This window comes from Callospermophilus lateralis, unplaced genomic scaffold (genome assembly GCF_048772815.1).
Source record: "Callospermophilus lateralis isolate mCalLat2 unplaced genomic scaffold, mCalLat2.hap1 Scaffold_96, whole genome shotgun sequence".
Classification (NCBI taxonomy): domain Eukaryota; kingdom Metazoa; phylum Chordata; class Mammalia; order Rodentia; family Sciuridae; genus Callospermophilus; species Callospermophilus lateralis.
In genome coordinates this window covers 2,581,102-2,653,190 of record NW_027517776.1, presented here as the reverse complement: position 1 = coordinate 2,653,190, position 72,089 = coordinate 2,581,102, and positions in this window count along the sequence as shown.

The following is a 72,089-nucleotide window of genomic DNA, read 5'->3' as shown; positions in this document are numbered from 1 at the left end:
ATTTGTTTGTTTTTAAGATTTCGATATTAACCATTCTCTTCTAATGCAAGTTCTGCAAAGATCATTTTTTTTACTGACATTTATTTAATGAGAGAAATGAACAATGAACATGCACAACAAACACTGGGATTGATGGCTGTCGCTTTCTACAAATTTAGAGTCTTTCTGTCAAACATACTCGAGTTTTTGCACATTTCATTTTCTGTCATGAGTCTTCATTCATGTTATGTGAAGTCCAGCCTTGATGGAAAGTTACCATTTTCCAATTGTGCTTATTCTTACTGACAGATTATAGAAGTTGCAGAGTAGGACACTGAAGACATGGGCAGTGTTCCTGTTACCCTGGGCCCCAAGTCCTTTGCCATGTTTGCTCCTTCCTTCTTGGCCTGCCTTTCCTCAGCCAGTGCTGGCTCCCTTGGTTTCTCTGATTGGAGGAGACAGTATGGTGGACAGTCCTCCTTGGACTCCAGAAGAAGAAAGCCAGGATGCACTCACAGTTCTTCACTCAGGATGCTATCATCCATCCATCACCTCCTAGTCAGTTTCCTGTTCAGGGGAACACAGTCCCTTCCTAAGTATCAACTGAGGAAATTCTCAGAAACAGCCATCTAGTAGACAATAGATGAGAAAGAGAAAGAAAGTAACCTGAAATCAATATTTGCCAGTTAATCATTTCATTAAAACTCTAACAGTACAGTAGAAGAGTTTGACATAGTAAGCTAAAAATAAACCTGCTGAAACATCACCTCAAAAATGGACCCAGGTTGTACCTGTAAGGTGATCATAGCTTTACCACGAAGAAGAAACACCTAACATCAAAATATTGAATGTGAAAATTTGATAAAAGCTCAGATAGAAATTGAGAACATAGGTCACAGCCTTACATTTCTTACCTACTCAGAAATACCCCCAAAATTTCAAATGTTTATCAAAAAGTAAAATATGAGTTTTCACTCCACTGATGACTCTATAATTGCATCAGACCTTCTGCCTTCCAAGGGTTGATGAACTGGTTTGTTCTTATGGACCTACGAGATCATCTGGCGTTGTGTGAGTCTTCTGTTCATTTGGCATTTCATCCCATGGTCACTTATATTACTTTAATTATCCTGATTAAATGAAAATCAAGCAAGGAAAAAATTGTATAATGATATTCCAAAGAAAAAATTCTAGAAAGCTTATCCAGTCAATAAATTGTAGTTATTGGTAATAGATCAGGAATCATGAAATACTTCATCTCATAAAAAAGAATTCTAGGGTAAAAATATTACTATTACAAACATAGGTTATTATATACTTTCTAATCTACAATCTTGCAAAAAAAAATTAAAATTCATGAAAATAGCCAATGAAATTGAGAGAATACATGAAGTTCAAGTCAATGCAATAATTAGGGCAATAGCTTTTTACATGTTTGGGATATAGTATTATTTAAATTTGACTTCTGTTACTTTGCTGAAGTACCATAAATAGGGAGTTAAGGGAAGAAATTTTTTCCCAATATAAATATGTTCCTAAAATATTCATTTAGGGCAAACCAGAGAACAACTTCATGTATTATATGGCTGCACAAAATTAATCTCTTTTGCTGCTTGTTTTTTAAAATATTTATAGTAATATTTTTTCCTATCTCAATTTTCATATAGTAATTATATTTGGCCTCACAACAATAGATATATCTGTGCATCTGGGTATCCATATGTATGTATTTAATATAAATATCTAAAAGTAATAATACTTCATTGCTAGTTAAAAAATTAAAAGGAAAGAAAATAAATCTCTTTTAAATCTTTTTCATAGGAATTGAGTTGTCAGCTTTCTATCTCTACAATAAAATACTTGAGATACCCAACATATATAAGGAAAATATTTACATTGGCTTATGGTTTGGGAGATTCCAGACTGTGATTGGTTAATTGTGTTTCTTTGGGCCTGAGGCAAGGTAGCACATCATAGCAAAAGCATTTGATGGAACAGAATGCCTTCCATCATCAGTCAGGAAGGAAGGAGGGACAAAGAGGAAGGGGCTGTGGGACCAATCATTGCCTTCATGGACATGCTCTCAATGACCTAAGAACATCTTAAAAAGCCCTACCTTCTAATGTTTCCACTACATCCCAATAGTACCACTATAGAGACCAAATCTTTAATCCAAAGGCCTTTGGGAAAAGGGGTGGGGATATAGCTCAGTTGGTAGAGTGCTTTCCTTTATGCACAAGGTCCTGGGTTCTAATCCCCAGCAGCACACAAAGGCCTTTGGGAGATATTGAATGTCCAAACTACAGCATTCTTTTCCTGGCCCCATGCAAAATGCATTTAGTCCCCCTTAAAGAGTCCCAAAAGTCTTAACATTTCTAGCATTGCTTAAAAGTCCAAGTCTAAAGTCTTCTCTGTGATTCACCGGGAAAGAGTTCTGGGCCTAAGAATGCAAAAAAAAAAAAAAAGCAAGTTGCCTACATCAAAGACAAGATAGTGGGATGGCACAAGGTAAACATTCCTAGTCAGGACAAACATGAGAAACAGAAAGGATGGATTAGCCCAAAGCAAAACCAAAACTCAGCAGGGCAAACATTAAATCCTTCCATTCCATGACCACCATCTGGGACAACTCTGGAGAAAGATGGACTCTTAAGGTCTTGGGCAACCACACCACTATGTGCTGGTTGCAGCCCACACAACCACTCTCTCAGACCCCTTTTCGTGTTGGGTGTAGCTTTCTACAATGAATGTTGATTGTTACTAACACATTTATTGTTCTGGGTATCTTCACTGTAGCTTCAGCTTCACTTCTACAGCGCCACTCGTGGGCTGGTCAAGGGCTGCGTGTAGAGACTTCAGTCCTGCAACATACTGCCTTACCTCCTGGGTATTCCCTTGAAATCTCAGTGGAAGTCCCCATGACTTCTTAAGCCCTGTATTCTTCATGCCTGCAAAACCAGTATCACATGGATCATGCCAAGGACTGCCACCAGTATGAGCTATCCCTGGGGCCACTTGAACCAGGGCGGTCATGGCATTTGAGTCTCTTGCCAGGTGAACAACAGGAAATAAACTCCAGAGAAAATTATTCTTAAAGTGGTCCTGGGTGGGCAGTTGCTGGTATACCCAGGGCCCTTTATGGAAAAAATTCTGTCCTCCAAAATCTATGAAAGTATTTTTCATTTCTATATCTCTGAACCTGGGATAGCCAAGGTAGCATAGAGAATTTCTAAGATGCCCCAAAGCATTTTTTTAACTGTCCCAGTACAAAGCACTTGACTTCTTTTTATCAGCACTAGCAACTACACAATTCTCGGCCAAGTTGCAAATTTGCCAATTTGCAAATTTTCCAAATGTTTAAACTCAGCTTGCTATCCTATAATGAAATAACTGAGATAATCTACTTATAAAGATAAAAAGGTTATTTTGGCTCACAATTTTAGAGCCTCCAGTCTGTGATCAGTTGGCCCCTCTGATTTGAGTCTGTTGCAAAGCAGCATATCATGGTAAGACTGTGTGACTGAGCAAAACCATTTATATCACAAGCCAGGAAGCAGAGAGACAGAATAGCCAGGTCTCACTGTCCTTAGAGGGTATGCTCCCAATGACCTAAGGACCACCCACAGGCTTCACCTCTCAAAGAATTTACCACTTCTCAAAAGCATGGGGACCAATCTTTTAAATCATGACTCTTTCAGGAATAAAATTTCAAATGAATTTGAAGACTTTGTTTCTTCTTATGAAGTGGGCCTGAGCCAAAATGTGATTGAAATAGAAAAAATAAGTGGCAATTGTATCTCTAGTTTTATACTCGTAAACAAAGTTAATTAAACATTAATGTGCTTTCGATTGAAAGTAGTAATGATGAACAGTTAAAAATTCAGATTCTTCTGAGCCAAGGAGCAAGTTGCTAATCAGGACAAAAAGAATAAAATGCCTGATAAATACATTAAATATATATCCAGGAAACAAAAATAAATAAACAACCATAAAACATTAACTAAGGTACAACTTAATGGTAACTTTAAAATGTTCCTCTGAAATCATGAAACTAGATCTTATCATAATCTCTAACCTTATGAGATCAATCAAAATGTGAATTCTTCGAGTTTCTCCCAAATTCTATTCCTTTTTGAATATATTTGTATATGGTAACCAAAAAAAAAAAAAACAGGAAATGTGAAGAAAGGAGTTGTTTTTCTTTGGCTATCATGATACTGTGATTTCCTGGTTCTCATTGTGATAAGATCTCTGTATAAAAATATTCCATTGGCTTCTTTTTCTCCTGGGTGAGGGATATTTTAGTTTCAAGTTAAAGAAACAGTTTAAATTGCTTAAGAAAAGGGGGAAATTATAGTATCATAGAATTATGACTACTCAACAGTCTCAAACAAATGTCATTCAAACATCTTTTAAGTTTTTTTTTTCCTTCGTGTGCTTTTGTTTTGTTTTTTCTGCAAGAGAGAAAGAATATGAAATGAATTCAAATTAAACAAGGAAATAAATTGTTTACTTGAAACAATTATCCTGCTAAAGTAACCTGTTCGGGATTTAGTGCCATGTGCCATTTACAAAAAAGTTAAAAGAAATCATGAAATAATTAGATAATTATTATTTTTTAGGGCTGTATGTTCAAGGTTTGGACTTAGTGCCTTTTTACCTAGGATATATAAGCATTATTATTGAGTCATTAGTAAAAATGATTTGTCTGTCTTCAGCAACAGATCTGAAGTCCCAATCCAAATCTTGGTCAAATTTAACTTCAGCCAACTGAACAGGTAAATCAAATTCAACAGATACAGTAATACTAATTCTGTTAGTGTAATCTAATTGTTGTCTTCATGGTGAAAATCTTTAATCCCAGAAAAAGTATTTTTCTATTTAGTTAGAACACTAAACACAATTTTTACCCTCTTAATTTTGAAGTATGCTGTACCGTTTTGTTAACTAAATGCAAGATTTTACAGCAGCTCTATATAATCTAATTGCCTTGCATAAATGAAACACAAGACCTTTTAAATAGCAACTCCCTAATTTTGCTTCCCCCTGTACTTGGCAATCACTCTTCTATCCTCTATTTGAAGTTCCTGTCTCTTCCATGTATATCACACAGGTGGAATCATGCTGTGTCTGTCCTTCTGTGACTGGTTGATTTCAGTTGGTACAATGTCTGACAAAGTTCACCTAAGCTGTCACATATGGCAGGATTTCAATCTTAAGACTAAACAATATTCCATTGTATGTATATACAGCATTATCAGTTCATTCATCTGTTAATGGACATTTATGTGTTTCCACTTCTTAGTGATTGAGAATATCACTGAAATGAATGCGGGAGTGCAAAAATCAATGAACAACTCTGATTTCTGATATAAACATAGACAATTTCATTTTTTTTGGTTACCATTCACATAATGTTACCTTTATCATGCTTTAAGGTACAGCTTATGTTCTTAAATCTAAATTGAGTCTATTACAAACAACACACAGGTAGAAATTTTCTTTTTTAACCCATTCATTCAGATACTCTATGTCTTTGAGGAATTTAATCTGCCTAGTCCTGGGGAAATTTAAATTAATGTTCAGAGTGAGAAAAATCAAAGCAAACAAATGGTAATAATATTTTTGCATAAATGAAAGAAAAGTCTGTGTATATTTGACATTTAAAAATATTTAATGTTTAAGATAATTTGACATAATATTTAATCAGATTACTAGGTTGGTAATTTCATGTTAATCAATAGAGTAATTGATTTATGCCTGTACTCCTAATTTAAAAATAATGAAAATAATTTTATATTATAAGCAGTAAAATAATGTCTGAGTTCATATTTAGTTTTTAAATTTATTAAATTCTTAGAACTAACAATTCAGTGATGATTTGTTAGATAATTAAAATATCTTAAAAGGCAATCAGATATCTTAAATGCATAAATATTGTTCCAACATTTAAGGAAATTTTTTCAACTGTGTTGAAAACAAAATGTAGAGTGTTGAATATTATAGAATTATAAATAAAATATAAAGGTAGGGATGTTGAACTATATAATCTTAATGAAATATTATGTAATTAAAATTAACATTTTAACAAATTGGTGTCGAATAGTTTCCTTTGCCTAGAAACTGACTTCAGGGTCACCAGAAACTTCATTTTGATAATGTGCAAAGATAGAAAGAGAATGGGGTGGCTCTAGAACTCAAGAAATTGTGGCAGAAGAATTCAAACCATCTTGAGCATCACTCATATTGTACATGGTCAGGCTTTTCCGAGTAGTTTTATTTTACCCTGATTATTGTTGAGATTAACCAAACCATATCAATAGGAAGTAATGGATATTGGTGAGACATTATTACAAAGACCATACTGCACTTAAAAAAGATTAAATAAAGTTGATGTATTTGTTAATGACATGGAGCTACTTGAAGTTTTCCTAACACCAAAACTCTAGGATCATACTGGTATTAGTCTTATATTCTTCCAAATATGACTAGTATATTAGTGGATATATCTTTCAATTTAAATGGGAAATTATAGAAAATTGTTTTATTTTGCTCTAATTAATTTTTAAAGCATATAAATTTAAAATCAAGATTGAATTATCCAATCCTTAATATTTATAATTAGCCATATTTCCTCTGATAAATGAAATGCGATGATAAAGAAGTTGGAAGTAACATTTTATATTTTAAGTGCATGTAAACCTATATATAGTTATGAATTTAAATACATTCAAATATATATATACACATATATATGTATATATATATATATATATATATATATATATACACTTTTTTTAAAATGAGAAAAAATTTCAAGTATTTTTACATAATTTTTACATTTTCTTCCATTTTTTTTAGTGAAATCATTATGTTTCCAGGGTGTCCTCTATTTCACAATTTTCTTCTTCAGCCTCCAGACTAGCTGAGATCACAGGCATGAGCCACTTTGTCTGATTCTGCAATATATTGCTTCCAATGTATGTATCATGTAGCTGATAATTTGGAAATCTTAACCCAAAATCATATTTAATTCTGGGATTCTATTCGAATTGCCAGTCTTAAGAGATATATTTGGCTTATCAGATTTGAGTAACAGCAAAATTGAACATGAAAAATTTATTTAGAATGTGATATAAATACTTGAATTTTAAAGAATTGTTTGTAAGACAAATCAGGAAAGCTCTACTATGTACTCTATATTGTATAATATTGAAGATGTATTGTTAACTTTGTTAGGTTTGGCAGTGACATTGTTGTCACATTTTTAAACTTGTTTTCTTTGCACAGCCCATCCCACCTCCACTACTTGATCCTTAGCCCCCACTGCTGTTTCTGCAATTTGTACTTGAGGTGAGTCATTTCATCCTTTCCCAATATACAGAATGCATTTAAGTTGCTTTGAAGCCTTCAAGAAAGGTAAGGGGAAGAAAAATGTGGAAATAGTGGTGAAAAAGATAAACTAAATTGGGCTATTATCTTCCACCTTGGGTGGGTGAGCTACAATGCTCTTTGGTACATGGGCTTATTTCCTGCATATCAGACTGTAATTCCTTACTAATATTGTTACAAATAAGGTAGAATGCTCTATTTGATTTTCCATGTATATATCATATACCTCTTTGAGTTTCTATCTCTGAAATTCCTTTTCCTTTTATAGCTTTCTCTTATTAAGCATTTTAACTGTATTTCTGTAGTAGAGGGGGCTTAAGAAGATATGCCCTAAATCCTGACATAATTCTAAGTGAGCTTCTCCCTCCAGACCTGGATGCTTCTGAATGGGAAATTCATCAGAACTGTTCTTCTCTTCTTCGTATCTCAGAGTGATAGTTAACAACCTGCCCTTCCATATGCACAGGAAAGTCTTTCAGTATCTTCTGCTCCAGGCAAGGCTTTGTCTGCCAGGAGTGGCTCTGGACTCAGCACCTGGCAAGAATAACTTTTTTGCCACACATAGCAGCCAGCCGACTAGCCTCCAATTCACACATTTCTCTGTGCATCATCCCACAAAGCATTTATGAGTTGCCAATTTGCTCAGGCAGGGTGACATTGAGAAGCAGATCACCTTGATCTTTGGCACCTCTCTTTCATCAAATACTCAATCCCATCCTTTGACCAGAGTACCACATAATCATTTAAAAAGATGAGTTTCATGTTTAAAAGCTGAAAATTATTTTGTTATAATTTAACAAACATATAAATATAATTTAATAAACATCTGAACTGAAAACTAACAATAGTGTATATGACCTAAATTTGCCATGCAGAAAATAATCTTCCTCATCATGATCATATATTGACTATCATGAAGTTTATCCTTTCATCCTTTTGCAGAATATAACCAAAAAAAGGTTTGTGAATTTGCATGGAATGAAGCAAAAGTGAACCACAGAAAGGAAGTAGAAAGATTAGTGGTGGAGAGACAATAAAGTCTAAGGATATGTAAGGAAAGAGGTAAGAGAATAAGTAGAGGAGAGAGATGGGGAGCAATGATAATAAAGTGAGTCTAGAGAAAGGAGAAAAATGAAATGAGTGCAGTGGTAGAGGAGAGAGAATAAGTATGTTTTAGGGCTGAAGAAAATTCCCCATCCATACTGAGATGTTAATCCTGGAATTGCCTTGGTTGAGTTATCAGTTGGATTTGTGAAAACACATTCATACTTGACTTCTCATACTTCAATCTCAAAAGTTTGTTTATTAGAATGCATACTTATAGTAAGAATCATGTATGTAAGTCAGTCACTAAAGATATAAGGTGCAATGTATCAGAAATGTGTCTGGAGCTATTATTTAGCAGAGCTTCAGTTTTAAAGGATGCTTGTGTGGTACCCTAGCTTCTAAGAAGAATGAAGTTGAGTGGTTGGTTTTATATTCTACAGTGAGGGAAGGGACATTAGTATGACTCATTTATTTTCTTTGAAATACTTGCATTCTCTTACTGACCCTGCATAGATCATTGTTCTTAGATGATGTCAAAAAAAGAGTTTTTATTTATGCCAAAGAACTGACCTCTTGAATGACGTTATTTCTTTTATTCTCTAAACTGAAGCAATAATTTCCTTTTATGATTTTAATCATTAACCAGAGACATGGTTTTGCCCCATGCACATTTATTTCAAGAACAAATAAAATGTTATACTGAATAATCTATATATTCAAAGGACTACTCAGATGATGGCTTTCTCTTCAAATTTCCCAAATTCATTCTGTTTGAAAAGCCTCACAGTGTCATGCATAATGAGGTTTTTAGCATAGGAAAATATGGTTCCTCAAATTTAAAATATACTGCTTATAACACATTATTTTTCTGTATAAACACTCTTTGGTTTAAGAGAATTCACAAATTAAATTTTTTTTTGCCAAACATAAATTTGCTTAGGTTACAAATCTCTGAATAACAACATGCTCTGCAGTGTTGCCCAAACATTGAGCAGGCTAACATTCTTTCTGGGATAGCTGTTTATATGAAATCCTGATCCTTATGATTAATGTGTGCAATTAAAAAGTAGGAACCTAGAATCATGGAAAGAACTTAGAAATGTGAGATTAACCCAGGTGTAGGACTTCACAAATGAAGAAACCAACAAAAAATCATAAATTATATGTATATGTTTAGTAAATGGCAGATGGCAGTGATCTTACTTCCTTTAGCTCCAGTGTTTGTTTTGCTATTAATATCACTCTCCCTATTAATGATAACTCTGTCCCTCAAATCTATTTGTATAATTTCTGATTATGTATTGCAAAAAACTCAAATAATCAGACTACATCCATGTTTATCCTACCAGGCAAATCTATGCTAATTCTTCAGTTCTATGAATAGGACTCTCTATAACTAAACATATAATGCATGGTCATCTAATGAAAGATATAAAATAAATGAATCACAAAAAGAACTAATGGGAGAAGACAGAAAAGCAGAAGAAGAGCCTCCAAAATAGGCATAAATTCTAATATTTTAATTAATGATATGGAGACAGTTTGGTAATATTAAAAAAATGAAAAAAAATGGTACCAAATTCAGAATATAGATGTTAGAGTCTGTAAACAAGTCAAGATGGCGCCTGGCATTTTGCAGAGGGAGTGGTTTGTGAAGTAATGCCAGCAAGCCATTAAGTGTGGAGATTCCTTATTGGTTGACTGCTGTATCTAGTTTATGTTAATTAAGATAAGCTGTGTGGAATGTATATATACCCCTCCTGTCCTACAATAAATGGCTCCCACTCCTGCTGTATCAATGTACACAAGTTGCTTATTACCCCCCCCCCCCCCGTTATTTTGCTGCAGCCAGACTGTGGCAAATAGAAAAAGATTTTTGTAGATGGATTACTAAAATGTGTGTCAGTGAGTCTCCTGGCTTCAAAAGTTTGTCTTCTTTGGCCCATTTTGTAGTAGCCACCTGTTATGGTTCAGCTATGAGGTGTTCCCTAAAAGCTCATGTGAGACAAGAAGCTTTAGAGGTAAAATGAATGGGTTGTGAGAGCCTTAACCCAATCAGTGCATTAATCCTCTAATAGGGATTACTTTGGTGCTAACTGTAGGCAGGTAGGGTGTGGATGGAGTAGGTGCGTCCCTGGGAATGTGTCTTAGGGTTTTATATTTTGTCCTTGTTGAGAAGAGTTCTCTCTGTCAGCTTCCTGATTGTCATGTCCTGAGTTGCTTTCCTCCACCACATTCTTCTTCCATTATGTTCTGCCTCACCTGAAATCCTGAGGAATGGATCCAGCAGTATATGGACTAAGACCTCTGAAACCATGGGCTCACAAATAAATTTTTTCTCCCTCTAAATTTGTTCTTGTCATGTCTTTTTGCTGAAGCAATAAAAAAGCTGAATAAAACATCATGCGACCTCCCTATGACAACTATGATAATTTGCCACTGTCAGATCAATAGCCTCCTTTTCTGTTTTGACTGTGCTGCCCCAGGAAACTCCAGGCAGTTTTAGTTTCCAATTAAGTGGAACTTTGAATATGCTACCTGGTGGAGGCATTATTCTCCAAGACCACCAAACTTGCTGCTCCTAAGGTTATGAACAAGGAAATGGCAAATCCCTGTGTCCTATGTTGGGTATGTAGAGAGAGGGTGTTCACTATCACTTTTTTCCCAGACTTCTGCTTCCTGGTTAAGAATGATCTAATATGACTATTATTTTTAATTAAAAATTTATGCTGAATCTCACAAGACAGCATCCCTTCCTAACAAGGTGTTTTCCCTCATTGGCACCACAACCAAACACTTAGTAGCCATTTTTCCACTATATCTTGCCAGAACTTTTTTTAATTTTTTTTTTTTAGTTTTAATGGAAACAGTACCTTTATTTTATTTATTTATTTTTACTTGGTGCTGAAGATTAAATCCAGTGCCTCCTACTTGTGAGGCAAGTGCTCTGAGACTGAGCCATGATCCAAGCCCATGCCAGAAATTTTTGAGTGATAAGATAAATCATAAGACTGGTGATTTCTGTGAAAATTAGCCTATTGCTGTAATCCACCACAATTAAAATTTTTCCTAAGAAAACTTGGAATGGAACCACCATTTGACCCAGTTACCCCACTTCTTGGTCCAAACCCAAAGGACTTAAAAACAGCATATTACACTGACACAGCCCCAGCCACATTTATAATAGCTCAATGCACAATGGCCAAGGTTTCGACACAAGTTAGGTGTACTTCAATGGATTAATGGATAAACAGTGAGAGTGTGGAATTAAAACAGTTAAGGAAAGCATTAAATGTACATTAATGAGCAGGTTACCCTCTCTCAATCCCATAGGGAGCGACATAGGGCATTATCCATTAGTCTTTGGTGAATTATACATCTCAGGGAGGAGAAAGCCAGGATATTTGATCTACAAGTTCCTATCAAATATTAGTTCAACATTTCTAGAGTATTAATTTCCTGTCACCTTTAGTTTGCCCCTTACACCGTGGTCTTGAGTCAGAAAACATTGGCAGATAGAGGAATTTGTAGTGGAATTCAAAATAATCCCTAACACATGGTGAGAGCAACTAGGTAGCACCCTGATAGCATCTGCTGTAGTTATCTCAAGCATACTCCTCATGTGACCATAAAACAAATGACACTAAGACAACTCCAATTAAATACACAGTTCACCAAGTCCTTCGTGCCAATGTGAATGCAGTGGTTCCTCACATGTGAACTGGGACTGTAGTCTGATACATAGGAAGCCTAAACCCATACATTTCCCACTCTTCATTGCTGACTGTTTCCACCAACTCTTTTGAGAAAATAAATATTAGTGACTGTTCTTCTTCATAAGACCTGTATCTACTACACTTGGTTACTTTCAAACCCACAGTGAGAATTAAAAGTCAGAACTTTTCAGACAGAATTGAAGTATCTTTTCTGGTAAGAGACTACAGCAAAAAAATAATAATAATAATAATAAAATATTGCTGACCTCTAAGGTAGTACCCAAAAGATCTTGTATTTTCATGAACTCCATGGAAGAGGATTAAATATAACATTCATTTAGTAAATTTATTATATATGGCTATATTCAAAGGAGATTTAGCATTAATTGTGTAACCTTAATGAACATAGAATAACTCTAATAATTTCTTCATCATATATTATTTACCTTATTTCTTTTATTCAAAGAGAACTTGCTTAACATGCTTTTGAATTTTTAAACTCTCTTTAAGTTTGTTTACTGAAAAATAAACACAGCCTCTTACATCTTTATAGCAAAGGATTCCCTTAATTCCTATCAAGAAACGCAAGTCACTGTCTAAGAAAAGTACACAGTATTACTATTTTACCTCATAAAATAGAAACTTTCAACAACCAAATAGAGATACAACTGTGACTCTCACAAAAAATCTTTTTAAAAATATTTTTATTTATAAATGACAGTAGAATGTATTTTGGTAGAAATATATATATATATATATATATATATATATATATATATATATATACATATATATATATATATATATATATATATATATATATATATAACTTATTCTATTTAGATTCACATTGTTCGTGATGTAGGGTTGCAATGGTTGTGCATACAAATACAAAGTTATGTCCAAATAATTCCACTATCTTTCCCATTCCCTCCCCTGTTCCCTTTAATTCCTTTTCTCCAGTTCATTGGATTTCTATAATTCCCTCCCCAATCTACTCTGTTTTGGGTTAGCATCCACAAATCATAGAGAATATTTGGTCATTGATTTTTTTGGGGGATTGGCTTATTTCATTTAGCATAATATTTTCCAGTTCCACCCATTTACTGGTAAATGCCATAATTTCATTCTTCTTTATGTCCGAGTAATATTACATTACACAATTTGTTTATCCATTAATCCATTGAAGTACACCTAACTTGTAAGAGAATTTACTTAAAACCTAAATTCTTCTCTGAGCCTTCTTTTGGAAAAGCCCAAAATAAAACACCAAATCAAAGACTGCAAAAATTTTATGATTCTTAATCCATGCTATAAATTGGAATTTTAAGGCAACAATCTTCTACTTTTCGTAATTTCACTTCAATCAATAGCTGTCCTCCCCTAATGCAGTAATTGTTCTCACTCTGTCTATAATATGGATCACAGTTACTGTCTAGCTCTTTGCTAATACTACATTCCATGCCAGAGATATTTTTATATAAAATTTGGATAATGCAATGTCACTCTTTACTATGAATTCCAACATCCAATTCTTCATCCACCAATAAGGAAGTCACTTTTGTGTCCATTGGATATATCCCAGAAACCCCTCTGTTCCTTGGAAACAGTTCTGGTACCATTTATTGTGCAAATAATCATCTCAATAGGAAAGACATTTCCACATAAAACATTTAAATAAAGAAATTTTAATGATAGGACCATTTAAAAATTCGTGTCCCAGTTTAAAGGAATCATGAAAAGAGTTTGAGAAGCCCAGAGACTCATGATAGCATTAATCCTTGCTTCTCCTACAGGCCTTGTATTATTCTTGGAGACTGAGAGCTGAAGCTTTCTACATGCTTGTCTTAGAAGAATGCAGGCACTGTTGTGTTGCTAAACTAAAGAAGACATGGTGCAGGTTCTTCCCCCTGATTTCTTGCTTATTCCTCCTATTAGCTATAGTCAACAGCCAGAGACCAACCAGGACACAGAACAGGGGGAAATGGACCTATTTGAGTAGATGGAGACTAATTGGCATATATATGTTAGGTATTATTGCTATTTTGATTTTCAATCTGCCTTTAGTCTTATGTCTACTGTTCCTGAATCATTGATGAATCTAGTCATGATAAAACCTTCAAACAAATAGACAAAGGGGGGAGGGAATCTGTCATGAGTTGTAACAGAGAACTTTTTTTGACTAAATGCTATGATTTGCTATTAATTTCTTTGGGATGTTTAAAGAGTCAGATTTCGAGGTTTTATTTTAATATGATAGTACTGTTTTTTTATGAAGAATTAATAGCAAAGTAAATTATAAATAATCAATTGGAGTTATCAGATAATATTTAAAAACAATGATCTAATATTCTGCTGAGGGAAATACAGGTTTAAAAATAAGTAGTCCACATACCTGAAAAAAGTAAAGAGAAAAATATACATATTGGAAGAAAAGGGCAATATAATGTAACACAAAACAGTAAAAAAAGTTATGCTGGAGGAAGAAGTTAAGACTCTGCAAAGTGTTTTTTTTTTAATTTTCTAACTCTTTTTGCACATACAGTCTTAGAATTTTCTAGTAAATTAGGTTCCTTAATTTTTAAATAATTTTAGTTAATTACAAAATACTTAAAGGGGGCTATGGCTTTTATTTAAGTGAGTAAATTTTAAAATTAGTCCAATATGTATGTCCATCTGTACAAGTCAACACTAAATTTCTTCCATAGTGACAAAAAAATTCAAATGGTCATGGGTTGATAACTAATGCTATAAAATAAACAAACTTAGTTCATCAAGGTTAACACTTTCAATGTCTCTTGCATATACATCCAAATTTCTTCATTTAGAAATGAATTTAGGAAAGCACATCTGTTTCATGATTCTGAAATTTCAATAATAAGACACAAGCAGAAGTATCATGTTTAGAAATGATGAAGGGTGCTTTGGCAACTTTTATTAATGTAGGATGATGATTCCGCCATGGCTAGGCTGGGAGACTGCACTGAAGTATGTGCCAATGAACCCTTAGAAAGTGCTCTTATGTTTGATACAGACAGTTGCTTTGGGAAGTAAGTGGTTGTATCCTGAGAGGTTGACAACTGTTAACATATTCTTAAATAAAACTTGAACCTTACAGTATCATGATGCACACTAATCACTGAATCACTATGAGGCTTATTAAAAATCAATGAAACTCAAGTGACTAGCTTTTCATCAAAATATTCATAAGATATCCTCCTTCCACACAGTGGAGAAGAACTCTGCAAGCTCGGATCAGTGCTTTAAAAGCTCCCTCAGTATGCATTGCCACAGTGGACCATAGCAACTGTGAAAGAGCCATTATAGTCTATCATGTCAATGGTCTGTGCATGAGGACTCCCTTAGTGTGCACTGGCATGATGCACCATGATGGCTTCAGAACACATGATTTTGATTTCAATGGAAGAACCATAATGGCTGTATTAAGATTTCAGTGAAATTTCAATGGAAGCATCTCATACACTTCTCATGAGATCATAATGACTCATAGCTTTGTTATTATCTCTGTAGATGTTTAGAGGGTGGGGAGAATGTAACAGTAAGATGACTTTCAGAGTCATGCATTTATTCCTCCTTTATAAAAGCATTTTTTTATTTCCAACAAACAATAAATAATCGGGAATGAATTCATTAACCAGTTTGTAAAAGAAATGCAAATAAAAATAACTGTAACAACAATAAAGAAGCATTTGTTGAGCACAATATGTACTTGCCCTACAAGGCATAGAAGAAAGTGTCTTCACAGTTATGATGCCATTGCATATACAGAACCACAGCTGAGGTTAATAGTTTCCCTTCATCACAAAAGGAAATTAAAGGTTTGGAAAAGGTAACTTGCTCAAGTAACTCCATGGTCAAATGCTATCACAGAATGATCAAAACAACTTTACTAATCTCACTTTGTCATTTATGAAGTATTCAGTTATATTACGATATCATTTACATTATATTCAAATTTCTGCATTTCAGGATTCTCACAAATGATCGCCACACAATTTGAGTTTGTTATAAGAAAACAGTCAGCATACTTAAAAAATCTTGAGTAAGCTTTTCCAAAGGTTTTCCAAACTTTTCTTATTCAGTCCTACTAACAACATTCAGAGCAGGATGGTAATTATACCTGCATTTTTTATAGTAAAAGCACAGTGATGAAACAGAGTTCTAATGTAGGATTCCAATTTATTCAATCTGCCTTAATGAAGGAAAAGCTGCCCAGGCTAAGACTAAAGGAGCTAAACTTAGAAATTTTTGCTCCCCATATTCATAAACCCCTTTCTTCAAATGAAATCTTAAGCTTACAGTATGAAAAAAAGTAAGAGTAAAGCTGTTCTTCCTAAAGGGAGGGAATAAGATATTCATTTGGCTTACCCTCACATCGACCCTCATGTCTGTTTCTAAGAGGACTCCTCAGAGTCAAATTATAAACACAATGCTTTAAAAATAGTATTTAACCAGTCATGCCTTTGTTCTAAGTACAAGCTGAATCCTACAGAAACAGGCTTCTGCACCCCCATACATTCTCTTTATCCTATTGAAACTCTGGAAAAGATAAGAAAACTTTAAACAGATCTCAGTAGAAAATTCCAGATGAATCTTTCCTCTGGACCAGATTTTATGAAGCTCAACAGAATGGTATTCTTAGTTTAGAAGGGGTCACAAATAATGAGTTTTAGCAAGAGTTAAAAATAATGATACTTGGGCTGTGATTGTTGCTCAGTGGTAGAGTGCTCACCTAGCATGTGTGTAGCGCTGGGTTCAATCTTCAGCATCACATAAAAATAAATAAGATAAAATAAAGATATTGTGTCTATTTACAACTAAAATATTTTGAAAAAATAATAATACTGTATAAGTGGAATTTTTGTCAGTACTCTGTTTTGATATAGACAAGGTTTAGACTGGTAAGAATTAATTTTTATTTACCTCATATTGCTATAGCAGAGACCTTGAACCAGCCAATGATCCATGTCATTTTACTGAACATGTTACATTACAACAGCAAATTAATTCACAGCCAACAATAAACACTCAGGGCAGCTAAGCAGCCTTCACTATAATGTCCAAACAACCACATTTGACATTATACATTAATATTGCTAACCCTGGTAGTAACCTTTTTCACAATAAAAGAGCCCTTTTACCTAGAAAACAAATCACATGGAAATGTCATAATGTACCAGAAAAAAAAAGACTGTATATGATTTCAGGTATATATTGAGGGTGGCCAAACAAAAGCAAAATAATTTGTCATGTGTTGTCACAGTGGAGTCAGAAAGAGAATGGGTTTTGAAAAATAAAACTCAAGCAAAAATACAGTCAATGTTATTTTTGTTTGTTCATTTGGGCTGTGAGCAGCTTCAATTTAAGTGAGGAATCTAAGTATGCAAATAAAATTCACATTCATTGTAAGGGTATCACTAGAGGAATTATATACTTTTTTAAAATTATAGATGTTCCATCCCTCACACCCCCCTTAGAAAAGGAAAAGGACATTCAACTCAACTGAGGCAACAGTTTGAACCCTAGTAGTGATAACTCTCTGCCCTAGGTTGTAATTGTCATGCTATATTCACTGTGTGATTTGAGCCAGGTTTCAGTGATTCAACCTAAGATCTCAGATTCTTATCAGTGAGAAGAATTCCACTTGCTGTTTTTTCTATTTACAGGAATATTTTGATGCTTTGAGATATGATGTCTGTTAAGTGCTTGCTTAGAAAGTAAGTGATTAATAAACATGGATCATATGGAAGAAAATGTAGGCTTTTGACAGTCACAAGAAAATGCAATGATAGATCCTGCATTTTTTCAAAGTGAAATACAGTAAATTTCACTGTAATCAGGAAATAAAAAGCTTGTAATTTTTAAAGGAATGTACATTCAAAAATGAATAAAGAGAACAAATTCTGTAAAAATCATAAGCACCTTACTTCCACCTTTAGCAAAGCTGAACCATTTATTTGAGATGTATATATTATTATTGTGTGGTACAATTATTTCTCAATTTGCTCCACCTTACATGTACATATATTCATACATAGCCACATATAGGAATATAAATATATAGAAAGACAAATGCATACATACATATATGACTATATTAAATATAACTTCTCAATATGAGTAAATGTGGAGGATAGGATTTTTTATGCCATTATGATTTTGACAATTTAGTAATTCATTACCCTTTGATAGGTGGTCAATGTTTTTATTGAAAATTGTATTTCTAGCTAAGCAGTCACATATCCCAGCATCACAGCAAATATTAATGTATAAAATCCAATTTTGTTGCACAATAATGCATATTAATTTTTCTTTAAAATGTGCATATGGATTTATATTAAATTATTTTACTTAGGACTTTTGATAAAGTAGCAGTCTTTCTCATAAGTGGAATTCATGACAGTACTTCATCAAGGTTTGGGACACTCCTTATGCCTCTTAGCTTCTACAGATATAGGTAGATAGTCAGCAACTGTAGTTCCAGAGAGCTCCTTGTTTCCTTATTAATTTGTTCTCAAAGTCTGGTTTTTGTTCTATTTTCCCCCAGGGGCCTCAACGTCTCAAGTCTATCATTGGGTTGGTTTCTACAGTCAGAATGTTATGTAATTAAGAAAAAAAAATCATGTATGTTAAAACACAAAATGCTACTTTATATCATTCAAAGGTCAACATGCCATTCAGAAAAAATGGCAGTCATCTTGATCTGTTTTGTCTCATTTGACCTTCATCCCTTTCAAATCCACTTTTATACTAGGTTATTGAAAAGTCCAGACCTCATGTGTTTTCAATTGCATGTTCTATTGATTGGAGTATGTTAGGAAAAGATGCAGAGTATATTGATTTCCTCCACCCCTATACAGATTGTTTATTTATTGAAGTGCTTAAAACAGTCCCAGGAAAACTGAAAAAAAAAGTCAAAGTATTAGTACTCCTATTTCAGCCTCAAAACTCAGATGACCAGTAGTAGCTTTCTATAACCTGACACGGCTTTCTTCTGCCATAAAGGTAAAGGTAAGGGGCATTCTTCTGCAGCAGCTGAAAAGGCAGACTCCACAAATGTTGAGACAAATAAGGGAACAATTTTATCTCCTCTGTCCTGAGAGGGGTAGGATATTCTAAAGATTAAAGGACCAACTGAGAAGCCCTATTTATTTTCATAGAAAGTTCTAAGAAGTTCAGAGCACTCAATACATCATCAAATCAATGCTTCCAAGCAAACTGCATTGCCAGAATTCCACTGCCCAAAATCCTGCTTTCAGTAAGGCCATGGGAGTTAGTTAGGTACCTAAGAATGTGCAATTAACTTTCTCAAAACACTGGGGTATCATTGAGCCCATTGCAGCATCAATTTGTTGAATGGTACTCTAGTGAACAGACAGAGCGAGTGCAGTACCCTGCATGCTAACATATTCCCAGGAAGTCATTAGCACACTGGAAGAATCCCACTGATAAAAGCCCATTTATCCCTCAACGTACTAGACATGGCAGAACACATACTGTCGGTTCAGTGGCTCAAATTTCAAGTTAGATGAACACAGCAGAGACATACAAGTTGGAAAGCAGATGCCAGAGAGAGTCAGGAAACTATGGTTTGAGGATTTTTGTGATAAGCTGTGTTCTTTCCAATGTATTAGGCATCAGATTGCCTGTGATGTGGAATTTTACCTTAAGTTTCCTGATGTTTGAGAAACTTATCCAGAAGTCTAATACATATAATTCAAGGCATAAAAAAGAACAAGCTTTGTAACATTAGTCCTCCATACTCTTGATAATTATAGGAGTTCAATGGAGCTTTTAAAACTCAGAAATAATCCCACATAATATATTTGTAGAACATTTCAAAGGGATTAAATATAGCACTGATGTTCTAAAACCAGAGAGGGAGCATTTATAAATTTACTTCCCTGTTCTATTTTCTTGTTTTCCATGTTTAAATTAATATTATATGATTCTATTTATTATTTATAGCAAACACGTTATTTTTAGAATATGTGTGGCTACATGCCGCAGTCTCTGGCTGGGCACAAATCACGAGTCTCCACACAGCTTGTAGATTCAAACAGCAATTCTTTATTCCCGAACTCACACCGGCCGTCTACAAACACGCTCTGGGGGAATCCACGTTCTCTGCCCAAATCCACTCTCTCCCAAATCCCCTCCGCATGGGCTTCTGTCTCCCAAAATATACTGTCTGACCCTAAGCACTCAAGAGGAACTCAGCAGCAGGATACACCCTATTCTAAAGGGGGAATACCCTACTCTCCTATTATGCTAAACTTCCCTATTCTAAAGGGGGAACACCCTAATCTCCTATTATGCTAAACCGCCCTATTCTAAAGGGGGAACACCCTAAACACGGATCCTGCCCTGGTCCTTGAGCAAGGTCACCTTTCAGAAGTCCTTCCACAGACAGCATGGAAGTAAGCTGGCAAGGAGATTGTCATACCTACTTGGCTGATGGCTCCCAGCAGCTACATTTGAAAAATATTTTCTTTAAACCTATTATAAGGGAAAAGGGTATGGAGATAACTAATTCTAAACTATGTGTAGCTCCTTAAAGAGTCCTTAAATAATATGTAATGCAAAATTTATTCCATTCATTTTGTTACATACAGTGCTCATAAAAACTGGAGATTATTGATTCTCAATAGAACCACTATTTAAGATACTTATTTTATGCTTTTTGATTCAGAATTAGCTATAAGCTTGAAAATGACATTTATTTAAATTGTATTACCTGCCATAGCAGAGGAAATGCTACTGAGTGTACAGTTGTGATAGGAGGGTCATTTAATATAACTGCCCCAGAATCCCCCCCACACACACACACAAAAGGCTGAAAAACAGCTCAGACTCCCCTAAGTATGTATGTATGTATATGTGTGTGTGTGTGTGTGTGTGTGTGTGTGTGTGTGTGTGTGTATATATATATATATATATATATACTTCTGATCAGTATAAAACATCTATTCTTGGAAAGAATTTATATATGATTGACCCTGGGTAAGAACACTAACACTGATATAGGTCTAGGGTCATGCTTCATGTTTCCTTGTCATATTGAACAATATAAATGGAATTTCAACATCAAGTCGGAAGTAGATAATTTTGCTCTCTTTCAATTTGTGATAAAACATCACTGAAGTTGAATGTGTAAACGAACAGTAAAACTTTTAATTGAAATACATACTACAGTTTTTAAAAATAGTTGAACTATAGTAAGTGGAAGTAAATATGAAAATAGGAAAGACAAGGGGGAAATGGAGATAAATCTTGGTTACAGCTAACAAAATAGCCTCAAGGAAAGAGTTGAAGCACCTAATTATAGTATGGTTTTCTTCTCATGATTTGAAAGTGAGGGTCAATCTTTGGGAAGAAGGACACATTCTGTCTTTTGAAATCTGCCAGTAGATAAATGGTCTTTGTAACCCTGTTGACTGAGGGGCTGAGCCTAGGGTCTCAGACTAGATAGTGATGAGCCTTTATGGAAAAATGTAATACTGAGATACATTCCAAAGAGAATTCATCAAGCAAATTTACATAATTTTCCAAAGATGACTCCATAATATGAAATTTATATTTAGAGCTAACAAAAGTTTTAAGTCTAAGATTATGTGTATATATATATATATATATATATGTATGCATATATGTGTGTATATATGTGTGTATGCATATATATACATATATACATTATATATATTACTATCTTATTTTTATTAAATACTGAGAACCTACTATGTTTCAGGTAATTTCTAGTTTATAATATACCCATCTAAATGTTGATAAGACACAAACGTTAAGAAATCTGCAAAGTTACAGGATAAATTTCCAAATACAAATTTAAAGAGTCATTGTAATACAAGACGCAGTTGGCAGCAAATTTAAAGCTAGTAAATGTTTCTGTACACAAATTAAAAGGGATTAGCATAAAATCAAGTAACAGTACCTAACACAGTGGAAATGACATGCATGGTGTTTAAAGTCAGCAAGAGCTATGTTAAATCTTGGCTCTCCAATTGATAATAGTTGATGATGGTGATGAAGAAGAAGAAGAAGAAGAAGAAGAAGAAGAAGAAGAAGAAGAAGAAGAAGAAGAAGAAATAATAATAATAAGCTTGCTATTATGGACTAATATAATGTCAGAATAAAACAAGAACAAGCCAAAAAGAAAAGGGATTATGCAAATTGTGTGGTACAGGACACTTACAATTTTGTGTTCTAACTCATTGTGTAGTTGTATAGAGAAAAGTCCAACCTCAGAAAGGACAACTAGAATTCTACTTGACACAATTCCCTGGGTGCCAAAAGTAGACAATTAGACTTGGTGGATCAGTTTATTACCCAGAGCTAAGCAAATAGTTTAAATCAGTATGCTAATGCTAATTCCTCTTGTGCTCAAGACCCCATGGGGCAACATTATGGGCCCTCATGAAGGGTATGCATGCATTACATCTCACCTTAGGTTAGGGCCAGGCTCTGTAGTAGACGACAACAAAGCTGTCTCCTCCCCTGAGGATCAAGCTGTCACACTGTTAACATGTTTGGTCACTTTGACCTAAGTAGTTACTTGACTGAGAAGCTGCTAAACAGCAAGGTATCTGGGGGTGATAACCCTTGTCATTGGGCACATTCAGCTATAAAGTTCATGGATGCTCATGGTCTATGCTGGACTGCATTTATCCACACCAGGGTCAAAACAGTGTGGATCATTTTTTCACAGAAATATTTCACAGACACAAAATGTAAAACAAAATGTAAGGTTTAACCTTTACTTAAACATTATTATGAGAGGACAGAGACAGAAATGCAATAATAAATAAGAATAGAAAACATGTGGCAATGGAAGAATAAGAATGCCATGAATAAACTGGGGAAAAAGGACATAGATTAGCTCAGCTCAGCATTTCTCAACATTGTCATGGTCATATTTTGAACATGGGCTCAATAGTATTTGATGCCACATAATTCTTACCAGAGGTGGCTGTCCAGGGCATTGTAGGATGCTTAGCACTTGCTGGATGCTAGTAGCCCTCTCCAAGTAATGACAACCAAAATTGTGTTCAGATATTTTCAAATGTTCCAGGGGGGTAAATGTTTCCTAGTTGAGTGCAAATGCATGGGGATGGGAATGAGGGAATTAATAGGGGAAAATAATTGGAGAAGATTTTAGAAGATAATTGCCAATTCCTTAATTTATGCCTGGTATTGTACTATGTCCATTAAATATATTATTTCACTTAAAACTCACTGTACCAATTAGGTAGATGAACTGTTATTATTATAGCTGTTTTAAATCTAAGAAAACAAAAACTCTTGTAATTGAAATAATTTTTGCATGATGTTGTGTTACACTAGTAGAGTTTACTAACAGTTTGAAAATTTGACTAGACATAATAGTTTGCAAACTGGTTGCAGCTAGGTCACCAATTGTGGTAGAACATAGGATTTCCCCACATGAAAAAGTTAAGTTTGCAAAGTGTGAGACAGGAATCTTCCTTTCTCTTTCACCACCAGGAGAGACTCATTCAATGAAAGGGATATTTTCATGAGACATCAAAATCATCACCTCCTCATTTTTTTTTGTAAAATACTTATCATTATGAAAGATAACGATTTTAAAATAAAAACATAAGTAGAGGTGCATTTCTTTTTGACTATTTTCTTTTGGAGCCCAATTGAGAAATGCTAACATAGAAAGAAACTACCTAGAACTATTTTTGCAACATGTCTCTCAAACATGTAGACTTTAAAAAAATTGAGACATTAAATTTTCTACAGACACATTTGCTAAAAATGACATGCACTTTAGTAATTGAGTCCACACCCAATGTGATGAAGTTGGATCCACCTTTCAGCTGAAAGAATATTCATTTGTAAGAACCATCACGCAGTACATTCTGCAGGAAACTAAGGACTTGAAGTGACTCATAGACTTGAGCTTTGTTGTTCTGTAATAAACCAACCCAAATTTATTTTTTAACCACTCTGATCAATGCCAGGTTTATCTACAATGTATCAGCAGTACTTATTAACTATCTCTTCATTACATTGCTAGACTCTGACATCCAATCAGAAATATATTAAAGAAGCCTTATTTTTGGTAGTCTTCTGGCATACTACATGTATATTAATACATCCTCAGCCCAATAATATCAAGAAATATTTCAGAATCAAAGGACTGATTACCAATTGTGGTAGCCTATGTATATTTAAATGATTTATTTCAAAAGATTCTTAGAGGAAAAACACATTATTGCATGTAATTAATTTTTTTAAAGACCAATTTAAAATGAATTGTAGTATAATGCTGTTCTGTGCCTGCAATGAATTGGATGTCCTAAACTTCACTTATTATACATCAGCATACAATTATTGCCCCTTATGACATATTTATCTTAACACTGAGATAACAATGAGGTATTTTTACAGATACAAAAAGAAAATATATTATCTCCACCTTCAAACATTGCACAAACTAGCTGAAGAGGGGCAGGAGAGTCACAAATAACTATAATACAGGGTAACAAAGCAATGTGTATTATCAAGTAAATGCAATAACATAGGAACATGAAGTGGATAAATAGATAATCTGTTAGAGCAAGAAGTGTCTTGCAAATACTGAAAGGAAATGAAACCAGAGAGATAGCAGGGTCACATCCTTCTACTCCATAGGCTCTTGTGAGTACTTGGTTTTGCTCTGAATAAAAATGATTGTCATTGGAAGGTTCAAAGCAAGAGTGAAATCAATGGATTTATATTTTATCAGGATTAATTGTGGCTATGCCAAGAAAAAATCTAAAGACCTAGGGATGTAGCTCAATGGCAGAGGGCTTACTTTGTATGTGCAAAAGGATGAACTTGGTTCCTTAGCACACACCATACATAAGGATCAAGTCATGGATAAAATACCTAAATGTAAAACCAGAACCTATAAAACTCCTAGGAGAGAACATACAGGAGCACTCCTGAACATTAGTTTTAACAGTCAATTTTTGAATATTACACCAAAAGCACAGGCCAAAGAAGCCAAAATAAATAAACAGAACTTCACTAAACTAAAAAGTTCCATGATAAAGAAAACAATTAACAATATGAAAGGGAAACGTTCAGATTGGAAAGCAAAAATTGCCAAACTATGTATCTAATAATATCTAAAAATTTAAAATGATCATACACAACTCAAATAAAAAGAAACAACCTGATTTTAAAAATGGTCTAAAGACCTGAATAGACATTTCTCAAAAAAAAAGACATAAAAATCAACAAGCATTTGGAAAATTTAGAAAGGCAATTGACATCATTTATTATCAGGCAAAAACAAACAGAAACAAGTACGACATACTACCTCAACCTATTAGGATGACTATTATTGAAAAGGCAAAAGATAAATGTCAGGAAAAATTTGGAGAAAAGACAACTGTACACTCTGGGTGAGAATGAAGCTTAGTGCAAACATTATGGATAACAGTATGGAGGTTTCTTAAGAAATAGAAGTTGGAACTGCCATCTACTCAGCACTCACTCTTCTGGGAATACATCCAAAGGCCATGAAATCATTACTTCAGAAAGATATCTGCACTCCTATGTTTATGGCAAGATTATTCACAATTGCCACTAAATGAAAGAAACTGAATTGTCCTTCTGCAGAAGAATGGATAAAGAAAACTGACATACAGAAAAATGTTCATCCCTAATCAAAGAGATAATTGCCTTTTGCCACAATATAGGATCCTGGAGGACATTATACTTAATGGTACAAAAAAGAAAAAAAGAAAAATACTGCATTATCTCAAATATAAATGGTATCCAAACAACAAAATTTAAATATATAGAGATTGAGAACAACAACAAAAAAAATGCCCTGGGTTGGGGATGGTGGAGGAAACAGGAATACTTAGGTTAGATGATACAAAGTTTCAGATAATGTAGAATAATGAAATCTATTCATCCTAAAAATGTACACGATGAGGACTAGAGGAAATAAAATTATATGTTTGGGATTTTGCTCCTCTTGTCACAAAAAAAGAAAAAAATGAGTAACTATCCCAGATGATAGATATGTTAGTATGCTTCACTTTAATAGTCTCTTATATATATGATATAACATTATATTATATGCCATAAATATACACAATAAAATATATTTTAAAAAACAATACAAATGGGCAGAAATTGTAGTTCAGTGGTAGAGCTCTTGCCTAGCATGTGGAAGGTCATGGGTTGATTCCCAGGACCACACACACACATATACACACACACAGAGACTATTATAAACAAAAAAATAGTAATTTTAATATACACCTATTTTACTTGATGATATTTATTTCAAATATTTTATATAAAATATTATTCTCACCACTCACAATTTTCAGTTTGGCAATTAACAGAGTACATATAATATATGAATGATCATTCCAAACTACTTGTCAATCTAGTAATTTCATGAACTGCCAATATCTATTTTTTTCCTTTTTAATTTGCAGTATTATTAAAGAAAATCTCTTTTAATAAAGATGTTCTTGTCTTTCCTAACATTAGGAAAATGAATGGGTGTATATAATGATAAAGAAAGTCATGAGGCAGTGAGAGATCACGTTTTATTCCTAGTTTGATTTTGATTGACATCTTTGACTATTTTCTGTCTCATATAAAAACTTTAAAATGTTCTCCTTAAGAAATTGAACACTAAAGATCTTGTGTTGTTAGGCCACATTAGGTCTATTAAGAAAAGATGGTTCAAGATTTTCCTATATTCATAGTAATGGTATTTTTAGTAATGATTAAACACACACAGCATATATGGTATAAAAATTGCTCTTGTTGTTTGTCGAGTGCTCAGTACCATTCTCTTTTTGTCAAAAAGTAAGTGAAATTGCTCAAAGAGGCTTTGTGCAGAAATGTTTGCTTCTTTTTTATAATTCTAGAAAGTTGGGAATACAGACACCCGCTTTCTTTGCAGAAGGCAGTAAAACTTCAACAAGAGTATAAGCAGAGCTGTTAGCAAAGACTAAATGCAAATAATATGGTTGAAGTCCTGGCTGGGAATAACTAGCACAAGAGTGATCCATTATGACATCAGCTTAAGGTTTTATTTATATTACTGTCACTCAAGGAATGGTATTTGATAAAACTTAAAATTTAAAATAAACTCTTCCATTTATCTTCTCCACTGTTTGAAACTGAATGAGCAAACCAGCTTTCTTTCACTTCTTAAACCCTGTTTAATGATTTTTCAATGGCTTAACAAAGGGAAGCTTTACTTTAATTCACTAAGACTCTAATTTCTCTCACTATTACCAATAAAAAGACCTGTAACAAATTAACTGAAACAAATCCACTCCAGTTGCTTTCTTTTCACCATAATCATGGGGTATTACATGAAACTCTGTAATGTAAGACACAAACTTGGAGAGGATCTGATATATAAGGTTTTGAGTCTATAAATTTTCTTCATCAATTATCTTACTCATTCAATCCCTTTTTATTACTTTTATATTCAGATAGAGAATCAAACTACTAAGCTAATATTCAATATTATCAACTCAATTGAACCTCTTTAAAAATAATTTTAGAGTTTGGTATTACCAATAAATGGTGAAATGTTCATAGATTTTTGTGTGGAATTAATTCATTGAAATCAAAAATCAAATTTTTCTTTTGTTAGGCTGGAGAGTTATTTGTTCTTGTCCTTAAATAATAATAACTCTTGAAAGGTTATTAATATGCTAATAATATAAAAAATTATTTGGGACCATAATCTATAGGAATGTTTCATGAACTGTTTTTCTATTTCACCAACTCTCACACTTACTTTTTAATCAAGAGCAAGCCAGTAGCTATAGTGAAAGGAGGAAAAATGTATGCCAACAAACACAACTCATTAAACACCGTTTCCAAATTGATTGTCAGATACTCAGACCACTTGAACAAATCTTGAATGCTGATCACACAATAGATAATAGTTAACCAAAACCTAAGAGCAATTGAAGAACTGCCCAAAACTTAGAAACAGTCATAAAAGTAAATGGAAAAAAATGGAATACCCTGAATACATCAAATTTCATGTAATTTAGTAACTAAGTAGTCTTTTGTGCATAAGAATTTTTAAGATATTTAGACTTTGGATATAAAAATAGCAAATTTTATTCCAGGAATTTCCAGGTACTTCCAATACTTAGAAATTAGCTCATTACAATTTAGTTGAGATCTCTTTTCTCTGAAGCAAAAGATTGATATTTTTCCAAGAATTCCTTCAAGGTTATTGATTGAATGTGCATGTGTGTGTGTGCGTGTGTGTGTGTGCACAAGGAAAGGAGATAAGGAGAGAGAAGAATGATAGAAGAAACACTGACTAGGAATCTAATATGTGCTAAGAATTCACAATACTCCAAAAAGAAAATATATAGATTATTTTCTTTTTAAATTTGAGAACAAAATTTTCTTTGTTTGTTTTTAAGATTAAATAAATGATGGTGAAGATTTCCATAGGTAGTTCCCTAAGTTATACAAGTAATGTGTAGGAAGCCTACTGTGTTTCACTCCAGAGTTCTTGATGTGTAGATGCCACACAGTTTTTCTCAAATGAGTAACTAGAATTAAATGAGTAACTAGAATTTAAAACATAGCTGTAGGCCAATTTTCCAAAACTATTAATCTAAGAATTGTAAAAATCTATTTTATGCTAACTTTATTACTTTTAAATGTAAGTTTACTGAAATAATGTTTTCATTTATACTCAGTACCATAAGTCTTAACTTCAGAAAATTGTAACCTAGTACTTTACTATTTTAAGGCCACGATGAATGATAAAATATCTTGTTAGATTAATTTATGTGATTTTTCTCCTTCAGAATAAAAATCCAGCATTAAGCTGTCCTTTAACTGAGATCAAACTCATAAAAACTATTCTGCCAGGTATTCCGACTTTTATAAGGACAAAAATAACTTTACCCAGGAGAAAAATCACATTCAATCATCATCGTTAAGAAGTTAGAATTGCAGGACCATTTTAATTTTACTTTTAATTAGGAAAGATAATGATTCTCTGATTACTTTTTGATTTTAGAACTTTTTATTTGTTGATCTTCCAAGATTTCAGAGTCCATTTTTATTTTGGATCCTAATGGTGGTTCTATTGTAGTTTTAAATCTGTGCTTAAGTCATATATTTCTTGCTTTGATATATGCCACCTAGCTGAGCTATGGGGTCAGCTCATTGTAAATCACAGTTGGAAGAACAGAATTGAAAGATTTTGAATAAATGAAGTTTATTCATGCTTAGACAAAAACAAATCTTGAAACCTCAAGGGAAATTCTGTGTCACCTACAAAATTTCTATGGGGCATACTCAACTTATTTGATAAGGAATAGTTCTAAGAAGACATTTTCCATGGAGTTCTTTTATTTAAGATAAATATTTAGCATACATTGTATCTATGGATTAAGAAAGTATCCACCCACAAATCACTTATTTTCATCAGGCAAGAAATGCCCTTGAAAGAGCCTTGGAGGAAATTAAAATGCACCACCAGGAACCAAGTAATGAATATTTCCCTATGTTCAGACAAATTCTTCCAAGAAATTAGTTTGAGCCATCCACTATGGGTTGACCTTATCTTCTTTAGCCCTCCTAATATTCTTTCTAGGCTTCTTCTTACTTCTTACTCTTTCATTGTTATGCTCATGTAAATTTTCCTCATTCTCATTCTTTGCACTTCTTAGCCTATTACTATAATTTGGTTTTTACAATATTAATACCAATCTTCATCCATGTAATAAAAACGTTTAGTATTTTTTAAATACAGACACTGTTCCAAGTATTTTACATAAATTAACTTATTTCATCTACATAATACCTCTTTAAAGAAGATAATAATCATATTTGCATATGACAAATAAGGAAACTAAGGAAAGATATAATATTAGAAAGTGTCTCTCACATACTACATTTCTAATAGAAGTCTACCCAGGATTTCATTTCTGTTATGTCCCACTGGAATTTTTCCATGTTTTTGTACTTTAGGTTCCAAGAGAAGTGATCATCATTTTTAGACTCATATTGTTCTCCTGGGGCAGGACATAGGAGTAGACATGGAATAGCATTCAAGCTCTAAAAAATCCCCTAGATATTTTCAATCTGCCACCCTAGATGAATAGTGCCCCTCAATCACTGTTTCATCAAATTCTATACCTGTATATTTTATGCATTTGTCTTCCCTGTTTCAGTGATCATTCAGTTAATAACAAATCAGTTTGCACAGCGCCAGTATAACTCTGACACATGCACTTGTGGCTCTACATTCACCTCAAATTGTTTAAAAACCATCTTAACGTCTTTTAAAACAAACTATCCATCTGTATCCCCTTGTCAGAAAAATCACCAACAAGTCACCTAACTTGAGAGATGGGGAATCCTTCTCCAAGCTGTTTTGTTTTTTCCCCTGCCTCTTTCCCTGTTAACAAATCCTTCATGTTAAGGTAAGTTTAGGTCATTATTATTATTTGGGGGCGGGGGCGTGTACTGAGGATTGAACTCAGGGGCACTCAACCACTGAGCCACATCCTCAGGACTATTTTGTATTTTATTTAGAGACAGGGTAACACTGAGTTGCTCAGTGCCTCTCTTTTGCTTTGGCTGGCTTTGAACTCGTGATCCTCCTGTCTCAGCCTCCCAAGCCACTGGGATTACAGGGTCATTATTAAAGCAGCTTTTCCACATGTAAGATTCAGAGTCCACGTTCCTGATCTAAGGGAGCACTGTAGGTTGTACATTTATCTTTCAGAAAACTAATTAACATGATAAGTGTTTACTTATAAGCTTATCATCCAAACAAAATTAAAAATGTCTCAAAAATAGACATGGTACACTCTTAACCTGTGGGGAAAAAATTATTACCTGAACTAACATAAAATGTGGAGAAAAATTTATCCCTTTAGCAGTTGGTGCTGGAATCCCCAGAAGTGGAAAAAGAAGGTTGATGCAGAGAAGTTTTGAGAAGTTCTCTAAGGAAAAATTTGGCTCAAGGCTGGACCTGAATTATATTTCATAAGGAAGTGATTTTGTATATTTATGGAATACTTCCGTTCCTCAGATTTGAGAAAGATCTACAGGATATTGGCTATCATGACTTTGGTCAGAATGTAAATACCTACTATGGATTAATTAAATATTTTTATTGTAGGGGAATGTTCTATATCTTCCCTAAGATATTTTAAATAAATTATATGAACTTATTCCCTAGAATGGATATTTTATGGTGACTACATACAATGTACATATTATTATTCCCTAGAATGGATATTTTATGGTGACTACATACATGGTACTTTTCTAAGTGTTTGAAGTAAAATAAAAATGCTGAACTTTTTTTCAACTCTTCCCATATTTGCAAGTTTAAAGAGGAGAATCAAACTGAGAAAAACTTGCTGGAGGGGAATATACATTCAATATACGTATGTGAATATACATATATACATCAACACAATATATTTGTTTTAATTTTCTAGGACATAAACTAAAGGACATGAAATTGTATGGCTTTTCATCAGTATTTGCACAGTGAACGCCTGGTTCTGAGTAAAATTTCAGTAGAGCAACAACAATTTGCACTTCAGAATTCAAGTGAGCAAAATGCTCAAAAGGTTGCTAAGAAAAAGAATGAATGAATTGAAAAAGTTACAACATAAGCAAAGCCACAGTTCTAGAATTCAATACGAACATATACATATAAATAGAATAATGACATAAATATTGTCACTTATTTGGCACTTACTCTGTTTTATTGTGCTCAACATTGTACACATATTATCTTTCCAAATTTTATAAAACTCACAGGGTGTTATTTTGAGAATGTTAAAGATTATCAAATATGAAAGAAACCAAATATCATTCCAGACTATATAATATGTGGCAATTATAATAAGAATTTCTCATAAATGTTTATTAGATTCTAATATCCATCTTTTTAATGTCCACAAGTGATATCAATAGATAGCAATTGTGCATGCTCCTCCCAAGTCCATTTATAAATGACAGATCAGAGCATCAAAATCTTTATGTACAAATATAACAAAATCAGGAAGGTAGTCTCTCAAATAAATATAACATATACATTTTTTTCCTGAAGAAAAAATTGTTTATGCAAAATAATTCTATGCTCCAAGTAACTGAAAACAGTGTAAATATATTTTGACACATTCTAAAGCACTGTACTAAAGTGACAATATGTATTTTCTCTTTATTTCTCATTTCTTTTCCCCCAATCCTTCCACTGAGCCAAGTACATTGAAAAACTGGAAAGATGAATTGGATGGCCTTGATTTGCTAGTAATCCCCATGTTTCAAATTGTAAAACACAAAATTCTGTAAAGTCAAGAGGAATAGTTCATGTGAAATTCTCAATAATTATTCTAACTGTACATTTTATCACATTAGCTATTTTGTATTTAACTCTTAATTTTATCCTGATTTCTTAGTAAAGGCTAGGAAAGAGATATCGGTTATGTTTAAAATGTTTTAAATGTAGTAGAAATTGATGGAAGGTGCATAGCTGATCATTAACAAAAAGAGCTAATGAAAAAGATATTATCAGAACAGGCCCAGAACAAAAACCCTGTTAAAAATGTATTTTTTTTCAGCAGATACCACCTGCATGCAAAAACACTTCTCACATAAAAGCCAGCTTAGTCAAACTCACTTAGCACTTTTGTCTCAGAATAAAAAAATATGACTGGGCAAAGGGAAGGGAGGGGAGGGAGAAGGCAAGAGGAGGGTAAAGGGTATTGGGGTAGGAAAGATGGTGGAATGGATATAAATTATTACCCTAGGTACATGGATGATTTTTGCACATATGTTATTATGCTACATCGTGTACAATCAGAAATGAAAAGTTGTGCTGCAACTGTGTACAATTAATCAAAATGCACTCTGCTGTCAAATATACCTAATTAAAATGAATAAAAATGCTTTTTAAAAAGTTCATACTGACACAATTGTGCCTAGGTCTTGCAATCAATGACTAGTGTAATTCAAAATACTCAAATATCATCCTGTAAAACCATTGCTATTAAGTCATAATGCAAATTATAACTGTTATGGTGACGCTTTATACTTTGATTATGGGTTGCACTACAAAAAGATGGTGATATAGGTGCTAAAGTATTGTTCCAATGGACTTTCCATAATTTTTTAGCATAATGAGACAGATACAACCCAGAATGTCTTAGAATTTCTTCTGTATTTTCAAATGATGCCGGGAAATGAATTTTTAAAGATTTTTTTAAAAACTTTTCTTCTTCAGGGAAAGAAATGGCTTCAGCTAGATCCTACAGTTCCTGTAGACTTCAAAGTAATCCTACCAACAGCAAGTATGATAATTATAAAGATGAACACTCTCCTAGAAAGCACCATGTCAGAAACAAGATGAGGAAGCCAAAAACATACTTCGGGCCTCAATCATTTCTCCAAATGTGTGAACAATTTATGCCCCAAATATTTCAAATATGCAAATTTATTTTAATACTCAGAAGGAGGGAAAAAATTCAAATTTCATACTTCTTTCTCATTTGTTTGTGTATGTTTGCATTTCATTTCACTAAGAATGATGCTTTTTCTTTCTTTTTTTTCTTTGTGTGTGTGTATGTGTATGTGTGTGTTACTGGGGATTGAACACAGAGGTTCACTCATGCTAGGCCAGTACTCTACCAATAAGCTATACCCCAGCCTTAATGGATCCTTCTATGTGCCCCCACAATAGCAAACTTTAGTGAAACAATGGGCATCATTTTATCAAGCTGAACTGCTATAGGACACAGGCTGTATCTTGTTCATCTTCACATGATGATCAATGGCTGTTCAGTGCCTTGCTCTCAGATGCTCTAAAAATTGAAATTTTATTGAATTTGTGAACGAGGAAATTGAAACCCAAGAAAGAAGCCATTTACTCAAGATTCTGTTAATCAATGAAGAAAAAAGTCAAAAGCAAGTCCTAGATTTGGGAATATTAGTTTATTATGATTCTCTACAAGTATTAATAGGCTCAGATAAATCTCATTAAAATAAACTAACAATTGTTTCAAAGGGGTTTTTTACTTTTTGCAAAATATAAATGGAAGCCAAATAGAAGTTTAATATAGTTGGATGCTAAAGCCTCCTGTGGTGAGGTCTAGAATACTTACAAGTTCTCTAAGTTCTGCTATATGAACTGTGATTTAGTGTCACACGCAAGTTTAACCAAAAGTTAGACCTGCATTTCCTACTTGCTTTTTTGTTTGCCAAAGTAAAAATACTGGAAGTGCAAAACTAATTGGCTATTGGAAATTTCTAAAACTGACTAGTTGGCAACCAGAAGAAACTGAATTGTCTCTTCAGAATGATAATGTATTTAAATTATAATTAAAAGAACATCTAAGTGAATCTTTCCTCCTAATAGCACATAAAACATGAGAGAATGCTGTATTTGGATTGCTAGATTTCAATATTACAGAAGAAATTCACTGGACTCAGATGCTTATTAAAGGTATTTCCTGATGAACAAACAAATAGAAATTGAAAGACATTTCACATTTAAAAAGTAATGAAAATGATTCATTTCTTAAAAATTTGTGCTATCTAATATAGCAATGTAAACATTGTCAATCATCCTCCCTGATATCTGGTGATATTGAACATGATGGTTTGAAATGCAGGTTTAATATTTCAGGGTTTTTTTTTCCCCTTTAGGTTACTTAGCAAGAAATCATTTTGGAAAAAGTATCTCAGTGATACGTTTTGATTATACTTTATCTTAAAATGAATACCACAAATTGCACTCTTCAATTTCCAAAAGTATTTAAATTTAATTCAATATGCTAATTTATTAGCCTCATGTAACTGACAAAATAAAACAGTGTGCATATTTTTATTCTATTATAAAAAATATTCTGAAACATTTCCAGAAATCTCCTAATCAATCTATTCATAGACATACAAGCATAGTTCTTAGAAACAAATTAATGTTTCCCTAGCTGTAGAAGAGATGAGAACATGGTCCATATTAAGAATAGCATTCGTACATTATCACATGGAAAGAAACATACTTATATTTTAAAAATAAGAAATTCTAGTGTTAATAATAAGAGAAGTGCTTTACTTATTTATGTTTATAAACTGATTTTTGGTTAATATCCTTAAGATTTTAATTTAAGCTATTAAAAACTAATAAAATAATTTTTAAAGATTCAGAAGAATGTTGTTATTATTTCTCTAGTCATAAATTACTAACCTAAGAAGGAAAAGAACCCATATATCCAAAATAATTTGCATACATTTCAATAATTCTTGTGTGCCATCCAGACACCCAATGAACCCCAGCATAGTAATTTTGCATCCAGGGAATACACAGAAAAGGATAAGACAAGAAGAGGGAGAAAAAAGCAAGTGATAAAGTAGGTAAATCAAAAACAGCAAAGAAAAATTAAAGATTGGAAACTAATATTTTAAATAATTATTTTCATTATAAATAAAGAAAAAAATTTCCTGAATTGCTGAGACAGTTAATTTGATTATACAATAATATATGATGGCATGATAAAACAGACATTTTTAATTACAATGCTCAATTGTATGATTTCAATAATTTTTTTCAATGATTGCATGATTTAAATAAATATTTAGGTATATGTTAGGCAGTGGAAATGATACTTGGAGTAAAAAATGTTTTGGATTACTCTTATCTTTGTTTTTTCATTATTATTTTTTTCTACAGTAGATATTACTGTGAGCTGAATTATGATATATCAAAAGTCAATGTCATCTTTCAGTGTCCTCATCAAATTCTCATAAAACATTCCTGGTGGGCACTGAGTAATCTGTACTGACTTTAATGTCCATGTAAAGTCGCTTATGTAGAATATCACAATTCTGTTGCCCTTAAGTCTTTATCTGAATACTGAATACTGCTTTTTCCTCTGGACCTCATTTTGTTGTTGTTTGATGTATATATTTATTTGTTTGTTTATTTATTTATTTTATACTGGGGATTGAACCCAGGATCTCTTTACCACTGAGCTATATCCCAGTCCTTTTATTTATCTATTTATTTATTTATTTTGAAATTTTGAGATAGGGTTTCACTAAGTTGCTGAGACTGGCCTCCAACTTGTAATCTCTTTGGCTTGCTCTCCTGAATCACTGGACAAACAACCAATAACCAGCCATACTGATGAAAGCAAACATTTTCTAAGAAGTTTCTATTTGGAATGCCATTACCTCCCATTATTTCACTTGAGGCAGTCTTTCTTTTTGTACCTCTGGGAATCACACTCAAGGCCTCACCCACACTAGGTAAGTACTGTACCATGGAGCTATATCGAAGCCCCTGTGGGTTTTGTTGTTGTTGTTGATTTTGTTGTTTTGTTTTGTTTTGTTTTGTTTTGTTTATTTGAAAATGTTCCACTGATTCTGTATAACAATGAACAATGACCAGTCTAACTCCAGAAAGAAGCTCTCCCTGGTTACCCAGAGAGTTAGTTGTGGAGTCTCTAATTCCATTGCACATTAATCATTATTACTGCACAAATAAAACTGATAGTTCTCTATCCCAGGGTGAATGAATGAGCTCAGTATTATATATCTTTGTTGTTAATTTATCACACATCAGAGACTCTTTCCAGGATCTTCCTTTATAGCCTCAAATTCTAAACTGGCTTTATTTCCCATTGAAACCTTTCAGATTGCCCCTACACTAAAAGCTTCACTTGGCAAAGTCCCAGAAAACGGTCTCTAAGAACCAAGTGCTTTGGCCTGTTTCTTACTCAAGAACTCTCACTGTTGCTGCAGAACCACACTGCCCAGTATAACTTCCTGCAGGAAAGAAAATGTCCCTTATCTGCACTGGGTGATACAATAGCTACTAGTTACATGTGGTTATTGAGCTCTGGAAATTTCACTATTGTATTTGAGGAACTGAATTTTTACTTTTAAAGATCTTTAATTATACTTAAATAGCCACATGTGGTTAGTACCTCTCATATTGAATAAGATAGTCTAGGAGTTGTAATCAATCTCAAGTATTTTTTCCTGAAAATTTATTTATAGATTTTTTTATTTCTTGAAAAATAAAATTTTAAAATCAGAAAATATAAAATTTACCAAGAGATATTAAAGGCAAGACCATTTCTGCTCCTTTCCTCATCTTTATAAGTGTTGGGTTCTGTAACAACTTGAAACACGTTCCACTCTCAATTTGCAAGATTCTGCTATTATCTCTCCATTCATCCACCCATTAATTTACTCATTTATTCAGTGATCATTTTTGCTTCTGAAATATATTTTGAGCTCCTATAAGTGAAGCATCATGATGTAATAAATACCATAATTTAGTCTTTGTGTGTAAAAACTTTTTTTCTGATCAAAAGAACACTTTTTTTCCATCTCTAAAATGTGACATACATTCTTACCTTTGATGTTCTATTTTTCTCCTATTTTAACACCAACTTTTTCAATGTCCCATTTATTTGATAAGAAGAAATAATATCTGCCTCATTTTCACTTTATTTGGGGTCCTATAACCACAGGTGCAACATTTATCAGAACTATGAGTTATTTCCCCATGCTCATCGAGATGACAATTATCAAAAAGACAGTAGGTAAAAGTAGTTGTTGAGAATATATAGAATTAAGAACCCTAGTAGCTATTCTGGAAAATGTCACAGAGTCTCCTAAATAAATTAAATGTAGAACCACCAGATGAGTCTCATCTGGGTTTTCAATGCCTCATAAAGATACCTGTGCTCCCACATTCATTTTAGTGTTATTCACAATTGCCAAAATATGGAAATACCCCAAGTGTCCCTCAATAGATTAATGGATAAATAAAATCTGGAAAATACTTAAATGTATGTATATGCCTGTGTGTATGATATACATACATATAATATAATATTATTATGTTTTAAAAAAGAGATCCTGCTCTTTGTGTTAATGTAAATGTACTTGAAGAACATTAAAATAAATGAAAAATGTCAGATACAGAAAGAAAAATATTGTAAGATCTCACTTATATATGGGATTTAACCCAAAAAAAATGGTTCAAATATTACAGGTGGAATAAAACAGAGATCATTAGCATTAGGAGCAAGTGGGAAGATGGGAAGATACATATCAGAGAATATAAAATGGCTGATATATAGGATGAACAAGTCTAGATATTTAATATATAACATCAGAACTAAAGTTAATAACATTTTTATTAAATAAGTAGATTTTAGCTGCTCTTGTCAACAAAATAAATAAATATGTGACCTGATAGATATGTTAATATTCTTCACTATAGTAACTTGCTATCAAAATCTATCTCATAATACCATGTTACAAATCTCAAAAATACATCACAAAATTTATTTTTAAAAATTATAAGTAAGCCAATTCCAAAAAAAACAAAGGCTAAATATTTTCTTTTCTATGTGAATGCTGATTCATAATGGGGGTGGGAGGAGCATAGAAGGACTGGAGACTCTTTAAATAGAGCAAAGGGGAGGTGTATGGGGGTAGGAAAGATGGTGGATTAGATGGACATAATTACCCTAAGAACATGTATGAAGACATGAATTGTGTGACTCTATTTTGTGTACAACTAGAGATATGAAAAAATGCTCTATATGTGTACTATGAATTGAAATATATTCTGGTATCATGTATAACCAATTAGAATAAATGAATTTTTAAAATTATAGGTAAATAGTGCAGATCCCTTTATTGAATCATGACTACAGTGCATATTAGCCATATGGCTTCCAGCCAGCTGCTTCTTTGAATTTTAGGATATTGTCTCGGATACATAAAACAGGATGATAGATTAATAATATACATACTGAGTGTTCCCTGTGGACTCCAGATCTTTCTCTCTTAGTCACTGTTTTGACTAAGTATCATGCTTTTCTAGCAATTAAATAAAATATATGGAAAAATACACCTACCCAAGTTCCAAACACATATTAGACTACTAAGACAATATAGTTTGTTTTTTCTAGATATGCCACCAGAAAAATAACTAACTGTACAGACAGAGGACCAGATGCTTGAGTTTCAAGTCACTTACTAGCCAGGTGAACTTGGGGAAATTACTTGACTTTTCTTTATAATATACCCACATCTAAACTGGGAACAATAATGGTATCTAGTCTGTTGGAATGGAGTGAGGATGAAATGGCTTAACGTATATCAAATGATTAGAAGATATCTACCGAAATATAAGCAATGAGTAATTATTCACTTCTATCATCATCATCATCCAAATGTTTTTATCACTTCTAAACCTTGAAGCTTTCCAGGGCTAAATGGCAGGCAATGAGTAGGAAGTACTTTAGACTTTAAGAACATGGATGTACTTGAAATATGTTACTTAACTCAAACAATTGTAATGATAGTATTGTGCTTTAGTGAAAGGACATGGACTTCAGAGCCAGATAAATGTATTGCATATGTAATCTTGTACAAATTGCTTTACCTCTTTGATCCTCAGATTTCTCATCCATAAAAGAATAAAAATCATTATCCCTGTCTCATACAGTTATTTTTTCATTACATTAGAAAAGTATGCAAGGGATCTAACGTGCTTTATCCCATTAGAAGACTTTGATAAATATTTACTTTCCATCTTCTCCATTTTACACTAGGCTAAATTTACTAAGTGAGTTTTGAGGAATTCACAAATACATGTTCAATAGATATCAATTATGTGTTCTAGTCAGTGTTTTTGCTGCTGTAACTAAAGGAATTAACCAAAACAACTATAGAGGAGTTAAGGGCTCACAGTTTCAGAGGTCTCAGTACTTAGAGAGCTGGCTCCATTCCTTGGGGCTCAAGGTGAGGCTGAACATCATGATGGAAGAGTGTGGCAGAGGAAACATCTCATATGATGATGATCAGGAAACAGAGAGATCTCCACTTGCCAGATACAAATAAATACCCCAAAACCACGCCCCCAGTGCATCACCTTCTCTCCCCAAACCCCACCTGCCTACAATTACTACTCAATTAATTCCATCAGGTGATTAATTCACTGATTGGGTTAAGGCTCTTGTAACTCAGTCATTTCTCCTCTGAACCTTCTTGCATCGTCTCGCATGTAAGCTTTTGGAGGATACCTCACATCCAAACCATAACAACATGTATTTGATTTTTTACACTAACACTAATACCTAAGTCATGGTAGGATGATCTGAATATACTGCATAAATGCACTGAAAAATTGCTCATCCTCTCATTTATTCTACAACAAACAGCAAACTCCAGTTATGAGACATGTGTGGTCCAAGGATGGAATGTTGGATTGGGATTTAGGAGTCACTGCCCATGTGTCCTACTCAGCTGCTTGGTTTTGTGATGTCAATTAGGAAAGTCACTTATCTTCTCTTCGCTTCACTTTCTCCAGATGTGAAATAAGGATCATACTTCCCTATAGGAAAACTTTTTTAAATTATGGACGATCTGTGGATGACTCTGTCTAAAGCACTGGTAAGGTTATCTAGTGCTGGCAATATACCAAAGTCAGAATCAGTGTCAGGGCTTTCAGAAGAATCTGGCAACTTTGCTTATCCCCAAAGTACCGCATTATGTACTTTGCAAAGCATTACCTTCTTTTTCCACATGCTCCACGCATAGCTAGGCAGAGGTCTAATGATTTTTCAAGGGCCATTTTAAATATCAGCTCTTCTTTGAAGGTCTTGCCAAAACCCACTGGCTCTGCTCCACAGACTGAATGTCTCTATCCATCCTTTATAATTCTATAGTACTTAATTCAAGTGATTAGGATAATATAGGATATTGAACACATTTTATTAGAGTGCAGTTATTTATGTTCCTGTCTCTCATTCTGGGCTGGGAATTCTGTGATGAAAGAAACCTTTCACTTGTTTATTTGCTTGCTTGTTTAAATTAGCTCACAATCTGGAATATAGCCTAGCACACAGCCTGAAATATAGTAATCATTCTATAAATTTTATTTTAATTAAACAAAGATCTTCCCAACTTTCTGACATCGCCTCTAAACTATTTGACTTGGTTATCTTAAGACTTTGCTAAATAATTATATTACTAAAACATTATTTTGCTGGTTGATGATAATTTGAGGTTTCATAGAGCATTCTGTGATAAACTGAGTTCATTAACAATTGAGGTAAAGGGAATATTCTTTTAAGTGAATAATACTTGAGAAGTTATCAACTTTCCATACCTGTACATTTTAGGCAGATGTGTGAATGTTCATCCAAAGATACACATAAACATACACATACATAAACATTTGTTGACTTAGTATAAATTTAAAAATCACACTGTCAAGTAAGATTTCATGGTTTATGAACATAATGATAAACTAACTACCTTTGACTAAAACAACTTGAGTCAAATATTATTTATGCAGAAGAAAAATGTCAATCTATCATATGATGTTATAGTATAAGTTTTGTATTATGCCAGTATTTGTTCTACAAATTATTAGCCCAGACACTTAATAATTGATTGAACTAAATTTTTTTTCAATGTATGTTTTTAAGCTGTAGCAACATTTAACTAAAATACCTGCTTAAATTAGTAAATTATAATCATTCTCCAAAATTGTACCAAAGATTTTGCTTCATTCATTTCTGAGCAACAGGAAACCAATCTCAAGACTAAAGATTTTGAAATGTAAATTGGAAGGAATAGACACATTTTAGAAAATCAACTGCCTAATGATCTTGGCTGTGCTCCTCTCCAATTAGTGCTGGGTCACCAATTAATTCTTTTCTAGGTGCCCACGCGTCCTGGATACCATTGCCAGGCTGAGTCCTCTTGATCCTTTCACCTAGGGCTTCAACTGTACTAATGACTTTGACCTTGGTCAGACTTGGACAGCAGCTTTCTCAACTTAAAGACAAAGTATCCTTTCAATTATTTTCAGAGCAAAAAAAAAAAAAAATCAGAGTAAACCCAAAGCTTCATTGTCATTCATTATTATTTATGCTCTAACAAAATTAACTTGAGACACTGGCTTCCTACAGTTATCATGCTTATATTTTCCCACCTTTATGCTTTACCACAATCCCTCAAAGCATTCTGAGATTTTTGTTCAAATTATTTCATCTTCTTTTTTTAGTTTGTTGGGTTTTTTGTTGTTGTTTATTTTGCTATTTTGTCTCTATTTTGCTCAGTCTCTGAATTCCATACTTTCCTTATGTGCTCAGATTATTAAGTATTCTCAAGAAGAAGCAAGACCCCATCTTTCAAATTCACTAGGCTTCTACACAAACTTTCCAGTTTTCATAGCACATATACACACAGATATATATATATATATATATATATATATATATATATATATATATATATATAAGATTTCATGGTTTATGAACATAATGATAAACTGACTACCTTTGACTAAAACAACTTAAGTCAAATATTATTTATGCAGAAGAAAAATGTCAATCTATCATATGATGTTATAGTATAAGTTTTGCATTATGCCAGTATTTGTTCTACAAATTATTATATAATTATATTACTAAAACAGAGAGAGAGGAAGAGAGTTGTAAATGGATACAATACTTTTAGTTTGTTTATTTATTTATTTATTTTTGTGGTGCTGAGGATAGAACCCAGTGCCCCGCACATGTGAAGCAAGCACTCTACAGCTGAGTCACAACCCCAGGCCCCATAGCTACATATTTTTACAAGGTAATTTTGTAGGTTCTTCCCATAAAGTCTTTAATCATAGTATTCACTAATTCCTTCACATTGAGTTTTCTACTGTTTCCCAATATCATGCCACTATTTTTTCTTCATTTTTTAATATAGTCAGTGAACACTGCCATATTTAAAGACTGCTTCCCATTCAGTCCAGCAGTGTCTCACCTTGCAAATTGCCCTACCTTAGTTTCTCATCAATGTTCTCTTCCATCTCTTTAGGAGATCATGGACTTGGGAGTCAATCTAATCATGGTTTGCATGTCAGCTTTATCTCTTCCTTGCTGAGCAATTTCCAAAAAATGTACTTAGCCTCTCTTGGCCCTAACTTCTTCCTAAATAAAATTGGGATGAAAATATAAGCCTTTTAGATCACCTTCTCTACAAATTCTTTGTCAGTTCCAACCATCGCTTTAACTATACGTGAAAGCAATCTGTCTCCTTGATGCCCCATATACAGGACAATCATAGGATTAATTGTCCAAATCTAGCCACATTTTTAAATGAATCACCATTACATGTAGTTTTGCCACAAAAACAGATAAAAACTGGTTAATTTTTTAGTGATAAAGGGGGAATAATGTGGCCTAATTTGGGAAATTATTTTGGAAAAATTTTGTCTCCTTTAGAGCTCAATTATTTTATCGCAAAAATGAATTTCCACTATCAGAATGCTTATCAAGGAGTAAAACAGGAACATAAGAGTTCAAAAACTCTCTTCCAAAATGAAAATAAAAACCAAACAAAAATATACTTCATTCTTCATTTTCATAAGATTCTCTTTGAAAAGCAGAAATTGCAAGACACAAGACTAAAGTTGAAAAAAACTTTTTTTAAATAAGAATAAGATTAAAGTTGAAGCGAGTCATTTTAACTCACTTCATTCTACAGGTAAAAAGATGTAATTATTCTTACTAGGCTGACTCCATTTTTGGCTTTGCTTTGTGACCTTTTCCAGTTTCACCTGTCCACCTCCTCTTCTGCCCATACTTGGGTGAAATAAGAAAGCCCAGGTGTGCCCTTCTTCACAGACAGCAGGAAATTCACACCATGAAAGCCCTGGCCTTTGAATAAAAATCTTGTCTCATCTGACCACCAGAAGAAAAAAAAAAACATAGTTTGTGTTTCCTATTCTTTCCTCTCTCCAGCAGTCTTACTACCAACTTGCAACCTACCCTGATTTCCCCCCAAAAGTTGTATTATATAAGAAATTACTTTTAAAAACTTGTAGTGTGGGTGTGCTGTCATTATTCTTGACATTTGTACTAAATTTGGGGGTCTAGCGTGGCTTTGCAGGATAATCACAAAACCAAAGTTTAAGTCTGGTGTAAAAAGTCTAGATACATATAGGCATTCGGGTTATCGATGTGGATTATTTTCACATCAAAAAATTGAAATATTATGACAGATCCTACAGATTTTAAAGAAATAAAGAACTCTATGCCAATAATATAACAATTTAAAAGAAATCAGCAAGTTGTTTTAAATGTCACAACTTACCAATTTGAACGCCTCCTGGACATAAACCCACATCTTACTTCAATATTATATGTATTTATGTTATTATTTCTAAATATCCTATCATTGAGGACAATGTGAGATAGTTGGGCTGAATGAAGTTATGAGTGCAAGGCTATTTGGGATTAATACGCCCACTTTACCAATAACTGTGAAAAGAGTGAATATAAAAATGTTATGTTGGTAATTTGATAATAATTTTATGAAGTGAATATTACCCAGTATTATTGTTTGCAACTACACAAAAAATCAGAAAAAAACCCTGATACAAATATTTTTTATAATATCTAATTCCCTGAGTATTGCTGTCATAAAACAAAATTGCAAAATATGACCAAGAACTTGTTGCAAATCATAGAGAGATTGGTGGTAGCAGTTTACTGACCAATCAATTTTTTATTGGTGCATTACAATTATACATAATAAGTAGGATTTATTATGCCATATTTGTACATGCACATAACATAATGTCAATTATAATTTCAAAACCTATGGCTTACTGGAGTGTATGAGGAAGTTCTAATGAAAAATGTGCTTACAAAATGTAAAAAGCTCATAATTTTCAATATGACTTTTAGGATAAGATTTCCAGCATAAGTCAAATATTAGACAATTTAGAAGTAGAAGACAGAATTTTGGAATTTTTACCATACTAAGACATAGTAAGTACGAATTAAATAGTAATTTGAAATAATAGAAAAACCAGGGAGATTTTTATATACAATGTGAGTGCACAGTAGGACACAAATGTGAAGGGTCTATATTTATTTTTTCACAGCATGTCAATGCTGTAATTACATGGACAACTGCAAAATCAAGATGCTCATAGTTATTCCTGGAATCATACAAATGTCAGCAGTCATTACAAGAACTTCTGGACCCAAATACTTAGTGAAACATTCTTCTTCTCAGATTTTGACACACAAGAATTTCATTATATGCAACAAGAGCACATAGTGATGATTTATTTGCCCACTTTATTCTCAGTGGTTTTCTTCTCCCATGTACTAGAGAAAATACTTAGGGAAAATGGGACAGCGTCCAAAAAAAAAAAAAAAAAAAAAAAGATAATGCTGAATTGGTAGCTAAGAAACTTCATGTACTCTGACCCTTATTCACCAATTGTATTTTTGTAGAGAAACCACTTATCTCCTTTGACCTTTATTTCATCATCTAGAAAAATGAAAAAAAAAATTTGGCTAAGTAAACTCTTACAATCTCATTCTTTTCTATTGTATTATTTTCCACATATGATTTTTGACCAGTATTCTCTAATAAATATTTATCAGAATAGATTTAATTTTCCAAACAAAAATTTCAAAATTAAACTTAATGTTATTAGAAGTCAACAGTTCTGGAGAAAAGGAGATTATTCATTTACTCAATTAATAAATATGTAATTATGTGTCATCTCAATCTTAAAAATATTGAGCAGAAATGTTGCTTTCCTCCTTATCAACTATTTATTTTTTCAGCTTTACTCATTATCCCTCCTCCTTGTAACTTGCTTAAACTGAAAGTCTTGGTAATTTCTTTGCTTATTCTTCTTTCCTCTACCAAATCCATTTCAGTAAATATCTTATTTTCAACTATATGCAAAAAACAGATGATGAATCCACTCATCTCTCTTCATCTCTTATGCTGTCACCTAGAACACCATTTATCACTGACATTCCAGGTGGTTTCTCTTCTTTAACCCTCCTTGCCACTGAAATACCCCCAAATATATAATAGCTAGAGCCGTCCTCTAAAAAATGCATTTCTGATATGATCAATCCCTGTTCAAAGTCTGTCAATGACTTCACTCTGCACTTGAACTATATCCTGACTCCATATCCTATTAGCAAAGTCCTGTAGAACTAGACTCCAACTTTATCCAAGAACATTCTCCATTAAGCCATTGGTTTTAAGTCACATTGGCTTTCTACTTTTTCAAGTTACTTTTTAATTTGGAGTGTTTGCATTTACTATAGCCTCTGACTAGATTATTTTGCTTCCTAATTTTCACACGACTGACTCTTTGAAGGTGGTCATATTTCTATTTCAATGTAATTTCTCTGAGAGTCCATCCCAGCCACCAAACTCAAGGAGTCATCCAGATACATACTATGACATGGCCTGTTTCCTGAATATTCCCTTGTGTCTTCACAGAAATGTAAGTTCTACACAGACGGGCAGCATCTCATTCTTGGTCATTTCTCTGTCCTCAGACCCTCAATCACTCTGTGAATGAAGAAATGAGCCAACAGAGTTGCTATTTTTGTGAAGCTTAATAGACACGTGGTTCCACATAAATAATGGTCTATTTATGGAGCGGGAGTACAAAGTGATGATTGACAGTGATGTTTTTCTGTTGTTAGTTGGTGGTTTCTGCAACTTGGGAGTTTCAAAATGCTTGAAAAAATGCAAGTAGTAAATTGACAAGATAACTACATCCTGAAACAGCACTCAGTCTAATGCAGATTAATAGATGTGGTTTGGAAAATTCAGTTTAAAGTCTTCAAATTCACAACTAGTAACTCATCACATATAAATAGACATCTCACCATTATTACTTTATATTTTAGGACTTTTTCAGTAGCAATATGAACTGATCTAGTTATCTAAAGAAAATTTTATGAAAAAGATATAGATTAGTTCATAGATCTATAGTAAAGGCTAAAAACAAACTGAAAAGTACAACTATCATAGGAAGGACAAAAATTACAGTGACCTTAATGACATGATTAATTTGTCAACATGCCTGCAGCATTGTCCAATATTATCATCACCCATGGTTTTCCACAATTCTTTGAGATTCCTTTGAGTTCACTCATTAGTTTATAGAGAATGAACATCAACCTTAATACTGTGACATTGCCAATTACTGCTTGTATGACCCAGAGCACCAGAGTCACTTAACCTTTTCCATTCTCAGAATCTTTGCCTATACAAAGGTGATAATCTCCTTTCATGGTTATTACTGTGACGATTAAAAAGGTAATGTAAGTAATAGCCCTTATGGGCATTAATTCACCACACAAAGTTTATTGACATGGCACTGAAATCTTTATGTTGCCAGATGTTGTCCAATTTTTCCACCACTAAGCTGGTGAGGTATTGCCACATAGACTGATTAAAGACAGACCTTCCTGAAATCCTTTAAAGAAGTAGTTCCTGTTACAGCTTCACTTACAGTTGACCCTAAGTAGAATTGAAGAGGAAGTACTTTTACTTTTCTTGGTAAATATTATGGTCATTTGCCCTGATTATTTTGGTCTTCTTTTCTTGGCTTTATAGTATTGCAAAGTTTGGAAGATGTCTATATTGTGTCTGGCATCTTGCAAATTTACATCATCATATTTAAACTATCACATGAACAAAGGTCTAAAATATTTAAAATATTTATTTCTCTATTTCTCAATATACCCTAGCTCACAAAAACCTGACTTACCCTCAGTAACTGAGATAGCAAGACTTCCAATTCAGGCAACTCAATTACTTTTACTTGAAGTTAGTTTACTTTGAAAACTGCCTATACAATTCTAGACTTTCCACTTTTCTCTTATTAACTGGGTTGCATTAGGGTTGCAATCTAAATATAAATATGGTATTCTAAGTTTGGGGGATAATTTTTATATATGGTAGTTCTCTGTCCATTGAGGAGTGTCCTTTACTAATAGATGCCCTTCATCCAACAAGGCCATCCATTCGCCAAATGTACACAATTGTTTCTTCATCTTCTCCACCATGAGGCCTCAACTGACCTGTCATAATTTTCAACCATTTCTCCATTATTATGGGGGAAGGTAGCGCTCAGGAAACATTGGCTACATTCTCACCAATGCAAGTGAGGATATTAAGAAACTTTTGGGCACCCACCAGCATCTGAACAGTAACCACATTTGGCACATCTTTTCTCTAGTTGTATTCCTTGATGAAACTCTCATATACCCTTAGGCAGAAAAAAAAAAAGAAAAATAAAGACTTCAGTGTTATCATGCATTCTTCCTTACCTTATAATCTTATGAAATAATCTTAGTGCTTTAATTGTTCTTAGTCTTTGGCTCATAATACATAGAGCCAACTATGGATTGTAATTTTTTTTTTCCAAATACAATGTTGTCTGCTAAAAAGGAATGCCATAGATTTCACGACAAACTTGTTTTGCTATAGAATTCCATGAGTTCAAAACGGGCTCAAAAATCAAGAATGAATTTTCCTCATACCTAGACCAGAAAGAAGTCCTGACTGCTGAGTATTGAGGGGTAATAATGTAGAGTATTCCATTAAACAATGATCAAAAAACTATGAACCTATGTCAATTTCAGATCATTCCCAATTCTTATACAGCTTTATTGAAGCAGAATTATGCATTTCTGTACAGTTAATAAATGCTTTCCTATTATCATAGCCAAGTAATCTTTTGTCACCAAGACCATATGTTTGAATGAACCCAAAGTATTTAATATTTGACCCCTTATGGAAATACTTGCTAATTCCTGTTATAAGTTTACTGAATATCAAAATATAATATACATACATGATAAAATCTAATTTTTTCTACAGTTTCATCACTTAAATTATAACAATACATGTTACATTTTGCACCTTTCCATTCAATAAGTAAAAGCATTAAAGTTACCATCGGGAGATTTGGAATATATAAATAAAATATATTCCAAGCACTATGCTAAAAATAAGTGAATTAGTTGTGTCATCCTGTGTTCTCCTCTCATCTTTGCTAGATGAACATCATCAGAAAGAAACTGCCATATGTGAGTAACTATTTACAGGGTCTCTTCTCTTTACCTATCACACCCTTATCCAATCAATTCAAAAGGGAGGCTTCATAGTGGGAGAGTCATAATCTGCCATTGAAATTGTCTCCTATTACATAGAATGCAATTTATTCTTTTTAAAATTTTTCTTCACTCTATGAAAATATTTTTATGCCTAGAGCTCTTTAAAGTAAATATGGTTATGATTGTCAGCATTTCGTTTCTCTTGGGGTAAGGGATAGGACTGTGATATGTCTCCTGATGTTACTATATTTGTCTGTATCATTTTTCACGTTATTTATAAAACTCAAAACTTGGACATGATTTTCTGCTCAAGGTTCCTGCAGGCTTTAAATTCAATATATATTTTTTTCCTCTTGGGTTTTTTTAGAGAAGCCAGATGTTATTAAACAGCACTGTTTACTCATTAGCAAACTAAAATACAAATATTTTGGACTAACCCCTTTTCTATTAATTTCAAACATTCTGTTGCTATAAAGACAAATGACAGTACAAATTTTCTAGAGGGCCAGATATAGCGTTTTGATATATCTACCTTCATAATGTAGGACTCTCTCTTATATTTCTTTAAATAAAATTAATCTTAATTTTCTAAAAAAATTAAATTAGATTAATTGGGGCTGGGGTTGTAGCTCATCAGTAGAGCACTTGCCTAGCACATGCGGGCTGCTGGCTTCAATCCTCACCACCACATAAAAATAAAATAAAAGGACTGTGTCCAACTACAACTAAAACAAAATATTTTTTTAAAGCTAAGTTTAATTATCTTTGTGAGGTTTTTGTTTTGGTTATTGTTTACAATATATTTATGTGCTGTTATCTTTTTTCCCTATGTCATTCATTAACTTCAAAGGGTACAATGCCACTTTTAGGTTATTTCTGTTAAGACAATGATTGTGTCCCTGTAAAATTGGTTTCAGGTGCTCATGCCTGTAAAAGATGTAGGCACTTTGAGATTTGTTCACAGATAATCTCTCAGTATGTGAACTAACAAGCTGAGCACAAAGTAGGAAAAAATGTTTTCATGATTTCCAACTACCTAAATAGGGATATTGAAACAAGTGGTAGTCTAAGAGCAATAAAAATATTTTGAAGAGAGAGAGAAGGTTTAGAAGCTAGGGAAAAATTGTATTGTTATTTTCTGAAAACTTCTTTTTAATATCTTTATTGCCCTAGAGTTTCATTGGCAATGGTAAGCAATGGTTCACAGAGTGAGAAACTATAAACTTTATTCTACCACCTTTAATGTCATTTCTACTACATTCCTACAAGCACTAAATTTTGCTCAAAAATTCCAGTATCTGGGAACTACTTAAAAAAAATGACTTCGCCATTCCTGTACATTTTTAAAGTAAAAGTGGTTCTTAATATTGATGTAAGAATTTGGCATTAAATAATGTATCCCAATTCTCAATATATATTTTTCCTTTAAGGTAAAAAAGAGAACATGTGTAGCATTCTTGTGAATGAAAGTCTTATAAATATTTGAAAGCTAGCATTATGCTTCCTCTTAGTTGTCTCTGCCCTAAGCTAGGCACTCTGCATTGATATAGCATGTTTCTAAATCTGGTTTATCCTTTGCTCCCATGATTTCTGTAATGTATTTCTTTTTTTTCTTAAATTCTTAAATTTTTTTTTCTTAAATATTTTCTTAAATATTTTAGTTGTATGTAGACACAATACTTTTATTTCATTCCATGAGACTTTATTTAATGCTCTCCACATGTTCAAATCTGTAAAAGTCTCATGAAATTCTTACATTATTCTTGATTTCCTTCAGCTTGAATGTGTTTATATCCACAAATCTGATGACTGATAATACGACATAATTATGTACACTCACATATCACATTAAAGGAGTAGGCTAAAGAAAAGTTTTCTTCTGAGAATTGTCATTGTGTCTAGAATGCAAAGAAATTCGATTGAGTTGTTTTTTAAAGTTTCTCATTTCGTTATGTAAATTATAATTCCAAAAAGATATCCAGATCTGAGAGACCTTGTTTTCCTGTCACCTCTGGTGCTCTTTATCCTTATTTTCTTCTTAAGCAGATTATCTTTATTTGACAGAAAAGATGACCACTAGAAACTCAAGAAATGAGTATTCACAATCTCAGAAAGAGCAAGATCCCTGAATCTCAGTGTTCATATAGATCACTTTGAAGAGACTTAAGCCCAGTTTTGATCAAGTGCCTACCCCATTATTAGCCATTTATCAATGAAAAGTCATGTTTGGCTAATATCAACCCAGTAACCATGTCTAGGCTGAAGTCCTTGGAGCTACTCAATTTGTAGACCTTATGAATAAAGGAGGCATATTCTAAAAAAAAAAAAAAGTTTTTGCAGACTGAAAACTAAAAAGGAATGATTGCATTCATTTTACTTCATTTAGTACTAATGAGCAATATTTCAAATTTTTCCTTAAGTCTTTATGAGTTCAAATTAATAAAATTAATATCAACAGGTATATATGCCCTACCACCTCACTAAGGCCTGTGTTTAACAATATGGTAAAAACAACTGTGGTCAGAAAATAATAGAGGATTATTCCATCACTGCTATATGCATATCTGTTGTCAACTCTAAATATTTGTTACAATTAAAGACTAATTTGTTAGAATTCATAACAGGTGGTGCCCATCATTAGAGGTAAGATGTTTCCCATTTTAAATTTCAATCTTGACTGCTATTCATAAATGCATTTGTTCAGTTAACAAATATTTGCTGAGTTCTTTCTCTGGGCTTACTTAGCACTTTTCCAGGACTGAAGATATAATACTGAGCAATTCTTACAAGGTCACTGGCATCAGCGCAATGTGGAATACAAATCTTAAATCATTTATTCTAAGGCCTCAGATGTGATAAGAAATGAAATGTAAAAGAAAAACATACTGCAATGTACTAGAATAATATAAAACAGTAAGGAATAAAATATTCTGTGGAATTAAGGTTGTTTTTCTTTAAAAATGAGATTTAAAACCTAAGAGTTGGATGAGGAGTAAGCAATCTTTGTTTGTATGATGGTGAATGAAAGGCAAGAAATAGTTTTCCAGTTCTTTAAACATAGTAGGAACACCTGAAGGGCTAGAGAGATGACACTATAATGAGCACAGAGAGAGGAGTCAGAAAAGATGCAAGAGAGAGGCACAAACCAGTTCAACATGGTCTTTTAAAAGATTTTTGGTTTATTTTAAAATAATGGAGAGCTTGAAGCAGAGGAATGATATGAAAAGATTTCTGAGTTTTGAAATCTGTCACTTGCAACACATGAATGGAACTGGAGATCATTGTGTTAAATGAAATAAGCCAGGCACAGAAAGACAAGTGTCATATGAACTCACTGATATGTGGAATCTGAGTTGATCTCATAGAGGTTGACAGTAGAATGGTTCCCAGAGGATAGAAAAGTAGGGGGTTCAGGGGTGGGATAAAGGCCTATTAGTGGGTACTAGATTGCATTTAGATAGCAAGAAGTTCTCTTGTGCTATTGCATGATAGGGTTACAATAGAGAACAATAATGTACTGTTCATTTCCAAAAGCTACAAGAAAGGATTTTGAAAGTGTCCACTTGAAAGAAATAAAGAGACAGATAGGTTCAACCTAAACATCAAACAATGTATAGATAGACCAAAAGATTACATGGTACCCTCTTAATATATACAATTTTTATGTTTGTATGTATCAGTAAAGCATTTAAAAAATATCACTATGCTTGTGCATCAGGAATGCTTTAGGATAGTAGGTAGAAGGCTTTTGAGAACTGTTTATAATCTGTGGTAACAGTGGAGTTAGAGGACTAAGACCATCTTAGAAAATACAGTCATCAGGATTTAATGATTGCTCATTTGTATGTGCATATGTAAATATGACTCACTCTTTTAACCTGATGTTAATCATAATGAAGGTATGTTTTAAACTAAAATTAGCTGATTATGTTATTTATTATGTTACATGAGGAACTTAATTAGTTGCTGTAACCTGAATGTTTTAATGGAGAAGAACTTCAATTCAGACTCCTCAAAATAATTTCTTTGAGAACAATAAATTATTTTACGATTTAAAAAGAAGACCAAGCACCCATGAAGTTAGAAAATGCCTTCAACTATAACCACCACATTTTCATCTCACTGAATTTCTAGAAATCTAAGCAAAAAACAAAGTTGCCCAGAGTAAAGAAATAAGAAAAGTCGTAAGGGGAAAGACAGTTGAGAAAAATAAACAGTAGAACAAGGAAACCCAGGGGGAACATGCAGTCCACCCAATTTTCAGCCTTACCTAAATTTGAAATATCCAAGGAGACAACTCTATCTGCAGGAGAAGCAGGTATCCAAGCATTCCTGACTCTAAGGTTGCACTGACCTCTTTTAAATGCTGCACATCCCACACTCATTCTGCTGGAACTGAAATCTGTCTGACTATGCAGCAGCCTCTCCAGGAGCAATGACCTCCCCAAGGCTATTTTTCTTTTTCTTTCTGTGTAAAGGCAAAATAAAAAGGGCACACTGAGAGCTAAAAGGTGCTGTGCCTAGTTTTATGTGCTTTACTTGTAATAATTCACCTAATCTTCATAACAATTCTTTTAAATCATGGCATTTCCTTTGCCAGTTTTCTCAAGAAGACACAATAGCATGATGAGTTTCATTCCCCCAAGGCCACCATGCCACTAAACAACAGAACTGGTTTCTGGAAGCATATGATATAGCTCCAGAGCCCATTTACTTGAACACTTACTCTACTAACCCCAACATATCAGGAATAGCAACAATAGCTACAATTCGTAGAGGCTTCTTAAGTCAGGCACTGTAGGCTAATGGAAGTTATTTGGGATCCTGGAAAAGATATAAATAACATTTTTAAATTATGAGAAATCATTCCTGTTTTTAGAAATCAGCAGCTCAGAGAGTTCAATGTATTTGACATGGGTCACATAACTGGTGTGAAATTAGAGCCAAATGTCAGAGGTAGATGTGTCAAAATATTAAAACTATTCCCTTTTAACAATATCAAGGACACTCAGGTGCTAATTTCAGCTGCATGTGTGGTGGTATGACCATGAACATTACATAATTTTCCTAGCTTCTGCTCAACTTGACTCTATAATGAAAGATTCAGTGTTTCTCAAAATTTAGTAATTTTAGGCTTCACCTAGGATATTTGTTACAAATGCAGATTCCTCAATAGGTCCTCAGTTGCTTAATCAAGTAGCCCTGGGGAGACCATCCAATCATTTGCATTTGGAATAATAACCCATAGAGATTCTGATTTTGCTATTCTGTTAGAAATTTCATCAAAGTTTAGCAATCCTATAATTCCTGTATGGCACCCAAATCACCTTGTCTCTGAGATATTTCCATTTTTTTTTAGAATCAACATAATTTCATGGTCTGTGGGAGTCAGAGAACACTTCTCATTACCAGAATTCATGGAATAGCTTTTAGGTTCTGTCTTTATAATATCATCAGGTCTCCAGATATTTATGTCCTTGTCGTCCAGTTCCTTGGACCACATGAACTGTTCTCTGATTTCTTTTTTCTCGTGTGACACCCAAGGGCCACATACACAATTGTAAGTTGGTATTATAGTTCAGATGTGGTGTACCCCAAAAGCTGACGTGTGGGACAATGTGAGAGGGTTCAGAGGGGCAAAGATTAAGTTGTAAGAGTCTTAAAGTAATCAGTGAATTAATCCCTGATGGGAGTAACTGAGTGGTAACTGGGGACAGGTGAGAAGTGGCTGGATGAGGTGGAGCATTGGGGGCGTGGCTTTGGGTTATATATTTGTATCTGGCCAGTGGAGTTTCTCTCTCTGCCTCTGATCACCACGTGAGCTGTTTCCCTCTGCCACACCCTTCCACCGCTATGTTCAGCCTCACCTTGAGCCCCGAGAAATGGAGCCTGCTGGAGACCTCTAAAACTGTAAGTTTTCAAATAAACCTTTCCTACTCTACAGTTATTCTGGTTGGGTACTTTTAATCACCAGTGGAAAAAGAAGAGACTAAAACAGTTGGTATAGACTCTGTTCCCTTCCTTATTTCTGCATGGCTGCTTGCAGTCAATAATAATCCACCTTTAGGCCCCTGATAAATATATTTCATAATCTAACTGTATTTTCCTCCTAGGATGTTATTCTAATATTATTTTATTTGTTCTTTCTGAATATTATCATTCTTTAACTGTGTGCCATTTCCTCCCTAGTATTCATCATGATACTAGATAGTAATTGCTTAATAAGTATGTAATTAATGAAAAATATACATTACATTTGACTCTATTTTGTGACTTTTTATTAACTTTAATTTTTTAAACAAATGAAGCACAACTCTTCATTTTTCTTATTGTACATGATATAAAGTCACACCATTCATGCAATCATAGCCATACATAGGGGGAATAATGTCCATCTCATTCTATCATCTCCCCCCCATATCTCTCCTACCCTATCCTTATGCTCCATCCAGAGAGTTCCTCCATTCTTCCCTTGCCCCCTCCCATTATGGATCAGTATCCACTTCTCAGAGAAAACATTTGCCTTTGTTTTTTTGGGATTGGCCTACCTACTTAGTATGATATTCTCCAACTCTATCCATTCACCTGTAAATAACATAGTTTCATTCTTCTTTAAACCTGAGTAATATTTCATTGTGTATGTATACCACAGTTTCTTTATCCATTTATCTATCAAAGGGCATCTAGGCTGCTTCTGCAGTTTAGCTATTGTGAATTAAGCTGCTATAAACATTGAGGTGGCTGCATTGCTATAGTGTGCTGCTTTTAAGTCCTTTGGGTATAGACTTAGGAGTGAGATAACTGGTGGTTCCATTCCAAGTTTTCTAAGGTAGCTCCATAATACTTTCCATATTGGCTGCACCAATTTGCAGTCCCACCATCAATGAATTAGTGTACCTTTTTCCCCACATCCTCTCCAGCACTTATCGTTGTTTGTATTCTTAATAACTTCCATTCTGACTGGAGTGAGATGAAATCTTAGCGTAGTTTTGATTTGCATATCTCTAGTTGCTAGAAATGTTGAACATTTTTTCATAAATCTGTTTATCAATTGTGTATCTTCTTCTACTCATTTCCTTAGCATATTTATTGACTGGGTTATTTGTCTTTTGGGGTTTTTGTTGTGTGTGTGTGTGTGTGTGTGTGTGTGTGTGTGTGTGTGTGTTTTGAGTTCTTTATATATCCTGGAGATTAGTGCTCTATCTGATATGCACGTGGTAAAAATTTGCTCCCATTCTATAGGCTCTCTATTTACTTCATTAATTGTTTCTTTTGCTGAAAAAAAAAAAAAGCTTTTTAGTTTCAATTCATTCCATCTATTGATTCTTAACTTGACTTCTTGTGCTTTAGGAATCTTGTTAAGGAATTCAGGTCCTAAGCCAACATGTTGAAGGTGTAAAGTTAAAACAATAAACACATAATGTATGTCACCTCTGCAAGCAGGAAATTCAGAAATCATTCAGTGTTCTCATTTGATATCCTTCCTTGATGCCACTGCTTAGACTAGACTCTATTCACTTGAAATCAGGATGATTGCCACAGTGGATCGATCTCTCCCTCTGTCCTCTCTCCCTCTCTCCCTCTATCTATCTAAAGTCATTCCTTCAAATTTTATCTTATTTTTATCAAATTGAATTCTTCCTTCAATATCATTATTCAACATATATCTAAAACTGAAAATACTCTAGTGTCCCTCTAGTTGTTCTTTAGTTTCTCTTATGCTAGGTGTCAACCTTTCATTCTCAAGTTAGTTTTGCATCTCTTTACACACTTTTTCTCTGTGTTTGTACATTCTTGTTCCAAAACCACATTTACATTTCTTCCAGGAGGGTCTCTTCATGATTGTGAGAACAGGTCTACATTCATCTCTATTGTTTCCTCTTTCCTATTTCATCCTTCATTTGCTCTCATTCTTCAGAATCTGGTTCAAGACTAGTCTCTTTGATCATTTCACTGACTCTTATGTTTAAGTTTGTTGTGTATTATTCTTCCCTGACCTAATTGTACTCTGCTTGGAGAGAGTCCTTACCTGCTCTATAGCAGTGCTTTTCAATCTGCTTACTAAACATGGGTCTCAATCAACATTGTTTAATGCACTAAAATAAACAAATAAGAAGGAAAACGAGTAGAATAAAATCCTAGGGTAAAGCAAAGATTGTATCAGAGGATATCACAAATATAAACATGGTCTTATTTACTTGAGACTTGTTACCATTGAGTGTGTGCATAAATGGATTCACAATATTAAACAGATTTCTGAACTGTGGATCTTAATTTTAAAAGTTTGAAAGATACTGTTCTAATTGAACTAAACACAGAATTGTTCACATTATAGAAACTCATTAAGGAACCGCCTTGTGATTGATTGGCTCAAATGACTCAATTAACATGTACAATTAATGGTAGGAAATTAGGTCCAGTATTAGACAAAATAATTGTATTGCTGCTACAACAGTGTACTGAAAGATCATTTTCCTAATTATTTAAAACCAAAAAGGAAGAATTTAGGTTACAAACTTAATATGACTCATTTAGTATAACTTAAACTTTCCATTATTCTGGTTTTCAGATTTAATCTCCTCTCTAATGAAAAATCAACTCCAGTTTCTGTATTTGACAAGAACAGGAAGACTAATGAGTCTGTGTCATTTTCTTAAGCACTAAGTACAAAAAGGATTTAAGGCTGACCTAATATGTTTTAGTTTAATGAGTTTTAGACTCAGGGTTTTATTTTACTTCATCATAAACACCCAAATTCTAAAACTAATACTAGTCTGCATAGGATTTTCTGTAATCTAGGAAGAAGAATAAAGATTTTGAGCCTTTAGAGTCGTTATTAAAAGTGCCTGATTTCAACAACAAGCCATCATTGAAGACAGAATTAAGTGGGATCAGCTTCTAGTGAAATCCATTTTGTGCACAGCTTTTGTTTTATAGTTCAGCAGCAACCTTTGAATGAAATACAAAAGACAGCAAGGTGTTAATTCTTTATTAATGAACGTTCAAGGATATATGGCAAAATAGGGAGCAGTACCAATCAACTGCTTGGAAGAACCACAAGTGAATGAATTTTAATCACCATAAAATCCTGTCACATCTTGCCACACAATTTTCTTTTCCAGCAATTTTTAAATGATGGCATTTATTGATAACTTCCCTTTCCTAGTGTCAAAAACTATAAATGAACAACAGCAGCAACATAAACAGCAACAAAACAGAGGGCCTTATTTTTCTTTACATATCAATAAGAAAAGGAAAGGCAATCTAGAGCAAAACACACTGCAAAGACAGCAGATATGAATATTTTGTGAGCAGAAATACAACGTGAAATAATATGGATATTAAAGTCTAGTAAGTGAGGACTAGCAAGGAAGTGAGAGACAAAGCGGAGGTGACAAGGGCACCCAGGATGAGCAGAAGGGTCTTTCGAGCACCAGGCATGACCAAAGAGGGGGAAGAAGAAATGAACACAAATCACAGATCATATTTCACTTGGGAATCTGAGCGTCATAAAGCTTTTGCATTTTAAAGCTGGAGGGACTTAGATCCACACTCTCATTTTGCAGAAGAGGAAATTGAATCATGTTCTGCTCAGTTATACAGTATGTATTCCACGTTTGTAAAAATTGCAAGCGGCTTTTTAGAACCAGGCTTACATAACAAGATAAAATATATATTGGTTTCCTCTCCCTGTGCTTCTCTCCACTGCACACTTTGCAAACTCCCTTTTTCTTTCTTCATCCCTCACTTTTTATTTATTTTTATTTATTTATTCATGAATGTACTAATTGTCTTAAATCTTTCAAGCATAGACTGAGCATTGAAAATATGTTAGCCTCACCTTCAGGAAGTTTATGATCTAATGGATGAAAAAGGACATATAAAAAGCAATGAGCTTGAAATTTAAGTTAAAGGGAAATTAATGCATGATACAATGATTCCCCACTAAAGTGACAAGTCACCACTTTTCTGGATATGTGCGGAATGAGTAGTCTGGATTAAATCCTGAACCATTAGTAAGAATTATCCAGATTTTTATGAAGAACATGAAGTGAAATAAATGCTTTTGTAAATATAATATACATGTAAGTGGGGGGGCTACAAGGAAAGAGAATGGCTCATATGTAGTGATTTTACAGTACAGTAGACCAAGTCTATTTTTATGAGACTTCTTTCAATTGATATTTATTCCCCAAGTGATCTCATTGTATATCATGATTTTTAACTACCATTTGTTGATGACACCTCCATTTGTACCCATTCCTTTAATGTTGGACTTGTGAATATACAATTACTCAACACTTTGATTTAGAGGGCCAGTAGGTGTCTCAGATCTAATGCATCCAAAATTAAGATCTGCGATTCCTTTCCAAACCTTAAATTCCTGCAAAGGTCCACATAGCTACTTGCTAAAATGACTACATCATAATTTTCTTAGACTCTCTTCTCCCTTTTCCTAGACTCTCTTCTCCCTTTTCCTAGGTGTTTTAGCTCTATCTTTGCAAAGGATGTCTTTTAGTTCTCACTATCTCTGCTGTAACCAGTGTAGTGCAAGACCCCTGCATGTTCTAATTTTCTGATAGATTTCTCTGCACCTACTCTGGTTCCTTGCCATTTATTCTCATCATAGCAGCCAGATAGATCCCATTTAAAAGGTGAATCTGCTCATACTTTGTTTACAATGTTCACCAAGAGTCAAAACCACTGTATTCATTATAATCACATGGCCCTCCAGGAATCAGCCCTTTGTTACTCTTCTACTCTCATTACTAAATTGTTCCCCTGGCTAATATATCTTTCTCCACACAGCCCTTTCCTTTCCTCAAACATACCAGACATGCTCTTGCCTTAGGATCTTTACCTTTGCCATTCAATCTACTAAGAATAATCAGACAACAAGATTCACCCTTTTCCTTCCTTTGAATCTCAACTAGAATGTTATCTTGTCAGTAAGGGTTTCACTCATCATCTCTCCTAAATATACATTTATATATGTATCTTTTTTTTCCTTTTTTGGTTTTGTTGTTGTTATCATACAAAGGAATGTAAGATATATATGGGCAATGTTCCTTACCATTAACAATCAGTTTTCAACAATTGATGCAAACCAGCTCCAGCCCACCATTCCTTATCAATACTTGTGATGACATGAAAAAAATTGCTCCCTTCCAGAGGCAATTTCTTTTCATTGAAAATTCCATTACTAGAAGTGCCTTACAACAAGCATTCATTTTTTCCATCTCTCTCTAAAGGTTGTTCTTCTTGGGAAGAGAAACACATCAACTTAAATTAATTATTAATATATTAACATTAAATCATTAATTATCTATTTGGTTTCCATGATGACTCCTTAAAATTTTTCACTACAACACTGAGTTTCTCAGATGGGGAGAAGAGAAGGATACTATTTTTAAATGTGGCAGCCTCTGTTGAAAGAGAGTGAACCATGGCAAGAATAAAGAAATGAGGTGGTCTAGTAATATGTAAAGAAAGATTTAGGTTCACAATTTCTGTGTCTACTTGGCCTATGTGATTCTAATGCTGCTAGGAGGATAGGACAGTAGAGTTCTGGACTGATGGAAAAGCACTTTGGTTCTCAGAGTGAAAATCCACATTAAATTAGGGGAATTCAATTGATAAATCATGACCATTGAACATTTCTATCAATGAATTGGGAATCAGAATTGCCTTATAGGCTTTGATACTGGAAAACACATTAAAATCTGAATTAAATAATGTCTCAAAACACAGCTATATATGGCAAGTAGCAGCCATTTTAACCAGAACCAGCTATTGATGTACATCCAAGATTCAGCTATTCACTGATGTTTATGCTAACACATTTAACGCCCCCTTGGAGACACCATAGTATTTACAGTTTATATTTTGAAGGTGAAGTAAGTAACTTAAAGATGCTCTGCAATGTAGCAAGTTGGTGTTACATGATTATTAATGCAGACCATAAAGTCATTAAAAAATTGTCTCTTTTAGTTTATTTCTTATGTCAATGTAAGAAAGTAGTCTCAGAGGATGCAGGGTTGATTCTGTTTTTCAATGATTCTCTGAAAAATAGGCATTAGGGGAAGTCAAGATGTGACTTTTACAAATAAATTATTTCATTTCCACTTAGTAGGTACATCACTCTCAATTTTAAATGACCTGCGAGACAGATGGACCAAGAGATAGTATAACAAATGACAGATACAGTTCTAGAAATAATTATAAAATGCAAATACCGATGTCCAATTTCAGAATTTTTAGGTCCAGCAATGAGCAAAGCTTGTGAATAATAGTAAAGCTGTTAGACTTCTCTGGACATTCACTCTTATTTCAAAAATCTCAGTTGGCATTCTGAATTTCACATTTTATATAAAGTTCCAGAAAAGGGAAACAACAGGATGATATTAATATTTAATGTAAAAAAAAGTCAGAAATAACTGAAGGGAAGCAAAAAGCCGAAAGGCAAGTGATGGGGGAGTTTGATCTAAATGAGTGAGCAATTATTAAGAAGTCTTGCTTGAGTAAGACAGAGTCAGCATTGTAGGGGGCATTAGTTGAACTAAGGAATGAGGACTGATTAAGAACAGCTGGCGGAGGGAGGAGCTGAGAACCACATAATCACCCTATGTGAATTCAATATAATTGACTCAGATTATCCCAGTAAGTCTCAGCTACTTTCTAGCTTCACAAGGCACTTTTAGAAATAGAATGAACTCTTCCTGTCATTAATTTCTCTGATGTCCTGCAGAATCATCCTGCAGTAGCTCAAAGATCTGTCATTGGAAGAAAATATCCAGATTCGTCATGAAATACTACAACAAGAAGTAGTACAACTCAAAACAATTTGGAAACCAAATGAAAAAACTTCACCTCTACTTTTTTTTCCTCAAGAAAGTGCCAGAAATTTAAAAGTAAAAGTCTAAGACTCCATTACCATATTTCATATTTGTAGTACACTTTGTTTCAAAGAACTGTAATTCATTTTGCAGTCTGAATTTCATAGTCCTCCTCACCCTCTAGAGAGAATAAGTCATGTGTCTTTAATTTTTTTATATTTGTAGTATTCTTAAGGCACTGATGACTGAAAAAAAATCTGAATTTGACTCATGATGGTAATGTAGCTTATTACATCCATAAGGCATAAATACCACTCAAAGATTCCTAAAGGACATAAGACAGTTGTAATATATGGCTTAAAAATAAGGAAATGTTCACATAAAAATCTTAAACATCAAAATATTTATTTGCAATGAAATAGTGAATTCATTCATTTAAAATGAATCGATATAAAACTTAGAAAAATACTTTAGATTAATAAAAAGAAAGTAATGATGGACTCATTCAATATTACTCATAAGACTTAGGATTCTATTTTCCATGAAAGATTTTGTATTAGCTTTAAAAATTATAGATATTATAGAACAAGATGATAAAAATGCTATATGGCATGAGTTAAAAGTAGATGTTACTAGTTTCTTGTAATTGACATATGACTGTAGCTGAAATATGTCATCTGCTATGCTTCTCCCAAGAAATCTATGCTCATATAGAGGGACTTAGGACTTTGAATGGTGAAGCCAGCATGTTCATTTTGGCACATAAATGTTTTTACATCTGCAGGCATATTTCAGCACACTATGCAGTATTTGTGTACTTTGGCTTTTACATTTGCTTGACCCTATAGAAACCAGCATTGTTTTTCTTAATAAATAGTACATAACTGGTGTTAGATGAGTGCATATACTCTCACGTGGAGATCTTGTTAAAGTACACATTTCAACCTAGTAAGTCTGTGGTAAGGTCTGAGGTTCTTATTTCTAAGCTTCTCCCTGGTATATAATGTTGACTCTGATGATCATTGACTATGCTATGTATAGCAAGGCTTTGGACCTCAGTTGCTATACATTTTTCTCTTGTCATTAAAAAAATGAGTTAAGTACTAGAAATCACACATTACTGTGCTTTCACACTGTGCTGTGATATATTTATTAGAAGTAGAATTAGCATCTATAGAGGAATGTGGTAACCAAAAGCTTTGCTTTTCTCTAATTCTGCCTTTAGTTACTTGCACTCTATTTTCTCTTGGAGCTACAGAACACCTTAACAAGTGTGAACCTGTGACAGTAAGTGACATTAATGAAGTTGAGCATGAAGCCTCCGCATTACAGACTATTAGCTTGGTCATTTGATGTCAGTCTCTATCACTTCACAAAATACCTGTGGCAAACAAGATTTGGCTCCAAGCTTCTTTCATTTCCTAATGTAATTCTAAAGTGAAAATTTCAGGATCAAATTTCAGATCTATATTTTCACAATATTTTTAAGGGTGAATGTGCTACTTTTTAAAATTCACATTGGCACAGTCATTCCTCCAGCCTATATATTAGGCTGTGAAAGTCATATTCAATAGGATTAATTTCAACACTTCTCCAAAATTGGTGGTAGGTACAACCTCTTTTATAATCAGAGATTTAGTATATTTTATGACCCATTCATAATTTCATAGAGAACACTGATGACTGCATATTCCCTGTAACATGCCTGCTTTGGTCTTTGGAAAAGGATCAGAAAATGTACCATCCTCACTGACAAAATCAACACTACCCTGAAAATGATTATGAGCTAAAGAAAGCCAGGAAGTGAGATACATGTACCCAGATAAATATGGATTATGGGGTAGTGCACAAAACTATATGAACTCAAATACTGATTGTAATTGCTGGCCTTTCAACAATTCAATCATCATCTTTGTATTTAGGAAAGTGCAAAAATAGCAAAGTCCAACAAAAGCAAATGATAGGTCTTCTTTCTTTCCTGCCCTTGATTTATTTTTTACATGGCTTTTGAAGCCCTAAGCAAGGCGACACCCCTATCCAAAGCGCTAAGATCTTTTTAACAAGGAAATAAGAGTTCCATTGTGTTAAAAAAAAAGGCAGGAACACACAATGCCAACTGAATCCAAACACAATCACTTTAAATTAAATGACATGGAAACCAAAGGCACTTTCACTAGGACATTAAAGTAATTCCTTATGAGGACAACATGTACACATTTCCAGGAGTAGAGAAATGCAGAAGTGCTTTAGCTTCTTACTGCAAATGAAGACATCTCTAACCTCAGAAAACAGACCTGAGGCACCAGAAGTAAGCACTCCAGCTAGAAGGGCAATAGAGAGTTGTGGTAGCATAAAAATGGAAAAAAAATAAACTTCCAACAATAAAACAGTAGGGACATTCCCAAAGGTTAGCTAAAGAAAAGAAACGACCACCTTGTTTTTCTTAAAGTGAGAAAATCAGAAAATTTTACATACAAAAAAAATACAGAGCCATTTTGTAGATATGCACATATGTATATTATTTCAATATATAGAATGATACAGTTCATGAATACACAATTTAATGTACTACTAGAAAAGCTCAATTCAGGTAATAAAGCACCAGCATTAAAATACTGGAAATTTAGTCAAATTTTGTACTATCCTCATGAAAATAGATTAATTTGTACTACAGTTAGTCTCTGCTTTGAATTTCCACCTTTTAGGAAAGCTAGTCAGGAGGCAAAGGTAGAAATTTTAGTAGCAGAAAAAGCCACCAAAAGTTAATATTTAATGTTGTTACATCTAATCTAAAAACTTTTTAGCAAGATAAAAAATAGTCTTAGAAACATTAAGGATCAATACAAGGCCTAGTATTTATTTAAGATATAAATTCATTTTAATGTTGAATTAACAATATTTTATGCTGAGGTGAATTAAATGTGGAGAATCTCTTTGTGCTGCATGTTCCTTAATTTTAATTGCCCAATTAGCTGGGGTTGCCTTGCTCATGCTTAACAGGAGCAAGCTAGGTCACTTTAGTAAGCAGCACAACAGTTAGGTCTGGCAGTTTACTCATGTGTAACTGGAAAGCAAATTACTCTGCATTCTTCATAAGCAATATCATAGGAGACCCGATATCTAAAAACTTTAAAATAATGAATAGAAAATGATGCTAAGTCTAAATTAACATTTTACTCATTATTTTGCATTATTTTCTCAAAGAACATTTTAAGAACATGTTTGATCATCAGAGGCCACTTGATTAGAAAGAAGAATCTATTTTTTAAAAGAGGCTTTGCAAAAATACTCCCTCCTATGGAAAAAGGGGGCAACCAAAAGCTTTTGGTTATTTTTACAAATATAAAGTGCTGGGTACAGTGGTACACACCTAGAATCGCCATAACTTGGAAGGTTGACACCAGAAGATTACAATTTCAAGTTAGCAAGAGCCTGTCTCCAAATCATTTTTTCTTGTCGTTATTCCCTGAAAAATACAGGCTAACAACTATTTTTTTCAGCACTTAACACTTGCTTTATTAGAGTGTTTACATTGTATTAGGAATTATAAATAATCTAGACATGATTTAAAGTATATTTGAGATGAACATGGGTTATGTGCAAATATTACATCATTTTATATTAGGAATTTGAACATCTGCTGATTTGGGTATCCACAGGGGTGCTGGACCAATCCTCCACAGATAGTGACGGATGACTGGCTTCATAACAGATGGTTTTAACAAGAGACGAGAGATGATTATAGAAAGGTCTACTGATCTTGAAGAGACAAATCCAATGAAATTATCCAATCTGAAGAATGGAGTAGAAAAAAAAAACTTCCAAAAGACAAAGAACAGGGCCTCATGTCCAACATATGCATTTTGGGGGTATCACCAAAAAAGAAGAGATATTAGGACAGAAAAACATTTGTGTTGAAGCAGAGTTTGGAAAAATTCTAAAACCACTTCTTTTCTCAAGCTATAATAGAATCAATCAAGGGAAACTCTATTAAGGTACATCATAGTAAAAATGCTGAATATCCAAGATAAAGCAAAAACCTTGAATGTTTCCAGAGAAAATAACACAATAGATACAGAGAAATAATGGTGTCAGTTATGGCCAACTTCCTGTCAGAAATAGTACAAGCCAGAAGATAATAAAACATGGCATTAAAACACTGACAAAAAATATCCACTGGAAATCTATATGGTGTGTAAATATACATCAAAAACAACTTGAAATTGACATTTTTAGAGAAGCAAAACAGATTTTATTGCCAGAAGCCTTCACTACCAAAAGTACTAAAATACTTATTCTAAGAAAAAGAATAGAAGATGGAAATTCAGCTATATCCAAGGAAGATACTAAGGAAAAAAAATGAAAATGTAGATTAAACATTACAGACTATTCTTTTGTTCCTTTCATAATTTTCTTAAAAGACAATTATGTTTTAAACAAAGATAATATCAATGTAAGATGGTTATAATGTATCTAGAAATTTTTACACTTCAGTTATGATGTAAAAGACTGAAATACACATTAATATAATATTACTTCTAAGCAGATGATAAGCTCAGCATGCATATTTTAGATCCTGGAGCAAATATTAAAAAGTATTAAAATGATATGTAGGTAAAAACTCTGCAGTTAGGCTATTTGACAACACCTTTTATTATTGTCATACATTTTTATACTAACCTGGTGTCTTCAGGTGGCATAATGTATATATTTTCATTTACTTATAAATAAGTAATTAGCATATATTTCATGAGAGACAGAGATAGAGAAGCACACAGACGGGGTGTAGTGTGTTAAAGCTTGAATTCTGGCATAGATTTGAACCCAGGATGTCCTATCATTGTAATTTGGATAAATTACCAAACATCTCTGAATTTCTTCATCTACAGTGTGGAAACAATAGTATACCCTGTTAAGAAAGTTTTTCAAAAATATTATTCATGAAAATTTCTTATTACAGCACCTGGCACATGGTAAGAATTCAGTCAATATGAAATAAATATTGCATTTTTGTTCATTTGTTTCATTTTGTTCAAGTAAAAGTCAAGACATCTTAAATTGGCTTTATACACATGGTTTTCTTATTTGCTGTTGATGCTCTAAAAACATCATGCCATATAAACATTTTTAAACATTAAAAATTTCTGAGTACATATATGTCAGAGTAAATGAAAATTTTTTGCAGAAGCGTGAATGTGGGAGAGGACATAGGCCTCCCAGGCGCTGCTTCAACTAAATCAGCCTTCATGCACTGTACAAATGAACTAACTGGTCATCTAAAGGGTTATTACTGAATCTTTCTCTTTGAAGAAATCCTTTGTATAAACAGATAGCATTGGAGATGTATTTGAATGTTTTAATAAGCTATGCCACTTAGCATTTTTGTCAAATACATATTAAAGGGAATAGAGTCCCAGTCAGAGACATTTACCCTATGGGAGGTAGGATTTTGATATATTCATTAAGCTCCAAAACTATTCTAGAAAACTAAGACTAAAGAAAAAATAATTCAAACACATTGAATTAGCAATGAGGAAAGTTATATTCTTTTTCTTAAATTGAACTTAATTAGAACAAATCACAAGTACCAAAGCACAGTAGGCCCTTAGTTTAAATTCGTTTAATGACTTGGTGAATGCCATTGTTTTGCAACTTCAATTTAAAAGGTAATATAGAAATAAGGAAGGGCTAGAGTGAGATGAAGTCTTAGAGTAGTTTTGATTTACGTTTCTCTAATTGCTAGAGATGTTGGACATTATTTCATATGTTTGTTGATTGATTGTATATCCTCTTCCAAGAAGTGTCTGTTCAGTTCCTTGGCCCATTTATTGATTGGGTTATTTGTTTGTTTGCTTTTTTTTGGGTGTTAAAATTTTGGAATGTTTTATATATTCTAGAGATTAGTGCTATATCTGATGTGCTTGTGGTAAAAATTTGTTCTCATTCTGTAGGCTCTCTATTCACGTCACTGATTGTTTCTTTTGCTGAGAAGAAGCTTTTTAGTTTGAATACATACCATTAATTAATTATTAGTTTTAATTCTTGTGCTACAGGAACTTTATTAAGAAAGTTGGGCCTAATCCGACATAATGGAGATTTGGGCCTACTTTTTCTTCCATTAGATGCAAGGTCTCTATTTTGATTCCGAGGTACTTGATTCACTTGGAGTTGAGTTTTGTGCATGGTGAGAGAGAAAGGTTAAATTTCATTTTGTCAGAATGGCAGCTATCAAGAAAACAAACAACAGGGGCTTGGGCTGGGGCTCAGTGGTAAAGTGCTCACCTACCATATGTGAGGCCCTGGGTTCGAACCTCAGTACCACATATAAATAAATAAATAAAATAAAGGTATTGTGTCCAACTACAACTAAAAAATACATATTAAAAAAAGAATGCAAACATCAATAAATGTTGGCAAGGATGTAGGGGAAAAGGCAGACTCATACATTGCTGGTGGGACTGCAAATTGGTACAGGCAATCTGGAAAGCAGTATGGAGATTCCTTGGAAAACTGGGAATGGAACCACCATTTGACCTAGCTATTCCACTCCTCAGTTTATACCCAAAGGACTTAAAAACAGCATACTACAGGGACACAGCCATATCAATGTTTATAGCAGCACAATTCATAATAGCTTAATTATGGAACCAAACTAGATGCACTTCAGTAGGATACGGATATATATATATATATATATATATATATATATATATATATATATATATATATATATACACACACACACACACACACACATATACATACACACACACACACTGGAGCATTACTTAGCATTAAAAGAGAATAAAATTATGACATTTGTAGGTAAATGGATGAAGTTGGAGAAAATAATGCTAAGTGAAGTAAGCCAATCTCAAAAAAACAAAGTCCTAATGTTTTCTTTGATATTAAGATGCTAATTCATAATGGTGATGGGAGGAGCACAGGAGGAATGGAGGAACTTTAGACAGGGCAAAAGGGAGGGAGGGGAAAGGAGGGGGCAAAGGAGTAGGAATGATGGTGGAATGAGTTAGATATCATTACCCTAAGTACATGTATGAAGACTCAAATGGTGTGAAAAATACTTTGTATACAATCAGTGACTTGAAAAATTGTGTTCTATATATGTAATATAAAATGATTTGTATTCTGCCATCATGTATAACAAATTAGAATAAATTTTTAAAAACTAAAGAAAAAAAGAAATAAGGAAGGGCTATAAGTAATTAAGCTTTTTTATTTCTATTGACTCTCTATAATAAAATCACTCTATCAGAACAGACACCAAACGCAATAAGGAACCGCAAAGAAATGAAAGTGCATGCAAAATTCTGGAATATATAAAGATTTTGAAGCATGAAGTGTACAAGAAAACTATGATAAGAAAAGGAAACAATGACAAATGGAAAAAAATTTTCAGGAGAGCTTAAGACAAAGAGAATATTTTTCAAACATAAAAGCAACAAAAGGTCAGCAAAAAGAGTATGGAGTTTCTCATAGAAGGCCAGAACAATTTAGTAACTGAAAAGATATACATTGCTAAAACAAAACTCAAACGAGATCATGGCTTGCCTAATCTCACAGAGGGTTTGGGGAACAGAAATAGACATATAAGCCTCAGAGGAATGAGGAAAAATAACACCAAAGGAGGCCTGGGTTATCCTTAATAAGTGCTTAAAAATAAGATTAGTTTTTTAAAATATTTTTTAATTGTTGATGGACTTTGTTTTATTCATTTATTTTTAAGCCGTGCTGAGAATCAAACCCAGTGTCTCACACATGTGAGGCAAACACACTACCACTGAGCCACAAACCCAGCCCATTGTTGTTTTTTTTTTAAGAAGAACGTAAATCAGTTATAACAAACTTATTATTTTACAATTTTTAAATAGAAATCTGCAAGACATTTTTAAAGAAAACTACACCAGGATCCAACCCATCTCCTTTTCCCAAGTTTGTGACTTAACTGGACAAACTGGTACAGTCCTGGGACTTATGAGCTTTCCACCTGGAATGTGTTTCCAGTAAGAAGAAAGAAAACAACTTCTGTGGAATTCCTGAAATGTATATCAGAATATGAAGAGGACGTCATTGGGTGGTGGGTCTTTTTCCTGCAGTTACAATGACTTCTGTTATGCAGATGGGAATGGCAACAGGAAAAATTCTGCTTCTATAGAGAACCTAGACTAACATGGAAAAATTGGGTTTAAAAACAAAAAATGAAACACTCAGCATCACTTTTATAGCAGTGTCAGAATAAATGTAGTTTGTTATGTCAGAATTCTGTTCCCACTGCTCAGCCTCTTACATCTCTGAACTAAAATGTGCAACTAATCCTTAGTGTTAAAAGCTGAGAAGTGGCTTTACAGTGCATCCAGGTGGACAGTGATGAGCCAAATAAAAATTCACTAATTTTACCTGAGGAACAAGTAACAAAAACAAAAAGAAGGGACCTCCCTCCTCTAAGAGGCCTGTGAAGACAGTCACTCATAAAGTAAAATAAACTGTTATAGGTTTAGAAGAGCACGCTTTTGAAAAAGATATATAGCAGGAAGCAGAATATTTTAAAAATTGCTATACTTGATCCTAATTGCATTTTGTATGTGATCAAGAAAATCATGAAGATGAGTTCTAAGATGTTTCTTCTACAATAATGTAGTCAAACATTGTTCTGAATGTTTCTGTGAAGGTATTTTTTTTTAATGAGCTTAACTTTTTTCCCCCAGTACAGTGGATTGAACCCAGGTCCTCACACATGCTAGGCAAGCACTCTACCACTGAGCTACACTCTCGATCCTTTTTATTTTATTCTTTTATTTTGAGATAGAGTTCTCACTAAATTGCCCAGATTGGCCTCCAACTCATGATCTTCTCACCTCAGCCTCAGAGTGGGTGAAATTAGAGATGTGTGCTGCCAGACCTGTAAGATAAACATTGAAATCAGTAGACTTTGATTGAAGCAGGTTATACTCCATAATAAGGGTGAGTCTCATCTAATCAACTGAAAGGTATAAAAAAAAAATAAATTCTTTTGAGTGAGTAGTATTTCTACCCATAGACTGCATTTGAACACAAACTACAAGGCTTCTCTGAGTCTCCAGTTTATGCCATCAGATTTTGGATTCATCTAGCTTCCACGATCACATACACCAATTCCTTAAAATTTCTGTCTCTATCTCAACACATGTAAGCAGAAATTTGAACAATGAAGTAGATCAGAGGAAGGGAGGAAGAGAAGCGGAAGGAGAAAGAACAAATTACATTTTGTACATATACAAAATACCATAATGAATCCCACTATTGTGTATAATTATAAGGTAACAATAAAACAGTAACAATACCTAATTCCACTTACTGTAATTTGAGATTATCTTTATGCTTATATTTATATTTTATAGATTTTCTCCTTGTCCAAAATAATATTGTGAATTTCCTTCTAAACAGGAAAATAGTATAAAGTTGATTTCAGTAAACTATATAAACTTTGAGTCAGTAAGTACTCTTGAAATTTTATTTAATGAGGTAATCCTCAAGGAAGACCAATATTAAGCAAAAACATATTCATTAAAATATTAGCCGGTTGTAGTGGCACACACCTGTAATCACAGTGGCTCGGGAGGGTGAGGTAGGAGCTAAAAGCCAACTTCAGCAATGGTGAGGTGCTAAGCAACTCAGTGAGACCCTGTCTCTAAATAAAATACAAAATAGGGCTGAGGATGTGGCTCAGTGGTTGAGTGGCCCTGAGTTCAATCCCCAGTACTAAAAAAAAAAATTAAAAATTTACAATAAATTTTTAAGTATGTGATATACAGATTATTTGAAATTAATTTAAAGGCCTTGGTCTGAAATTATCAGTATAATGTATCATAGACAAAAATAAATTTTCCATAGTATATTTATGGACAAAATGAGTGGTGGATGTGTAGCAGACTTGATTACTCATATGAAATCCAACAGTAATAAAGATGTGAAAATTGAGTTTTCAATCTCAGCTCTAATTATTTGGACAACTCTTTGGACAAACTGTCCATTTGGACAACTCTTTATATAAAGCTGTGCCTTTTCCATATTGTAGTCCCATTATATTTTAC